Here is a 72,089-nt window from a genome sequence, read left to right on the forward strand (position 1 = left end):
TTGTGCAATCATTTGCACTTTGGATGAAATTCGCACACCATTTGAGGGCACCTGAAAAAGCACACCTGCATTTTCTTTGCAGGGTAGATGAAGATTTGTATTATTCAGCCTGAATAGTGCTATAGGGCATGTCTACACTGTAAGTTTAAACTGATGTAATGGTGACAGTTTCTTTCTCATTCTCCCATTCCCAACTTATTTTACAGCTGGATAAATGTATAGATCCAGGGTACATAGTTTACCCATTCTGTCTGGGCAAAAACTGTTCCATGTTATGCTATAGTGAGAAACAATTTTGAATGTGAGAATTACTTGAAACACATTCCTTTCTTTTTTGGCCTGAGATCCTGTCTTGCAGATAAAGAAAGCAGCAGCTGTAGTCAACGGTACTTGACGGCTGTTAGAGGAAAGTTTCCTGTAATCTTTGTCTGTGACCTTGGGACAAGGCAAGGATGTTGCAGAGGATATTTGTCCTTGGCTAGTGTTTTATCTAATTTCTATAGCATCTTCAGTTTAACATGTAAAATAGTTAGTCCCACTATGGCAAGGGAGAGTGGGTGACTTCCAGAAAATTTATTTTCTGCTTGCCTCTAATAACAGAGAGAACCTTATTGCTTTGGCATAATTTCTGTGGGTAGCTGCTCAGACCCTTGCCAACTTTTTGGTAAGTGCCAAAACTGAGAACTATATTTTACAGATTTCTTTGGGAAATTCTAAGAATGTTTCCCTTTCTTTATTATTTATTTGTTCCCTCTATGGTAATTTATACATGTAAATTTATCAATGTTTCTGTTTCTATCATCACCACCACCATCACCACCACCACCACCTTTTTATGATCTATGGTTAAGGTTTATTATGTACAACAGAGATTTATCTCCCAAGAAATCCCAGGCTCCATGGATGGATGAAATATCAAATATTTATTATTCATGCATTTATTTATTACAATTTAAAATAATCTAACAACTTCTGTTCTCTTTTTGATATCCTTGTATACTTCTGAATATGATTACAGAGACACAATCCCTTAGGAATGATTTAATTATTATATCAGTTGCAAAAAAGTTTACCACTGTAAACTCAGCCCAAGTAACAGGAAATAATTGATTTCCAATAATTGACATCAAAGCCAAAGAGATTAGTAAACCCCCTTCTTCTTCCTAGCGTTATTCCCGCGCTATGTCAGGGTCTGACTTTTAGTAAACTCTAAACTCTAATCTCTTAAATTAAGGAGAGGAGTAAACTTTTCCCTCTTCAATAGTCATTAGGAAAAAAAAACTGCACAGATGAAGAAGTAGACACATTCATTTTGCAAAATGTATTTTGTGGAAATTTTTAACTGCTGCAGATTTTATGAAGAGATTGCAATCATTAACAGGTCACTGTGCATATAACTTACAGAGTAATGTAACCATTGTTTTCTCCTCAAAATCTCTGGGAATGATGTTGCATTATGATGCCAATGGAGTACTGCTTACAGCTCCATTAATGCTTCAAGTGAGAGCTAAGACAGTTTTCTAAATGTACAAATGAAAAACTGCAGATAATCCTGTGCTATTTTCTCTTAGAATGGTAACTTCTTTCCCAAATGATAGATTTCTCCTTCCCCATAACAAGTAATGCATTTGCCACTTAACACTGTCAAAATATTTTAGGATTACTTGGGCCGCTATTAATTTCTGAGAATCCTACCACCACAAAAAAAAAAGGAAAAAAAAGTGGGAAACAACAGAAAAGAAAAGAAAAATGTTGAAAGGGAAGAATCAAGGCTAGGCTTCGCCAGGTTGGGTGCCATTCAGATGTATGGATTCAACCCCGAGAGATTCTCAGTCAACATGAAAATTCCTGAGAATTCTAGGATTTGAAATCCACACATCTGGGGGGTACCAGGTTTGGTGAAATCTTGCCTTTTAAATAGTTATTTATGATCATGGTTTTTGTACTGCCCCAATATCACAACTCTGCAAATTATGTTACATCTTAATTGCATAATCACACTGATACTAAAATGTGCTGCAATGTCATGAAACAAGCTCCATCCTTACGTACTTGGCTTGCAATATTGCACATATGTACTGTACGTAAAGAGCAAAGTTTACATCACAATGTGACATGTCTTGTCACTTGCCCCCTGCTCCAGTTGATACTTATGGCTTATGTCAGTCTTGTCCAAATTTAGCAGATGAGCCCAAGAATGGAATTACATCTTGGCCAAGATCCCTTGCAGAAATAAATGACTTTCAGACAGGCACAGTTTTGATCATTTTAACCTCATTTGTTAGCAAGCATAAAATTACAAACTGGAGTAACAAAAACAATGGAATATTGTTCTTCTCTAATTTCAATGTCTGGTCTTTCCATTTAAGCGATTCTCAGGACTGAGAAGGAAGAAAATGTGTAGCCTCAGCTCTGGAATTACTGATCTAAATTGCTTTCCATTATTTGTTTTATGGAAAATAAATTCCTCCAAATAAAATTTCAGGTAATTTGCTGCAACAGTAGACTGCTGCTGGTATTTTGGGTTTAATAAAGCTATTTTTGTAAGGGGGAAATATCTCACAAAACATATCACAGATGACAGACTGGCTATGGGAAATCTATGTCCTTAGCTTCTTAAAAGCTTGTCAGAAATACTGACACATTCATTTAAATTTATTGTGCAAACAAAAATTTCTGATTTTTGCAGGGCAGAGGGAACATATGGCATGGCCGTTAGCACACAAACCTTTAGACCACATTGACTGCCTGTGGGTTCTTTCGCAAATCACTGTTATGTAGCTATGATTCTTCCTCAGTGTCTAACCATGGCTAAAGAACTCATGTCAATAATTCAAATGCTGCCCATGCTTTTTTCCTGCCACATACCAGATGTGTGGTTTCTCTTGTTTATAAGAAATTAATAGATATCATCACCATCATCTCTCAGACTGAAACACAGTTCAGAAACTGTTACAAATGAAAATTGTGATTAAGCGACAACCTTGGTTCATCTCAACTTCCTATTTTTACATAGGCAGAGTTATTCAGGAGACAGGAGGCAATTATACAGCCAATGGGATGAAACGTCCTGCCAGTTTTTCCAGGTACCTACTCTCCATAATACACAACATGAAGTGACATATTACATACCTGGTTCCTGACCAATTTGTCTTTCTCTTTCTCTCCTGTTTCTGGAGAGTGTATCTTCTGGTGTGCATTGGATAAACTTCTCTCCCCATTCCCCCAATCCAGCTATGACAGCAACATGCAGCCCCAATCACAGCTACAAGGAAAAACATGAATCCTTGCAGCATTGGGGAAAGTGGAGACAAATGCACGCAAATACATATATAGTACTGAAAATCATTGTATGGAGGCAGTAGTGATTTATTTTACTTCCTTTTGTTTGGAGTGGATATAATAGGATGCTTGTTATCACTCAACTGGTCATAGTTGAGATGATTTGCAGAGTATGTTTCCTCACTGTTTTGTCACTGTTGTTGGTAAAGTTGAGTTGAATGTAGAGCCATGCCAACCAGTCTTACCTTCAGTACATGTTCAAGGCCTACTTCTTTGCCTTGGCAGTCACATGCACAGTACAAATATCTGCACATATGCAGCCTTCACAAATACAGCAATAGGCACAAAGACTTCCATGGGATTCAGAACTCTGCATAACTGGAATTTCAGAGGATACCAAAGCTTCTACATATGATATTTCCTTGCAGATATTCGTGATGTACCTTAAGATGCATAGCCCTAGTCTTGCTTTCCCTTTTAGTGATTGGTTGTAGTATGTGGAAGATACTTCTGATTAGGGCCCCTATATTCTTTGTAATCTGAATTTTTATGTCCTAAGCTTCATATTAAGACCAGATTCTGATGGTCTGATTCAGAATCAGAAAAGCAGAAGAGCCTTCCACGGTGCTGACTTCTAACTCTATCCACTTCCCTGACTTTGAAAAGGGAAGATTTCTACAGCATACTGTATCTACTAGGTTAAAATGTTCTATTGATGAAGAAAGTGTTTGTACTCAGGGGCATCCTTTGTAGAATTGTTCTTGTGTTTGAATAGTCCCAGTGAGAAATGAAATCTGCCTTCTGCCTGCTGAGCTCTGTCAGGTGAATAGCAGTACAAATTCATACACTCATATTTCTTACTAATATCTATGCCAACAGTCATCTTAGCCCCATGGTCTATCCATTTAGATTACTAGATGCAGGACCAAGCTCTCCAAGGATTGTATAAATCATCAGAATTAGCCAGGTTTTAGCCAGCTCTGTTAAAGGGGAAGAAAACTTTCCATAGCCCTGACTGAAACTTATTCATCTGACTCTTTGCTATACTAACTACTGATAATTAAAAGTCTGTGGTCAAGGTCAGGCCTATCGGAGCAGTTTATGTTTGGTGCATCTGAATAAGATCCAAAGAACACTTGTAAATAATGCTAAAAACAGTAATTATTGAAAATTGGTACTCAAATGTGTATCTACTGGATAGCCAATCTATAACTATAGATTAAACCCTGGCATGAAATTAGATAGGCAGCATATTTAAAGGGTAGAAGCAACATGTTCGTTGGCATCAAGGAGCAGTGACTACTTTTGTAAATAGTAGTACTGAAAATGGTGTACTGTGTTTTTTTTTAGAACAGACTTTTTTCCCCATTGATGATCATTGCATCTTAAAATAAATTATTCTAAGCCAGACAGACATGCCCATTTACAAGCTACTTTTAAAACATATAAAGAAACACACAGTCTCATAAACTGGTCCAAGATTAGACACATTTTAAGAGGTATTACTTGTTATTACTCATCCTGTGAGATGCAAGACAGGGATGCCCATTCTATTATGAGCAGTGCAGACAGATGGCACTTGTACCAATGTGCATTCAGTACATATCTGGACCTACCAACTTGGCAAGGCCACCTTGGCCATGGGGACAGATTTTTGGGAAGTGGAGGCAAACATTGGTGGGGATCCTCATTGTGACTGGAGAAGCAGGGGCCAGATAAATCATGCCCAATTATCTTAATTCCCCTGTGATATCTCCAAATCTTGACATAACAAAACTGTCAGGACATAGTCCAGTGTGGTGTCATGCAAACACCTTCTCAGTGTTTATGTTGCATGCTGAGTGCATTTCAAAGGTGAATAGGGCCAGGTTCCCATTTTCAGAAGGGCTTCAGTGGCTTTAAGGTGTGAAATGGATGCTTCAAGCATTTGCAAGAAGGGCTTTCATTTTTGGCTTCACCCACTTGGGGGTTGGCATTTGGGGCCACAAAAGATATGTTCATGGGTGGTGTTTTTTGTAATTCCGGCCTAGGTGCACTATGGAGGAAAGTAGCAGGGGCAAGATGCTCCTGTTAAATGAACTGACTCTCTTCTCAGCCCTGGACCCTATTTTTTCTAAGGAAAAGAAAAAAGAAAACAACAACCAGTGGATAATGTCAGCAGCTGGGGACCATACAGCATGTTTGAATTGCTTTGCTGAACTTAGCTTAGAGTGGACAGACTATCAGGAGGTCAGATCTCTTGTTCCTTGACTAATAGTGAAGAATAAACAAAGTTGGATGTGGTGGGTGTGGTGGAATTGTGGAAGAAAGGTGAAGCAATAGCTGAGTGCACCCCTTTTCCTATGTGCATATTGCCCCCCCACTTTTTAAGATAATAAGTGCTTATGTATGATAGAATGCCTTTAGCAGATATATCATCACCTGGGAAGGTAGTTTCTTAAAACCATAGAATTGACTAGTTAGGAGGGAGAAGTATATATTCTGTAAATCACTCCTAAGAGACAAGCCTCAGTACAGGGACAGTAGTTAGCCAGAATAATCTGGGCAACCTCCGTAGCTGCCCTTGATGAAGATGAGGGGCCCCAGCTACTGAAGGGGTGTGGGATTTTGTCCTGCATTTATGCTCTTCTATTAAATGTTACATGTCTGGTTTTATTGCCTTTTCTATGAATGTTTCCGCTTTATATTATGCTTTGCACTTAAACTTTAGCTATGCTTTGCTTAATAAGCTCTTTCAGCTTTCCCCTCATGTGTGTGTTTATTGCTTTTGAATCCACAAACCTCCACCCACATTTTAGTGTGGCAAAATACAGAGGGGAATGAAAGAAGTTGCTCCTGCCAAAAGTACTTGCTGTTGTGGTAGTTTTTTCCTGAGTTTCCCCTCACCTTCATCTCTTCTCGTTCTCCCCTTATTTTTACTCTAAGTTTCTCATTTTGCAGATTTCAAGAACCTTGCCTATAAAGTAGCCTTCTGCTTCTGAAGCCTCCTGGGTGAGTTAGTTTTCAATTCTTGTAACATCAGACAGCAAGTCTCTATTGAGATTTCAGCTGAATGCACAGAAGTCTTCAAGCTGGGTGGAGCATCAGACTACGCATTGCAGTCTCATTGTTTACTCTTTCTAAACTCAATGAATTCAGCTGGAGGTCTAAAGGAAACATTTACTTACATTAGTTTGAATGCAAGGATATCTCTTGCAGTGTTTAGGACACTAATAAAACAGGCTTCTAGTTCACAAGAGATCAAACATGGGTCCAGCTCCCTTTAAGAGCTCAGAATGAATGTGGGGCACTTTGGAAGAGAAAGGTGTCTATACTGTATGTCCACAATTCAGTTTGAGCCCTACAGCCACATGCCTGAAAGTTAGATCATGGGAGGCTGGTTAGTCTAAATCATCTGAAGTGTTCCAAGTTGGGGAAAAGAGCTCTGACATAATGTTTAGAATGATTAAACAAGTCTGTTGCCTTTCTACTTTTATCTCATTAAAATTCAAACAAACCAATTTCCACTAAATTTTACTATATTTTGCCCTTAGAGCCTCATAGAAAGGAGAACAAAATAAATATAGTTAATAAATCAAGAAATTAGTAACGTTGGCTCTGAATGGTCAACTCTTACTGTTCGGTGGGCAGAGGGAGAGCATGCTATTGCTCTGTGTGTGCAGGAAAGAAAATGTACTTAAATACCACTGTTTGAGGAGCATTTTTTTTTTTACTTTAGCTGTGAAGAGCTGTTTACTGAGCATTTGGACGAAAAGCTCTTTCAGACATTCAACTATCATCCAGCTGCATCTGAAAAAATAGCTACATTTTGTTTTCAGTTAAAAAGAAACTAAAACAAAATACCTCCTGTTCCTTGATCAGCTGCGTAATGTCGATATCCTTAACCTGTTTAGCTGTGCTGTAGAATTCTAAATATTTTAAACCTTTGATGGGCCACAATATCTCCTCTTCAGAAACACTTTCAATAGTTAAAATCATGTGCTGACAAAGCAGGGCCATCTGTCACTTGGCTTGGTTAAGTCAGTCTGATATGGCAGGCCCTGGCTGCAGCTGAAGCAGGTCCTCTGCTGTTCTTCATGTGGTCTTTGGCATCTGCTCTCTTGGACGACAAAGGGTCCTCCAGGCCCTTAAATGGATTATATTGCCAATGTTGAAGCAGGATGCAGAAGCTAGTAAATGTGTTTCTAATCATGGAATGACAGGCAAATCAAGTTTTGCTTTGCCTCCCACTGACTGATGCCCTGGGTCAGCCTGTGGAAGAGACATCAATTATTCTTCCACTCTAAATCTAAATTCTTCTGATCTCATCTAAAGGTCCAATTAAAAACCCAAACAAAGGCTTATTTTATTTTATTTTTTAATCCCGCCTTTATTATTTTTTTAAATAACTCAAAGCAGGGAACATACCTAATATTCCTTCCTCCTCCTCTTTTCCCCACAACAACAACCCTGTGAGGTGAGTTGGGCTGAGAGAGAGTGACTGGCCCAAGGTCACCCAGCCGGCTTTCATGCCTAAGGTGGGACTAGAACTCTCAGTCTCCTGGATTCTAGCCTGGTGCCTTAACCACTAGACCAAACTGGCTCTAATATACAATATTAGGAATGTATAGTCATCGATAAACCGGCAGCCCAATTCTGGTCATACAAGTTGTCCTCTGAGAGTTGCTGGCAACAAAAATGTCTTTAAGAGCTTTTGCAAAGCACAGTAGACTAGTCCTCTTGAATTATCCTGGAAAGGAATTACCACAGGACTAGTGACCCTAGAATAATATCTTGCTTTTTAAGTTAACTAGCTATAGTAGTTAACTACACTACAGAAACCCGGAGGCTCCCACCTTAGGCACAAAGCCAGCAGTTGCCAGGAGTCGAAGACCCCCCCCCCCCAAAAAAAAAACCTATAGCAAGTCTATGGAATACAAAAGAATAAAGATTTGGGGAAGATAATAATCATTCACTATCAAGGCAATGTCCCATCAGGGTACTTGCTTAGAAGGAAATTAACACATATAGAATTACATATATGAAGGCTTCTGCCTGCAAATCCCTAGCACCATATATGCATGGATCTGTGGAGTCCTTGGTGTTCTCTGAGCCTTTTTGTTGTCTTGCAGATGTTTCGTTGCCAGACTAGGCAACATCTTCAGTACTAAGAGGGAGTGGGCCTTGCTCTCAGTTTATATACTGTGGCTTGCCCTGCTTGTGTTGGTAGGGGTGTTGTTCTCTCCTTGGGAGTTATTTGATTGGGCTGTTGTTTGCTGCTTGGTTGATTGCCTGAGTTAATAGTTCCTTGATTAGGGTGTATTGTGCTGTTTGATGGTTCATCTGGTGTTAGGATTAACAGAGGACCTGACTGTTGTAGCAATTAAGCAAGGCATCTCAGGCCCAGGCTGATGGCTGATGGGCTTCTCAGGTCCCAGAGAGACTAAAGTCCAAATGGCAATTTAATTAACTGATGATCAGCTGCATTAGGATTAACACCAGATGAACCATCAAACAGCACAACACTCCCTCTTCGCACTGAAGATGTTGCCTAGTCTGGCAATGAAACATCTACAACAAGGCTCAGAGAACACCAAGGACTCCACAGTTCAACCCTGGGCTACAAATCTTCGCTTTGATTGGTATGCATGATCTCTTGGGGTGTGTTACAACATTAGAGCAACATTAGCAAGGACAGGGTTTATTGAGGCTGTTCACTTACTGGACACTCCCCACTTCTGAATATCTGAATAAGAGAAAACTTTGATAAATTTTGAGGAAACTTCAAGAGCCTCCAAACTACTGTAATATACAATAGATATTAATCTGACCCGGCAAGGCTTATGTAAGTCATCAGTCATGCAACCTACATAGTATTTGAAACAAATAATGGATGGATAGTAATGAACAAATGCAAATAACTGAGACACAAACCACCTTTTTCTGAACTATTGGGTATTCTATTTACAGTTGCTTCTTTGGTAATAGCTTGTGTTATCAACACAAACTTGATATGCAAAATTCACATTAAAAACAAATACAAAACCAACCTGAGATCCAAATAGCATAATCAGATGCACACATCACTTAACTGGATTGCACTGACTGGTAAACAGAACCAGCCTTATTGATTTCGAGATCAGTTGCATTTGTATTTCTAAGCTTATAACAGATCAGCCTGTAGCATGTGTAGTAATCAGGCATTGCTGCAGTTATAAATAGGAAGTGCACAATAATATTCCCTCCACTTGGTTATGTTACTCCCAAATAAGTTAATGATGTTAAAAGTGAACTATTTCTTCAAATTCTTTTTGAATTCTAGATCAAATTCTAGATGTACTAGTTCTGTTGTACCAAACCAAACAGAATCTACCTACTATTTGTCATGCCTCCTCAGCAATTCCTCTGTTACTATGGTCATTTCTGGAACAGTGTCTTTCAGTTGTTTCATAGCATCATCCAGGCATCACTGAAGTGAAATAAAGCTTGTCTGTATTATTGTTATTGTCACACAGCAATGTTGTAATGACTGTAGAATTACAGTAAATAAATTACTAGTGTGAAAATGATCTATGCACCATTATTTACATGTGTTTGGTTAGAATCATGTAGCTAAGTAACTTAGTTAGGGGTCTGTAGCCAGCAGCCACATTGTGCATGGCAGGATGAGGTGTGCCTGAGAGGTGAATAAATATGAAAACAGAGACTAGAACATAAACAAATAAAACATGCAGGCAAATATATAGACTAATATCTATTTCTGTCTGGGCAGCATTCAGCTAAGACTGTCTACTAAGCTTAATGCCAAGTAAGAATAGGGAAGATTATCAAAACATGAAGCCCTCCTTTGGATTTGAACAGAGGGTGGCCATTTCAGCTTCAAGGGCTGCATGCAGATTGAAGGGTGCTGGCCGTGGTCACGCCTACAGTATGTGCACCCATATATCCCGATCTACTCAGACATGTACATGCATACTGACACACACATACACAAACACACACATACATATATACACATACAAAGGTTACCCCCGCAGTGGTGAAGTTCAAAGCTCTACCCCTTTCGTAATGGAGAGATCACCCTTCTGTATTAATAGGATGGAAATGTTTGAGAGTTCATGTCCAGAAAGCTTTTCCAATCTCTGGGAGCACTGCAGCTGTGCATAATGTGAAGAAGGCTGGTATCTTTCACATTAACCTTAATTCTAAGGAGGACAGCCCCTACCCATGTGTTAGGATGGGAAAACGGTGCTGCATTTTCCTAACAAGAGAACTTCATACATTCATGTTGGTTTCTTTGCCACATAAACTATATTGCTGTTCATTAGCATGTTTTGCTGGAAAGTATTTTTCCCCTTAGAGAACAATTCCTTTTTTGGTTTTTTCCTTCCTTTGGTGTGAAAGGTGAGATAAATGTACCTCCCACTTAGCAACAGTTTCTATTCTCTCCTTGACAGCTTGCAGCTTCTTATTTTTTATTCACAGCATGCTTTCTGGTGTCATTACTTCTCAGTTTCTGTCTTCTGCTAACACCAGGAATCCTCCAGAGATGCGTCATTTCCATCACTGGCAGGTCGATATTCATTTGCTTGCTTCAAGGTTTTGCAGCTCTGCTCCATAAGCACCACAGAGGGCCTGACTGTTGTAGCAATTAAGCAAGGCATCTCAGGCCCAGGCTGATGGCTGATGGACTTTTCAGGTCCCAGAGAGACTAAAGTCCAAATGGCAATTTACTTAACTGATGATCAGCTGCATTAAGACCCAGTAGGCTGTTGACAATGGCCGCTGTTTAGCTGATCAATATAAATTCAGAAACGGTGAAATCATATTGCATAACGAGATTTCCTTGCACTGATTTGAAATCATGAAATAAGTGAATTAGTTTAAAATAAGACCAGGGAAGAACTATTAGCCACAATTCTAATAAGAAATATATAAACAAACCAAAGAGTTAATGGATAAGAACAGGCAAAGTATATGCAACTGGCATTTTAGAAGCTTCTTTTATGTTTATATAATATATAGCTACTTTTACATTTTGTGCTGTTCTGAATTTTCTCACACATTTTCCTAATTCGAAATGTACTTGGAATATATTTTTGAAGACATATCTTTAAATTAAAAAGTATTTGGAAATGTGCTTAAAATAAATTTAGAAGAGAGCTTTCCCCCAAATGTATTGATTTATTTATTGCTTTCTTGCTTTCTCTCTCTCTGATTATTATGAAAGTGGAATAAGGCTGACTTGTGACTCAGCACATGCAAAGTGGACGTGGTCTGGAAACAGATGGATTTGTTTAATCCAAGTACTGGGGTCTGATCTGAAGATATTTCCTTGGGGAAGCAGAAGCAAATGATTCATATTGACTGATAGTATTTAGAGCTGTTTTATGAAATGTTTTCTAACTATCTACTAACCCATTCACAAGGGTAAGAGTTTCAGACAAGGTAATTCATCAGTTTCTGGGAAATGTAACAGCAACAACCAGAGGGAGATGGTCTGGGTAGGAGGAGGACATGTTGTGGATTTCAACTTCCTTATTTATTTGTTGTAGGAGTAGTAGAAACTTCCTATTGTTTAATTCTTTACTATGTTTAAAAATGGATGGACTTTGTTAATCTAACCAGCTGGCTTACATATATACCGTAATTGTGCCCCCCCACCATAATGTGTGTCTGTGTGTGTGTGTCTGTGTATGTACACACACACACACAGCCCATAATTCCCTGCAGATTCTTAAAGAACGGAGCAATTCTATAGCAATTCCAAACCATAAATAGGCAATAAGACTAACCCAGATAATTACCATCTACTCAGTGTCCCATCTATAATTCATAAATTATATGTGAAACATCTCTGTTACAAGCTAGCTGATTGGATGAACCAAGAAAGAATCTTAGCTATGGAACAAGCTGGCTTTTGACCAGACTTTTCAACAGCAGATCAACATACCACCTTGAATCATCTGATTGCAAAATATGCCCATCTACCAAGATGACCCTTCTATGCCATCGTTATAGATCTGAAGGTGACATTTAATTCAGTTCCTTGAGAGAGATTATAACAAGCACTGGCACCGTCCTCCATTGATTGATATCTTCCCCAACTAATAATGATGCTGCATGAAAATGCCACAATGCAGGTCAGCTGTATGAACAGCTGTAGAAAGCCATGGAGAAGGCCTTGAGGCAAATATTCAGGAGCCATTACATAAACGAAAAGGGCAGAAGCTTTCCATAAGCTCTGGGAAAGGAGGCAGTATTAGGAAGAGACCCAGGCTGGTTCTTCCCTGACTCACTGGGGAATAAGAGGGAGGGGAAAAAACACAGTCAGACTTGCAAGACTGCGTTAATATAGCCTATCTCAATAAAGCTTAGTTCTAGTCTTCCTGTGGAGTCAGTTTCCTGATTTGGTCTGGTCCGTACAACAGCAGAGAACTGACTGTCTATTCCAGCCTCTAAGGGAGTCAAACAGGGATGTATGCTGGCCTTCCTATTATTTAATTTCTATATTAGTAATATGGTACAGGCTTTCATTAGAGCCAAATTCCATTCTCTGTTTCTAGCTCACAACCCAGTTTCCATATTATTATATGCTGCCAACGCTGCCCTCCTTTCTGTATCCCCAGTGGGGCTGCAACAAAACCTCCATTTGCTATATTGTCAAAATGCTTGAAATTAACCACACAAAAAAACTAAGGTGGCTGTATTTACTAAGTGACTTCTTAATCTCCATTAGGTTTGGACAATCAACAACATCCAAAAACAGGCAAAGCCCTTTAAATACCTGGGTCTATCACCTGGAAATTTCAATCTTCAAACTTTATGCTCAATGCACATAACAGAATATTGAGATATACAGGCTGTAAAAGAAACAATGATGTGCCTGCGGCAATTAAATTTTCCAAAAGCTAAAGTGCTAAGTCTTTTGCTGTATGACGCACAGTGCTCTGTGCATAAATATATCCTTGTGCTAGAAGCAATTCAGCCCAAATTTCTGAGATTGCTGCTTCCAGTTCCTCTGTTACAAATGCACTATTCCTGTTAAAGCTTGGGTATGTTTCTGCTGAGATCTGTCTGAGACTCTGCTGGTTAAAGTACTGTTCAGACAAATTTACAGGGGCAAGACCCTAGTCCAGCTTGCGTTGATAGACCAATATCATTCCCAATGGGAGAAGCAAGTAACATCTGATCTGCCCATAAGGAGTTTTCTCCCCAGTAGGTATCTACTCTGGGTTTAGGCAAACTCATGCTGGAATCCTGATCCTTCAGCTAAGTCTATCCTCGTTTCAGAGAAGACTGAGCTCAGTTGGCGTTGAATAGTTCTGCATTTTTCAGTTCTCTCTTCCCCTTTTGCCATCTTCACTGAGCAGATGCTATACTGTTCCTTTTTTTCTTATATTAAACATATCTGAATAAACCCTGTTTTCTGTCCTCAGCATCCTTTGTTAACTTCAGCTCGTTCTCTGCTTTGGCTTACAGACATCATTTCTCGAAAATCAACTATTTATTTGAACTCCTCTGTGGTGTCTTGCCTCTCTTAGGTATCCCTTTAGAATGTCAGATTTTCACTAACTTTTTTGGTGTAGGCAGATTGGCTTATTTTCCATTTTTTCTTTGTTTAATTGTTTACAGTTGTGCTTCTAATATTTCCTATCTGCCTTTTATATTTGCACAGATCTTGGCTTTTCCTGTTATGGAATTCTAGTTATCATTATTGTGAGTTGATGAATATCTCTTCCTTGAATAAGATATGTATTGGATTACACTCAGCTTTAATATCAAGAATTCCAGCATCACAAGATAGCGTTTCCTTTGCCTACTAAGTTTTCCCTAATGTTTCCCTAATGTCTCTCCCAACAGATGCCAGTGTAATTAAAACCCTTATCTGTACTATTTCATGCCTCTTTGAAAGATCTGCAGTTTGGTTTTGGAAAATATCACTCACATCCTCTCTTTGGTTGGGTGGTCAGTAGTAAACACATGTAATGATGCTGCTGTTATTACTTTTTCCATTGTGAGGGAAAGGGTGCTTAGCTATCACTTCTCTGTGATATATCCCAGATCCATAAGTTCCCCTGCTGCCAAGGCTCTCTTTCAGATGGGTGATTTACCTTCTCATACACATCTATACAGAAGTCTGTTGAGTTCAGTGAGATTTAGTCCTTGGTAAGTAAGTAAGTAAGTAAGTAAGTAAGTAAGTAAGTAAGTAAGTAAGTAAGTATTTATTTATTTATTTATTTATTTATTTATTTATTTATTTATTTATTTATTCGATCCGTACAAAAGTCAGAGTTCTTGGTGGAGATAAGATTGTAAACCCTGAGTCTTAAGACTGATGCTGGGAAAAGGATGAAGAAACAAAACAAAAACTTTCCCCAAGTACCATTGTTCCAATCAACTTCAGAGCATCATGTGACTTCATTAAAATTAAAAGAAAAATGTCTAGCTCTGAGTGAAACTACAGTAGAGTTCAGCAGAAGCTGAATCATTCCTTCTAGTTCTCTCTGGGAGAGAACTAGATAAAAGAACTCTGGGTCTTTTATCATGCTCTTAATAGCAATGAATGTACAGCCTGGATTACAGTTTAAAGACTGATGTTCTGTCTTAATGGGTAAAGGAGATAGCAAACTACCAGTAAAATGTAGAAACCAGAGTTTGCTTGGACAAATATTTAATGTAGCTGTGGAAGCTTCAAAATGATTCAGAAGTGCTTTAGACCTTGAACAAGCACAAGGACACTGGTTCTCAAAAGGAAATACTTTGGTAAACTGTAGAGTCCTACCTACATTACTGAGAGGATGAGATTTATTTATTTATTTATTTTATGTTTCAAATTTCTATCACCGCCCATCTCTCCCGAAAAGGGGATCAGTTAGGCTGCTCAAGAAAAAAAAAAAAAGCAACGTTGTGGTGGACTGATAATGGAGAATAAGCCTGTAGAGATCAAGATAATTCTAGCTTTTATGTGAATCTGCTTTCAAGGAATTCTAGCTCCTTCTCTTTCCCTGGAAGTTTCTGTTGGATTCTAGGACTGCAGCAAACTCTTTATGAACATAGTTCACCAAGGATACTGAGGCCAGTAACTACTGGCAACCTTGTAATTAACTAGCCTTTGTCTACACAGGCAGTAAAATGAGCTAGTAGGCTGATAGGTTCAAATTCTGAAGAACACAGATTTTCACTGAATGTGGAAAAAATGGATTTTGATATCCTCCCAGTATTTAAAAAAGTATTTTGGATTTTTTTAATCAACAAGAAATGTAGACTCATTTTTTATTTCTCATTTTACAGTATGTAGGGTGATTTACCTCTAAAGAAGTAAGGTTCCTAGACCTCAGGGTCAGGCTAGTAGAATATAGGATTCCAAGCATTTACACTAATAGCTCTGATCTTCAGGCTCTTCACACTACAGAGTGGGCTATTTACTGTATATTTTATAGAAAAGCATCTTAGTGTGATTTTGCTTTAGTTTGTCATAAGGTAACAATTATAAATACATTCTTGAAGTATACTATCACACTGACCTGGGTCATACTGTATATCTCCTGTGGTTTAAAAAAAGGAATAATTTTGAATAAAAACAAGTGACATTTTTACTGATGTTTTATGCCTTTACTAAGAGCATAAATATATATATCACAATATTAAAACATTATATATCACCATACACTTAACTTCAGATTGCTATTACATTACTACATTATTACTACTTAGGTGAGAATAAAAATGCCTAGCTTGGTTCTCTAATAATGGCTGGATTGTTACCACACTATATGAAACAAGACAGAATGAGTTGCTAAGTGTATTATGCTTCAGTTTTTATATTTTTCATAAGTCATTACTTTATTGCTAGCATCAACAAATAATTTTACACATTTTCCCAGGCTCATACAGAAAATTCATTAAAAGTTTTTAACATACCATTAATGAATCTTTCTCCTACTAATTAATATTTACCCTGTATTCTAACACCTTGGTTATGAATAATTAAATAGTTTTTGATGTCCAGGAATCAGATTTTCCCAATATTTACATCTTTGTCCATTAAGAGAAAACTTTAATTATGCATTTAGCCTCAAGTTGGTTATTTAAATTTTCTACCTTTCCTTCCAGGGTCATTAATTTCTTTCCAGCATTCTCTGTTGGATATACAAATACTCCAGTTTTAATGGATGTATTTTAGCAACCTTCCCTATAAAGACAAATTTTAGGTTTTCTCAGTGAAACCAACCTGGTGTTCTGCTCTCCTAATTGCTTTAGTGTTATGACCCCAGAGTGTAATTGCCTCAGATTCTTTGTAGGGCTGCTTAGTGTCTCCTCATTCTAATCCTGAATTTTAACTTATTTACTTCTGCTTGTTTTAAATAATTTATTAAACTTTTTTTTAGTTTTTCACTTAACAGCTAACAACAAAACATTTCACCTACCTCTGAGGGAAACAATTTAACCATTTTTACATCTTACCTATTGTATGGCAAGAGGTCAGTCATCACAAACAGGATGGCTGGCCATCTAAGTTACATAAGGAGTACATGAAACAGGTATTCTGCATGCAGGGACAGAATGGGGACATAGTTACTATGGCATGAACCATTCTGGAAACTTTTGTCAAGAAACAACAACTGGAAAAAGAATGGAAGTCTGCAGGGCAGAGTACAGACCAATGGGAAGGTTGAGACATGGCTACAGAAACCATGTAGCTGCTTAGGCATCTGTGAGGGGGACAATGGGGGGGGCAGCTAGCATTGTGCAAGACATCATGATGCAGCTGATGCAAATTACCCATTTCATTTGCTTGATGCATGTGTCACATTTATGCATGTGTCACATTTTTGATGTAATTGTGGCTTGTAGTAGAGACTTACAAGTTGTTGACAGCAGATAAGTGTAAAGAAAACCCCTAACAGAGAAACTAGGATATCTAAAAACAGAAGTCCCAGAGAAAGATTGTCAGAGGGAAACTTAAGCAACTTTTTAAATAACAACTGGACATTTAAAGTCCTTTTCTGTCTGCAACATTGTTTTTATGAATGTACTTTGATCCTTCTTTTTTTGCTGCTTATGATATTTCACAGCTTTCTTATAATTCCAGGACATAAAAATAAATAAATATATAATTCCCCCCCATCATTATTTTAAAAAGCAATAATAATAATAATAATAATAATAATTGTTATTATTATTATTCCAGGACCTTAGGAAGTAGCAGTGAAGAAGGACAATGTTGAATGTGAAATCATATTCATTAAATCTGGTGATGTTACAAACCAAAGGTAGATCCTCAAGCTTATCACCCTAACTTCACAGACTACCCTGTACCCCACAGCATATTATAAGACCTAAATTAACTAGGCAAGTCATGGACAAGTTCTAAAACTGAAACATGCCAAAGGCAAACACATAGTCCAGTACAGCAGTGATGCGTGAGTACAGACTGTGGAGAAACTCAAAGTTGCTGATAACCACAGAAGAGAAAGGAGGAAAGCTTCTGAGAAAGGTTTTCAGTATACGGATACATTGGCTTTGATAGATACTTGGAGACTTGAAAAATCCAGAAGTGAGAGATTACATGTTCTTCTCAGCCAGACACCAAGTGCACTCAAGAAGTGATGTGCGCTGGGTCTCGAAGGCCCTTTCAACTTCCACTGAGGAAGTGAAGATCCCCCCAAGTACATATGCAGATCATAATCCAATTTTAATATCATGGTTCCAAGGAGAACAAATGCCCTTTAAATGGAGGGTGCATGACACATTGTTTCTCCAATGAGAAATATTACAAAAATGTAAACAAGAACTAAAATATTTTTGTTAAATAAACACAATTCCAGGGATGCCAAAGATAATCATATGAAAAATGTGTAAAGTTTCTCATAAGACTTGCAGAGAACCAGAGAAAGGAATACAATAGACAGAAATTACAACTGGAAGAAAAAATAAAGGAATTAGAACACATTCACAGAACTAATCCAGAATGACAGGTATTGAGAGAGCTAAATAGAGTCAAACAACAATTAGACTTAATGGGAGTGAAGGAACTACAGAAGATAAAATATGTCAGACAAAATCATTTTGAGAATGCAAACAAACCAGTAAAACTTTTGACATATCAAATTAGAAAAGAGAAAGAAAGAAGGATGATAACAGTGATCGTGAAATGATAACAGTAATTGTGAAATTGTTATACACAAGAATGAATATTACAGAAAAGTTGCAGATATTTTGAGGAGTAATATTTTGAGGCATAAAATTGACAAGGTTTGAAAACATACATGAAGATTCAGAATTAAAAGAATTCACTGATGATCATAAACAAATATTAAGCAAACTTAACACAATTAAGGAGATTAAAGAAGCAATAAAGAAAATCAAAATTGGAAAGTCACCAGGCCCAGGTGGACTGACAGCTCAGTGTAAGAGTTGATGGAACTGCTACTGAAGATGCTGAATGAAATCCAAGTGACAAAAATGACACCAAAGACATGGGAAAAAGCATATATATCTTTAATGTCCTGACTCCCAGGAAACACTCTGAGACAGGGAACTGGTCTCTAATGTTTATTGCTAATACATAACAGTAATCCTAACAAACTGAACAAGCGTGGGAAAAACCCAGCCATATAAACCCCGCAGGTTAAGGCGGTCCCAATCTGTGCCTCTTGGAATGGCTCACCAATTCCTCAGTGCTACGCATGCGCTTAACAGTCTGGAAGGGAGCCCCCTGCTCGCCATACTTACTCATGACATTTAATTTATAAAGAAGAAAGTGGTCCAAAGAAACCTCAGTCATACAAGCCAATCTCTTTACCGAATGTTGATTGCAAGACATTCACCACTATATTAGTTGAATATATGAGAAAGTGCACTCCCAAAATTATACACACTGATTAGACAGGTTACATTTCAAAAAGGTAGATGAAATATAACAGCAGATTTATCATAAATGTGCTAGAATTAATCAACATTAAGAAAAAGAAGGCAGCAGTAATATTTATTTCTATATGTGGAAAAAGCCTTTGACAATTTGGAATGGATGGTTTGTTAGAGTCTTAAACAAAACGAATATTGGAGAAGAATTCAAAACCTGGGTGGAAGGCACATATCAATGGCAAAGAGCAAAGATCACAGTGGATGGAACACTGTCTATAAGCTTTTCAATAAATAAAGGTCCAAGGCAAGGGTGCCCACTTTCTCCTTTACTGTTCGTAATCGCTCTGGAAGTCCTGGTGGACAAGATCTGAAAAGACAAACAAATAACTGGGGTCAAAACTGGAAGAGAAGAATACAAAATAAAATGGTTTGCAGATGATGTAGTACTAACAATTATGCAGTCAAAAAGCTTTTTAAGATAGTTGATGAAAATAGTTAAAGATTTTGGCCACTTTTCTGGAAACAAAGATAACAATAACAACAACAACAAAACAAACAACCCCACCCCAGAGATAATAATAAGGTACCTACCCTCTGAAGAAACTGGCTTTGAGACAACAAAAGATCCAGTGAAATATTTGGGACTTTACCTGAGAGGATGTTACAAAGAAATATTTCAAAACAACTATAACAAATTATGGAAAGAAATAAAACAATGAGCAGGCAAAAAAAGTAGTGGGAGCAGAAGTGACTTCCGACTTCCTGCCAGCTTCCCCATTGACTTTCCTTGTAGGAAGCTAGCAGGGAGCATCAGGAATCACTCCTCCTTCTCCTCCTCCTCCTCCTCAGCTGACCTGTGGAACTGCCTGCCAGTTTGCTGGGGTGAAGGGAACAAAGGGAGTTGCAGACTGTGAGGAAAACTGCACCCCCACTCCCCATCCTGGCATGTCCCCATGTCCCGTCCAGGGAGGGAGAGCCAGTGCCCGCCAATCAACTCTATTTCACCAGCAGACATCTGACTTTCTCCCTCGTCCTTCCCTCACCACCCACCGCTGTTAAGATATTTCAAATTTTGGCCTTGATTCCAAAGTAGCCAATCGCCACTTGCCCATTGGGCCTTGCTGTGAGCCTATTGGGTGCAAGGGCCAGAAGGATGCAGAAAAGAGGGCAGGGGTATGCCCCTCCCATCTTCCCTTGCACCAGACAATCTACATGTTTCTGGGAAGTGTAGTTGGAAGGTGCAGGGGCACTGAAGCGGCCACAACTTTGCCAAATTTCAATCCCATGGGACTATGGGTCCTGGATTTTGGATGCATTCTGTAAATTAGCCCACTTGAGGTTCAAAAATGGTTGCCCCATGATGTACCGTTTCACCCAATTGAAGGTTACAAAGAGACAAACAGACATGAGAGTTTTAGTGGTATATAGATTATCATATAGATTATACCAGTTGTCTATCATGGATAACAGAATGGATAAAATCTCCGAACAGCAGAACATCAATTATAGAAGGAGCTTTCTTAGCCAATTGACTTCCCAGGTGTTTATGGTATAAACAAACAAACAAACAAAAAGAATCTGAAGACAAGTCTGCTTGTCTATAAAACAAAGTCTGCTAAATATCTGGAACCATCTAAGAATGAGTATAAGTTTGATTTGACTATTAGCACAACTGCATGTAAAACTTCAAAAAAGTAATTACAGTGGAACAATGGGAAGAGTTATGGAAAAAATCAGTAAAATTCACTCCAACCTATAATTTGAGGGAAAATTGGTACAAAATATTTTATAGAGGGTATATAATCCCATCAATGTTTACCAAACTGGAGAGATCAAATAACAAATCTTGGAAATGTCATAATAAAGAAGGAACATTTTATCATATGAGGTGGTCATGCAAAAATAAATAAATAAATAAAGTATTGGAAGGAAATATACCTAAACATTCAGGATACATAAGAATAAAATTTGAATTGAAGCCACAGACATTTTTATTAGGAATAATTCCAGAGAGTATAAATGAAAAAATATTACAGTCTACTAAGATACAAGCTGACAGCATCAATAACTAACTTGGCACAACATGGAAAAGTGAAATCTTGCTGACAGTACAAGAATGGGAAACTAAGATCACAGAACACACAGTGATGGCAAAACTGATTGTATATATTCATAATAGAAGTTTAAGTAATTCAAGCAGGAATGGCTCCCCATCACACAACAAGGCAAGTTTAGACATTTGGAATATGGTTGCTAAGGAAAAGGATTAAGAGACCAGTAAAAAACAATAGATGAAACAATTCAAATAGATCCAAGCAATCATCTCCAATGTTCATAGAAAAGTGCATATACTTAAGTAATGGTTAGGACTGGAAACAATGGAAGGGAAGTAGAACATGTGCTATTGAAACTTCCTCCTTACAATGCTTTGATGTTTTATTGTTTACTTTCCTTTTAGTATTTCACTCTTTATTATCTGTATTTTCTATTTTTTATCATCAGCTTGAAGAATGCAAAGTGACTACATGTTCACAGTATTTTTTTTTCAACTTCAGAGAAAGAATAAAGAAAAGTGAGGGAGCTGGTAGTAGTTTTGCCTTAATAAGTACTGTATGGAGAGGTGGTGGTCCTGTCCCAAACTGGAACTTTCTTAATGGTTCACATTCATGCACTAGGTTCTCTTATACTGCAGCTGTGATGACATAAATGTTAGCATATGAGGACTCATCCCTTTCTTATCCCCAATTCTCATTTCTATAATTTTAAAAGAAATCCCTGGCATAGGCGTACTTTTCCTGTTTGTTTTTTTGTTTGCTTTACTTTCTGAAGCTTCTCTGCCTGAAAAGGAAATTGATAATTCAGTGTGTTTTTCAGTTTATAGCATCAGGTAAGTAAATGCAAGTACATGTCTTTTCCAGATTGAATTCAATTGTCCAAACACAATGGTTAGACATCTTCTAATGGACATCTGCCAGAAAAGGGACATTGTCTGATGAGCTACTTGCTGAGAATGGCGTTTTCACATTAGCAATATGATCCCCTTTCTTCTGTTTCTTGTCAATCATTTTTGCTTTTCATTTTCTCCATATAAAACAAGAATTAATTTTCTATTTTGAAGAATGTAACCCTATGTTAAAGGAAGACTATTTTAAAAATTGGATGTAGTATTTTTATATATATGTATATACAACACACAGACACACATTATTTATGCTAACATTTATGTTGACATTTATATTATCACAGCTGCAGTATATGGGAGCTTAGTGCAATAATATCAATAAACACATATATTATGTTTGTTTGTGTATGTATAGGCAAACATAAAAGCCATTATTGCAAATATTAGCTTTTAATTTTTTAATGTTGAACTACAATTTAATTACTTGCATGTAAAATTAAGAGGATTTTCTTATCTTATCCTATTGCAGCTATTAGTCTGTATGCCACTAATTGTTGCCAAAGAAGTAACATTTGGTTTTGCAAGCTACTGCTTCCAGGGTAGTCCACTGAAAGATGCAGCAAATTGCTTGGTGTCATAAAAATAGTTAAACAAAATGATTGATCAAAATAAAGATGTGATCAAAACAAAGGCAGCTTTATTTTAAACACTTATTTAATTTCTAAGGCCCAGTTAACATGTTTAAATTATGTGGTGGTATTTGCAGTACTCTTTATAAAAGTTAAGAGTCAGGTTTGACTCCAGAAAACTAAAGGACCATGTCCATGAGAGGGGTTTTTGCATGAGTATGGAAGTAGTTGGCTCTTGATTTCAGGGATTTTTTTTCTTCCTAGTTTAGTCTACAGTTTTGGATTCCCAATGGTCTTCCATTCAGATCCTAAATAGGTCTGGCTTTATTTAGCTTTTCTGATATCAGCCCATTTTATTTAAAGCAGATATATGAGGCCCTTCATTGTGGTTATGTATCTTTACATAATCTGTGAGAGGGAGAATTGGACCACAAAGTTGGTGTCAGCAGTGCAGTCACAATACTGTCTCACACCTCCTTGCCAACCAGTGATGAATTGAGTAGGGAAAGGTTTGAAGAGGGGAGAAGACTGTACTTAGACAGGATCATCCTGTGGCTTAGAACCTTGCCTCAGCTCAATCTACCCATATCCATTCAAGCAGACTTGAATGTTTGTTCTACCATGGTATTTGATGGGAGCATTCCACATTTAATTGCTTCCTTGTGCAGCTAAGGCATGGTATCCTAACAGCTGTAATAAGGAGGTGCAGAGATTCAAGACAGAGATGAAGGAATACTTTCAGAATACAAAGCCCTCACAAGCTTTCCCTTTGGTGAGAAATAGAGAGAGAAAGCAATTTTATTTATTACTGGGTAATTTAGAGGTGGGATTTTAAGGCACTTCAGTCCTTCCTGACTGCTCTAAACATGGCCAATTTGAGGACCAAGTGGTTATTTCCCTGGAGACTTAAAATGAGAAGTTGGATCTTGCCCACTTGCTAAAAGAAAAGATGCCATCCTGAGGTAAGTGACACTAGGACTACTAGATCTGGGTTGCAAAAGTCCAGATGACCACTCTGTGGAAGCTGTCATCTGGCTTTCTGCAGGCCAGATCTGGTAGTCCTCACAAATAATCTTCTTTGAAGATCAGGAGAACAAACTGAATTTCCTATCAATTTCTAGAAACTTTAACAATCCGATAGAAGGAAAAAAGTATACTCAATTAAAATGTCTTGTACCTTACATATACCACATTTTCATGCTGCAAATGTGGAAATATTTTGACTTCTAGAAGGATATGTTTCCAGTCCTTGATTTTGAGAGTAGATATAGAAATTATCTAACTTCTGCTAAGTCGTGTAGAAATTCTCTTACAATTTTGGCAACTCAGCAACTCAGGCTGGTCAATTCCAAGCATTCTTATATTACCTATCTAGCTATCTGACAAGATACATGGGGAAAAAAGAATAGGAGAGATTTTTTTAAAATTTTTAATTATTTCTTTGACCTGGGCCAAAGAAGTAAGATCAACAGCTTTCATTCCACTATTTTTTTTCAGTCAGCATGGATCTGTGAACAGTTATCAGTTCTTGTTGGATTAATGTTCCAAACTGGCATGGCATGTTAACAGTCTGGACATTTGGATCACTCATATGCACAGACTGAGATTTATGTTGCATGCATGATGGGATTTATTTAGCTCTTGGCCATTAGGAATTTATGATGCATGCATGGTGTGAGTTCAGAGCTTTGCTTTCTTAGCCCATCCGTACCAGCTTAGTGAGATTTGTCATCACTTAAAAAATGTTATTTTGTACAGAAATTCTTAAAATCCACCCTCCCCCAATGTTGATTGATATAAACAAGATGGACTTGCTATACTGTTTAACTATATAATATGTATGTGTGCACTACATATTCTATATTCACAGTGTGTATACATAATATATATTCATAGATTACTATACAGTAAAATCAATGTTGAGAGTGGAAGTAATGAAAAAAGGAGGGATTCTTTTTTAAATTCATCAGTTTCACAGCCAGTTAAAAATGCTGGAGATGCCTGCAGGATTGGAAGCTTTTGCCAAAATGACAAAAGTAATGTTGTGCCATTGCAACACAGGCTCTGCTCCTTTCATATGTACAGGTAATATTAGGATGCACACACAAAAGGGATGGAGCCTGAACATGAGAGTGCAGTGCTACTTTCATCATTTGCCCCCCTTGACCACCTCATGAATACCACTATGTGAATCCATTCTCCACTCTTTCCACAGTTTCTATCACTAAGCAATATTGTTGCAGGCCAATTTTCTATTCATCTGCTCACTCATTCAGGATTAGGTAGAAATGCTCTCATCAAACATAGTTTAGAAAGAGTTCTTGTAGGCAGCAGCAGAACTTTTATCCTTTCCCAATGCACTGTCTTGCCAATGAAACTGACCTTCTTGCCCGAAGTTAGTATTTGCTCTATAGGTAAACTGGAGGGCTATCCTTTAGATACCTCTAATCAGGGATGTCTGCAGGGAAAGTAAAAAAAAGAAAAGAAGTCAAGATGGTGGTTGTTCCATGTATGAGCAAAGCCACATCCCTTTTCATCTGCAAGATACATGAAAAAGGCCATGGCTTCCCTTGCATAGTTGTAGCTGCCTTTTTTACTTTTTTGACTCACCCTGTGGATGCTCCTGCCTCTAATATTCCTACCCATAAGCAAATAGCAGTTTGGGGGACTTTCACCTAGATGTAACACCTTTCCAGTCTTAATACATCTTTCCTCCTCCTCCTCTTGTTGTTTGTTTGCTTTTTAAGGAATATATGGGATTTCTCATTAGCATGTCCTGTTCATTTCACCTCAAAATCACTCTATTCCCAACACTGGCCTTTCATAGCTGAGGAGCTAATTGGCTTATTAATGAATTATTCTGGCTTAACCAACAACGTTCCTTTGGTCAGACTCCTTCCCATTTCACTAATTCTCAATTCCAACAAAACAGAACTTTGGATCTAATTCTGTGAAGCATATTTCAGTCAGTACCAAGAGAATAAGCTCACTGCCTGTGGAAATCTGATGTTGAAAGCATTGCTTGGTATTTTCATAATGGGTTTTATAGCTTCTGATAGCACACATTTGGCACAATGACTACTTGGCTTTTGAAACTCATTGAACGCACCTAATAGAAATGGAGGGCCAGTGCAGTAAGCGTTAAACTATAAAACTAATGAAGAGCGTACCCTTGAGGTAAGATACTTCAGATGAACTGATACTATAGAACAGTTGTAGGCAAAGAAAATCAGACACCTAATCATGAAGATCATAGATAACTCTTGACTGACAGAAGACAAGAAGAACCCATAAGTTTGTTTTGTTTTCTTTTAGACTCCAGTAAAAAGGTTGAACAGACTTTCACAGGGGATTATTTGTTTTAACAAGAATATTGGAAATAATTTCCAGATATTTGCATTTATTAATTTACTTTCTAAAACAGCAAGGACTAGAGAAGTGAATTTGCAGTCTGGAATCAATACTTCTCAGTTGTTATTATTCTGACCTAACTTTCCTTATAACCAATTCCAATGCTGCAAACATTCATCTAGCGTACTTATGAAAGCATGCAGGGAAGAGGATACTTGTTAGGAATATATTTATCTATTTGAATGTGAGAGTCAATATTTGAAAGTGGTATGATTTGATTTGAATTTGTGGTTAGAGGGCAACAGGTTTAAATTTGAACCAGCGGGATGTTTGTTTCAATGAATAAAAGTTGTAATTATTGTCATAATGGGGAAGCATCAAACCACATGGAGCTACTTCATTTTGTTTTGCTTTGACCTTTTGCAGAATGGGGTAAATATTAGAAATGTTACTGTATTAGGAATTTTACTGTATTAGTGGTGGCTTGTTTTAATTACGCTGCTACTGTTTGCTGCTCACTACCCAGTCTCTTAGGAGTGGGGTGGCCTAGAAATGCTGTAAAACCAACCAACCAACCAACCAAGGATGGTCAACCTGCTGTCACAGGTCATCCATTTCATTCTTAATCACAGAAATAAGCTCTTCCTGGTTCACCATTGTTACATTTTTTTGGCCCAGTGATGCACCATACTCATGTCAACACAGTCATCACCGTAAGCAATCTGCATTTGGCAGGGAATTTCAACTGATGGAATTCCTTTGGCAGTCAAAAATTCAAGCCTGGTGCATTGCGGAAAGTGAACTGATGACTACTTACTGCAGCCTAACCCTAGCAACGCTACCTTTCCTCACAGCAACGTCCTGGCATGAAGTGAAAGGATATATGCTAAAGTGCATGTCAAAGCTTCTAGCACACCTGTACCGTCATCTTTTGGCAACTTCAAAATTGGAAGCACTACTTTCATTCAATACTGGAGGTCATCATGGCTTCTGAGAAGTCTTGAAAGACTGCTACAAGAGGGTCTTACAGTTGTTTATAGATATTATCCACATAAACTGAAATAGACTATATTGTCTACAATGAACTGTCTCCAGGGTTTTTATTACATTAGAATTGGACTGCTTTCACAGGTTAATCCACATTTTCTCTGCTAGAAAAGTGCCCTTTGAAATAAGATTCTTTGTTTCAAATTACAGCTAGCTGAGATGAAATATCAATAATGGATACATTTCCTTATGCTCTGTATAGTTTAATAAGTTTCTGAGTATGAAATGAAACTAACTCTACTACCAACACCTTTTGCTGCTTCTACTGTGCCCTTCCCCCCCGCAATACGTTTAATTTCCCAATAGCAAAGTATTGCCAATGTAGAGTTTATATTATATCTGCGAATTAGTTCTTTGCCAACAGAATAATTTCTCTACTAAAAAAGAGTTAGCATGTCTTGGCAAAGAGAGTATACTTTCAGTTGCTTAAATGTATATAATTAATAGTCTCAAAATTTGTTAGGCAATTATGTTAGGATGGCCAGCAAAACCTACTTAGTCATAAGCTGTAGTTGATTGATATAGTGACATTTACCTGTAAATATACACATAAATTTACAAAAATTCACACATAAATGCATGCAAACTTATCCCTCGACTGCTATTTTCGGTTTTTTAAAATGCCATTTTTTACCGTTTACTGGATTATGTTTTTATCTGTTCACCACCCAGAATGCTTTGTTAGAAGGGCAATTGTATAAACATGTTAAATGTAAATGAATAAATTTTACATGTCGTGGTGCTGGAGCTTGAGCACCTCAATGATGCCATGAGCTAAACCGTGAAGGGCCACCCAAGACAGGAAGGTCATGACAGAGAGGTCAGACTCAATGCGATCCCTGGGGAAGGTAATGGCAACCCACCCCAGTATTCTTGCCGTGAAAACTAAATGGATCAGTACAACCAGAGATATGTCAGTATACCATCGGAAGATGAGACCCCCAGGTCAGAAGATGGTCAAAATGCTACTGGGGAGGAACAGAGGATGAGCTCAACTAGCCCCAGATGTGATGACGCAGCTAGCTCAAAGCCGAAAGGACGGCTAGCGGCCGACGGTGCTGGTGGTGAACGGCGAATCCGATGTTCTAAGGATCAACACACCATTGGAACCTGGAATGTAAGATCTATGAGCCAGGGCAAATTGGATGTGGTTATTGGTGAGATGTCAAGATTAAAGATAGACATTCTGGGCATCAGTGAAGTGAAATGGACTGGAATGGGCCACTTCATATCAAATGACCACCAGATCTACTACTGTGGACAAGAGGACCACAGAAGAAATGGAGTAGCCTTCATAATTAATAGTCAAGTGGCTAAAGCAGTGCTTGGATACAACCCAAAAAATGACAGTATGATCTCAATTCGAATTCAGGGCAAGCCATCTAACATCACAGTGATCCAAATATAAGCCCCAACCACAGATGCTGAAGAAGCTGAAGTAGAGCAGTTCTATGAGGATCTGCAGCACCACTGGACAACACGCCTAAAAGAGATGTTATTTTCATCACAGGAGACTGGAATGCTAAGGTGGGCAGTCAAATGACACCTCGAATTACAGGTAAGTATGGCCTGGGAGAACAAAATGAAGCAGGACATAGGCTGATAGAATTTTGCCAAGACAATTCACTCTACATAACAAACACTCTCTTCCAACAACCAAAGAGACGGCTTTATACATAGACTTCACCAGATGGACAACACCAAAATCAGATTGATTACATCCTTTGCAGCCAAAGGTGGCGGACATCTGTACAGTCGGTAAAAACAAGGCCTGGAGCTGACTGTAGTTCAGATCACGAACTTCTTCTTGCACAATTTAGGATCAGACTCAAGAGATTAGGGAAGACCCACAGATCAACTAGATATGAGCTCACTAATATTCCTAAGGAATATGCAGTGGAGGTGAAGAACAGATTTAAGGGACTGGACTTAGTAGATAGGGTCCCGGAAGAACTCTGGACAGAAGTTGGCAGCATTGTTCAGGAGGCGGCAACAAAATACATCCCAAAGAAAGAGAAAACCAAGAAGGCACAATGGCTGTCTGCTGAGACACTAGAAGTAGCCCAAGAAAGAAGGAAAGCAAAAGGCAACAGTGATAGGGGGAGATATGCCCAATTAAATGCAAAATTCCAGAGGTTAGCCAGAAGGGATAAGGAATTATTTTTAAACAAGCAATGCGCGGAAGGGGAAGAAGACAATAGAATAGGAAGAACAAGAGACCTCTTCCAGAAAATTAGAAACATCGGAGGTAAATTCCAGGCCAAAATGGGTATGATCAAAACCAAAGATGGCAAGGACCTAACAGAAGAAGAAGAGATCAAGAAAAGGTGGCAAGAATATATAGAGGACCTGTATAGGAAGGATAACAATATCGGGGATAGCTTTGATGGTGTGGTCAGTGAGCTAGAGCCAGACATCCTGAAGAGTGAGGTTGAGTGGGCCTTAAGAAGCATTGCTAATAACAAGGCAGCAGGAGACAACGGCATCCCAGCTGAACTGTTCAAAATCTTGCAAGATGATGCTGTCAAGGTAATGCATACTATATGCCAGCAAATTTGGAAAACACAAGAATGGCCATCAGATTGGAAAAAATCAACTTATATCCCCATACCAAAAAAGGGAAACACTAAAGAATGTTCAAACTATCGAACAGTGGCACTCATTTCACATGCCAGTAAGGTAATGCTCAAGATCCTGCAAGGTAGACTTCAGCAGTTCATGGAGCGAGAATTGCCAGATGTACAAGCTGGCTTTAGAAAAGGCAGAGGAACTAGAGACCAAATTGCCAATATCCGCTGGATAATGGAAAAAGCCAGGGAGTTTCAGAAAAACATCTATTTCTGTTTTATTGACTATTCTAAAGCCTTTGACTGTGTGGACCATAACAAATTGTGGCAAGTTCTTAGTGGTATGGGGATACCAAGTCATCTTGTATGCCTCCTGAAGAATCTGTATAACGACCAAGTAGCAACAGTAAGAACAGACCATGGAACAACGGACTGGTTTAAGATTGGGAAAGGAGTACGGCAGGGCTGTATACTCTCACCCTACCTATTCAACTTGTATGCAGAACACATCATGCGACAAGCTGGCCTTGAGGAATCCAAGGCTGGAGTTAAAATCTCTGGAAGAAACATTATCAATCTCAGATATGCAGATGGTACCACTTTGATGGCTGAAAGTGAAGAGGAACTGAGGAGCCTTATGATGAAGGTGAAAGAAGAAAGTGCAAAAGCTGGCTTGCAGCTAAACCTCAAAAAAACCAAGATTATGGCAACCAGCTTGATTGATAACTGGCAAATAGAGGGAGAAAATGTAGAAGCAGTGAAAGACTTTGTATTCCTAGGTGCAAAGATTACTGCAGATGCTGACTGCAGTCAGGAAATCAGAAGACGCTTAATCCTTGGGAGAAGAGCAATGACCAATCTCAATAAAATAGTTAAGAGCAGAGACATCACACTGACAACAAAGGCCCGCATAGTTAAAGCAATGGTGTTCCCTGTAGTAACATATGGCTGCGAGAGCTGGACCATAAGGAAGGCTGAGCGAAGGAAGATAGATGCTTTGGAACTGTGGTGTTGGAGGAAAATTCTGAGAGTGCCTTGGACTGCAAGAAGATCAAACCAGTCCATCCTCCAGGAAATAAAGCCAGACTACTCACTTGAGGGAATGATATTAAAGGCAAAACTGAAATACTTTGGCCACATAATGAGAAGACAGGACACCCTGGAGAAGATGCTGATGCTGGGGAGAGTGGAAGGCAAAAGGAAGAGGGGCCGACCAAGGGCAAGATGGATGGATGATATTCTAGAGGTGACGGACTCATCCCTGGGGGAGCTGGGGGTGTTGACGACCGACAGGAAGCTCTGGCGTGGGCTGGTCCATGAAGTCACGAAGAGTCGGAAGCGACTAAACGAATAAACAACAACAACAAAAATGTTCATACCCACCTATGCTTAGTTTTTTCAGCTTTCTTTCTTCTTTCAGCTGTGTTCACCCTGTTTTGGAAAAGACTGTCAAGAGCAATTAAAACATGACAAAACAAATATTAAAACTTAAAATACAGGATAGGTGCCCTGAATACCTCCAGGATATAAACAAATAAGATAGAAACAATACAAACAAGCAAGCAAGGAAACCCAAGACCACAACTCACCTGATTACTGTAATATGAAATCTATATCATATCAAGATATATTCAGACATTCCCTTCAGGCCAAGGCCAATGTGTGATAGAGAGCCATACCTCTTATCACTTCCCTAATTCCTCACCCTTTGATGACTATATAGCCCTCAAGTGGTAAGGACTAATTATCATAGAGAGCAGGGCCACCTTCTGTGTGTTAGCCCTACACATGGCATAGTATAAGATTACTGACTTCTGATGCAAAATCCCTTAGCTTATAGCACAGAGTCAAACATATAGAATACAGAAGGATAGTCTTATACACCAAACTTCCCTAACATTAGGGAAGATATGATACAGCTGTACCTCCCAGAATTCCCCACTGCCGAAACCTTATTTGGAGTAAGTCCCACCAAACACAGTGACTGGCTTCATACAATGTGCTAAGCCAAAGCCAACTATTGTGTTATGTGAATCCAACCATTGCGATTTGAAAACCTTGGTTTATGCCTTAGTGTGTGATGAGAATCGAGCCAGTTGTGATTCCTTTAGTAAACAGCTGTTTAGCCATAATGTTTAAGAGTGCCTGGAATTTGAATGGATCTTAACTTACTTGGGTATTGTGCCTTCTGTCACACTGATGGTGCCTACCTGCCAGATGCTGGAAATCAGCTTTTTCTGGCAAATCTACAACAGGGCATGAAAGTGGGTCGATGCAGGCATGGGACATAGGCCCAAATTATCAGTGAACTTTGAGAGGTGCCAAGAGGTAAAAGGTAGTTCCTATGATTTCACAGCTAGAGTTGGAGGAGTCAGGGACAAGGAGAAATGCCACTCTGAGGACTGTGGAATTTAAAATATGTTCCCAGGGGTATTTTCTGAGACAGAAGGAAGTTGCTAAAGGATGAGGGGCAGCTGTGGCAGATCAGTTTGCCCATATTACTTCACACCATGAATGTTTGCAGAGCCTCTACTACTGCAGATTTCTTGGTTATAAATTAATGATGCTCCAGCCGCCGACTACCCAACTGCTTGTGATTTCATGACTATAATTAAAACAAAACAAAACAAAAAAGCAGAAGTGAAACATTACTTCACCACTGACTTTTGTCTCAACTATTATCTAAAGCAATGACACAATAAACATAGATAAATAAAATAGCTAGATTATCTCCTCTCCTATCAGCCCTACACAGTTTGTTGACAACACTATTGTCCAGTTACCATTCCTAAGACATCTCTTTGCCATGTCTATGGAATTCTACATTACACTGGGACATCTACTCCTTCTGAGCATCAGTGAGGAGAAACTGTGTCGCCTTCTTTCCTGTGCTACTGACCTCATTAGGAGTAGCTTTTCTACTGCTCCTCTGCCCCCTGACAGCAGCACCATTACCTCCACATTCGATTGCTGCTGTTTCTCTGTTTTCTTGGCCACCCACCGGGGGGCTGAAACTCAATCTATGCAGCTTCATTCCCACTTGGGCTTCCTTCTGCTTGCCTAAGCAGCTTTGCTTGCTGCCAGTGGGTCAGTTTGTGAGTGTGGAGGGGCAGGCTTGTCCTTCAGCCGTGTCTGGAAGAAAATAAATGCAAACAAGAATAAGATCAGGATAGGGCTGAGTGGCCACCAAATGTCAATGGGGCAAAATTCTGAAATACATCATTGTGTCTCTCTCACTCAGAAAGCAAAGAAAAAGAAAGAAAATAACCCATTAAGAATAAACAGTGTTTTTATGTAATTTTCATTTGCTCATGAAAATTCAGCTTTGATTATTATTAATGGTTGGACTTCAGGCAGACCACCAGAGCTTCTAGCATCCATCACTGAAGTGCTGCCATAAGAGAGAATGGAAAACAGTGGTTTTATTGGCAGGTAGCAACTAGTACGGGCACGAGTTTTATATCATACCATCTTAGATACCTCTGAACGTTCTGCTAAGAGCTCTATAGCTCTTTCCCTACTGCACTATTAGCCTCCAGCAAATTGTTCCTCAAACTGTGGTTAGACATTGGCAGCATTTTCAGGTTCTGGATATCACTGTACAGTAAAAATAGATCTTGAAAAATTCTGCCCCAAAACTTGTGTATTTGAGTGTTTTACCTTGAAAATTATGCAGGGTCACTGAAAAAATTCATGAGTTTTTGCAATCTTGCAAGATTTCAGTCATTTTTTTAAAGACAGTTTTTGGAACCTGGCACACAGTATCTAAACATGTCACACATTATGGTGCTGGCAGATGCATCACCAACCCATGGATTAGCCAGTTACCAAGTACTGGTTGTCTTATATTTGTTCTATGCCAACTCTTTTAAAAGGGCCCTAAAGGATAAACATATTAGTTCCTTACAAGAAAGATAATCAACAGTCTCATAAACATTTTACGTATAATCTTGGGTTATAATTTAGTGATCAAATAGGGAAAGCGAATGGATGTTTTGCAGTAGAGTTCACCAGGACAGTTTGTTAGATTTATATCCTGACTTTCTTTCAGGAGCCAAAAGTGACATATATAGCATTCTCTCTTCTGATTATTTTTCCCACAAAAAACACCTGGTGAAATAGGTTGGTGTCAAGCCTTCAAGACAGGCAAACTCAGAAAATAAGAACTGGCCAAAGTAGGTTGGAGTCAGGCAGCATCCAAATTGAGTAAAATAAATAAGAACCGTTTGGATTTCTGGAAACATCTTTATTGTTAATAGGGTACTGTAACAGAATCTTGTAAAAAATTCCAGCCAAACTTATACCTAGCATAATTAAGGTGGAGTTACTCTGAGCTTTTTCTCACATTTCCCCCTCCTGGAAGGGGACTCAGGAATCTTTTATGTAATGGCCCTGCTTCCTCTTGTAATGGTCTTACTTCTTCCTCTTGCTCCTAAGGTCTACAACACCACCTCTCCTTCAGACTTACTTTCCTCTACCAACATGGATTGTGTGAACAGTGATGACCACCAGCACTCCCAGCCTGTGAAGAAGGGCCAGGTGCATCATCACCACATGGATAGGCCTACATGCTATTAGCTCTTGGAAAATCCACATGAAACAAGTAGCATTGAGGAGCTCAGCAGCAATACTGAGTTTATTTCATGTCCAAGGCAAGGAATGTTTCCTGAGGCATTAAAGTTATTTGAGGCAAAGTGTATGGCTCAAATGATTTATGGTGCACAATTAGGCCCATTCCCTAATGAAACCTACTAGAAACAGTCCAAAGTAGGTTCCTACAATGCATTTTCCATAAACCTAAATGTAGGGTGGAGGTAGGAACGCTGAAGAGAAAATAAGAAAAATAAGAAAACTTTGGACCTTTTAATGGCCTTCAGTATCATCAATTATGGTATCCTTCTGGACAGGCTGTGGGCACCTGGGACTGGAGGCATTGTTTTGCAGTAGTTCTCCTTTCTTAGTGGCTGGTTCCAGTTGGTGGTGGTTGGGAGAGGGAGAGATTGGCCTGTGATTGCTCCCTTGTGAGGTACTGCAGAGGTAAGTTCTCTCTTCCTTGCTATTTAACATCTGCATGAAACCACTGGGGGAGATAATCTGGTGGTTTAGGGTCTGGTATTATCACCACCCATTAGACTACTGCAATGTGCTTTATATGGGACTGCCTTTAAAGACATCCTGCAAAATGCAGTAGCTCAGGGGCTCATGGGTATGGATCACTGGGCACACATTATACCTGTTTTGTGGGCCTTGCATTGGCTTCCTATTAAAATTTAGTTTAATAGGAAATTTTACTTTATTTCCTATTAAATTTAGTTTAATAGGAAATTTTACTTTAATTTAAAGTAAAATTTAAAGTACTGGTTTTAACCTATAAAGCCCTTTATGGCTTAGTGCCTGGTTATCTTCAGGACCACATTTCCCCACTAAAATCAACCTGAAAACATTATGTGGGAAGAAGTAGCTGGTTGTCCAGGAGGTCAGGGGAGGCAAAGCCCAGAAACATTGTTTCTCAGTGATGGGACAGGCCCTCTGGAATAACCTCTCCTTGGAGATTCATCTGTCTCCAACATTGCTTATGTTCTAGAGAAAAATAAAGGCAGAACTTTTCCAGAGGGCTTTTGGAGCCTGATACTATATACTATGTTTGGGCTTTATTTGTCTTATCTATGTTTCTATAAGTATTCTATAAGTGTTTTCTTACTTTGTGAGCTGTCATGAATTTTGTAATATTAATTTGATTGATTAATTGATTAATTAACTTACAGATCTCTTGATTAATAGTTGCTCTTCTAGAGAATTTTATTTTCCATAAAATCTTGATAGTTGTCCAAGATACCCTCATTTTTTTCCAATGAGTAGAACTGGCCATCTGGTCACTCATTCTTTCAAAAGGCCATAAACAAATGTCACTTTGGTCCTATCTGTAGGGAACTCCTCTGGCCTGCCTGCCATGAACAACTCACATTCATATTGACTTCCCCACCTCTCACTTCTCTAGCAAGCTTCCAAGAGAACATAATATCACTGGCAGTTTCAGAGATAAAGAAACTGAACAATGCTGTTTGCTCAAAAATAACAGGAGTAATACAAAGGGAGAAGTTGTGAGCTATCTATCTATCTATCTATCTATCTATCTATCTATCTATCTATCTATCTATCTATCTAATCTATCTATCTCATCTATCTCCATGACAGCCAGTCTTGTCCAGTGGTTAAGGTACTGTGCTAGAAACCAGGAGACTGTCAGTTCTAGTCCCACCTTAGGCATGAAAGCTGGCTGGGTGACCTTGGGCCAAGGTCACCCAGCTCTCTCTCAGCCCAACTTGGTGCAATGTAGACTAGCCTCCTCATGGTGCACCCTGGGCAATGTGACTTGTCATGGCTCAATAGTCTACACATCTGGCTGCTGGACCTCACAAGGATTTCCTAGCAAGAAAAAGCAGCATGAACACCAAACTGCTATGCCATACAATTAAAAAAAAAATCTATCTCCATTCAATATATAAAGTCAGTGGCACTGCTGAGAGGATCTGGGTTAAAATGAGTGGAAGAAGGAGTAAAAGCAGCACCATTGTTGGTGTTTATTACTGACCACCCAACCAAAGAGATGTGGATAATATAAATGAAAAGCAACCAAAGAGATATGGATAATATAAAGGAAAATCAAATATAAATAAAAATGAAATGCATATTTTTCAAAGAAGAATAAAGTAAAAGCAAATGCAGTTTTGATTGATTATGTGCCATTAAGTCAACATCAGTTCTTAGTGACCACACTGATAGATCTTGTCTTGGATGATCTGTCCCCAACTTGACCATTCAGGTCTTCCAGTGCTGAAATCAAGCCCATCCACCTTGCTGCTGGTTGTCTTTTCTTCCACCTTTCCTAGAATTATGGACTTTTCAAGGGAGCTGAATCTTCATATAATGTGTCCAAAATATGATAACGTGAGTTTAGTTTTCTGTGTCATAATAAGACAAGATACATTAAAACCGTTAAAAACCACAATTTAAATTAAAATAAAAAACAAGGTAAAAACTCTTTTCCAAGGCCTTCATATTTTTCTACCAAGGGCCAGTTTTCAGCATATTTTGACTGCTAGTTCCTTTACTATTGATAGTTGATCCTAAAAGGCAGAAACTATCTACTACTTCAGTGTCTTCAGTGTCAGTTCTACGGCTGGTTGTTATACCTGTTGTCATTAATCCGGTCTTCTTTATGTATAATCGCAGTCGAATGTTTTGTCACTACGGTCCTTTACTTTCACTACTTGAGCTTGCAGATCATTTACATTTTCAGCGATCATAGTAATGTCCTCACTATAGCACAGGTTATTGATGTTCTTCCACCAATTTTGAAACCATACTCATCCTCTTCCAATTCAGCGTCCCTCAATATATGTTCAGCACATCGGTTGAATAAATAAGGAGAGACTTTATAGTAAACAGTATGATCTTCTGACTCAAAGTGTCCAGTTCCAGTTGATTTCAATTCATTGGTGCCTAAGATGTCAATGTGTAGTCAATTCATTTCATATTTCACTGTGCTGAGTTTTCCTATATTCATGCTTTTTACTTTTCATTTTCCCAATGTAATTCTTTCTTTGCAGTTTCATATTTTCTTTTCCTGTGTGGCAAATCATCAGCAACTACACATCCTAAAGACTTTATTATAGCCACATCATAAACATCACTAATACTTTGAAAGATCCTCAGCTCTTTTTCAGAAGCTTATTGAGTGCCATCTGACTGGAGACACCCATCATCTGGCACCATATTATCAATCACTTTATGTTGTCTGGTCTTCTTGGTAAAACACAAGAGCGGTTTACCACTGCCTTCTCCCATGCAGTATGAAATGAGATATCTTCTGTCATCACTAAAGTGATCATCTGACTCCAGCATTTCCTGAATTGTTGCTGCCCAACATAGATGCCTGCTTCCTGTGGCTGGGCAGCTGGAATGACCTTCACACCTTGGGTGCCCTTGCTGGGAAAATATGCCGTTGGTATACACTCCTAGCATACTTCACTTATCCTTCCTAGGAATATCCCACCACCACAATAAGGAGTAGCATTGCAAGACTTGGGAGAGGGGGAAATGCAGTTTAGGGCACATCAATAAATGCATTATTTCAAAGCCATAAGAAGTAATCATTCCACTAGATTTAATAACTCTTTGCATCCTGTGTTCAATCTTTGACACCATATTTCAAAAAAGATTCAGAGAAACTTGGAGGAAATGCAGAGATGATTAGGAGGTGGAACAAGGATGATTAGAGGGTGGAAACTAAATTTTATGAGGAGAAAGTGAGGGAACTGGGAATGTTTAGCCTTGCAATAAGGCAGCTAAGGAGGGATATGATAGAATTTTCAAGTACCTGAAAGGATGTCATACATACAGTCCAGGACTTCAGAAAGGCAGATTCTGGTTGAGTGTTAGAAAAGTATTCTAATAGTAAGGGCAGTTTGGCAGTGGAACAAATTGTCAGGCAAAGTGGTAAACTCCCCTTTGCTAGATAAGCTGAAGCAAAGGCTGAATTGTCCCTTCCAACTCTATGGTTATTTTTCCTGCAATAGTCTAACACAGCTGTCTCCTGGAAATCCTTAACTCACATCAGGATAGAATTTGTAGGACAGAATTACATGGGCTGCTGTCTGGAACCTTTTTTTTTTTTTTGCAAGTCCTGCAAAATTTTCAGCTGCACCAGAAAAACCACAGACAAATTCCCCTCTTTTCCCTGCTGCTTTTCCCACATACCATGTCCTACAATTATGTTTGTGATAGAAATATAGGTCTGAGACTTGAACATGAGTAAATGTACCTGGTGAGGAGAACTGCAGGAGCAAACAGGTGTGAGATGCAAAGGTGAAGTCTTCTGTCCCAGTCCTGATCTGCATAAGAAATGTAGTGCTTGGAAGACAAAGTCTATATAATATTTTATTGTGGTAAAAGAAGTAAGATAATTGTGTAGGCTATAAGAAAAATTCTACAGTCTGCATTAGAACCACATCATATTTGACCAGGTGGGGCTTCCAAAATTGTATATGCGCTTGCAAGTTGATAAGCAAAGCAACGGAGAAAGGATGATGGTGGGGGGAAATAAATGGTATTTAATCTTAAATTGGCAGAGGGAAAGCTGGCATAAATTGTAGGAATTCCAATTAGGTGCTGTGATGGACTTGGATTTTTTTCAAAGTTTCTGGAATGAACAAACAATGGCTTATTCTCAAGTTTTAAAGATAAAATTTTGTGATGATATGGAAGTGAGCCATCTCTATCCTTCAGAGAAATACACTGGTTCCTTGTTAGGCAGAAAGCAGCAACAGAATGATACTAGATAATGTTCACATTGATGTAACTGGGAAGAATTCTAGATGATGTACAGGTAAAAATAAATCAATAGAAGCCAAATCAGATAGGTGGGAAAAGTAGTTGGAGAAGAAATAATGGCAATGAATAAAGTGTGCAAGCTTTCTCAAGCAAATTGGTAGAAGAGAAGGCAGATTTTTTTAAGCTGATGATACCCAAGCCATTGCTGCAGAAGGATACTTGCTATGCAGTATGTGTGATGATGATGATGATGGCAATGATGATAATGCAGAGTAGTGTGCTAAAAATAATCAGAATCCCCAAAACTTATCTAATTGTCTTAGTTGGCAGCTGGGATTCATTGTCACTATTACCCAAGGGCTGCAGTGACAAAGAGAAACCTCAGGCTAATTTACTGAGCAAAATCTGTCAATTGGACTGAGCTTTTTTGTTTAAAAATTGGATAATGACAACCTTAGTTTCTAATGGTTTAAATTATGCATCAGCAAAAGGAACTGGATGCTTCCCCATTTAGTTAGCACTTAATTGCCATCTCCATTGGTGATGGCAGGCTGTGCTAACATTTGTGATGGATATAGAAAAGGCTTCAAAATTCTTCTGTGCGACTGTCTGGAAAATTATAGTTGCTTATATTTTTGAGAATAAGTTCTGGTTTCATGTCTTTCTTCCCATGTCTTTTTTGACAATGAGAAACAACAAATAGATTTCATCTGATGATAAATTTCCTAAGGAGACAGTACTTACTGACTCATAAATCCCAAATGCTCTTTTGAAAATGTATTTAAAGCAAACAAAAGTTTCATGTACAAAGGTTGTAAAGGGAGGAAGAAAAAAGTAAGAGCTGAGCTACATGATTAGCCCTTGATGGACTTGACTATCCCAGGCTGCAGAAATCACAGATTTGAATGTTCAGGTCTCTCCAGTTTTTTTTTTTTTAAACATACACACTCCTGCTCCTGAATCCTATAGCTGCTGGGCTGGGGACTGCTGATTTTTGATTTGGAGAACTCTGGATCTTAGGCTAGGATGCAGGAAGGTAGGAGAAGGACTGTGTTTGGGCTGGAACCAGAACTAGAAATGAGGAGAGTGGAAAACTGGATGGAAAAAACAGTAGAGTATGGGTTGGAGAGAAGTGTAGTGGCAATGCTCAAGCTGAAGGTCTGAAGGGAAGGAGGGAGAAAAACAGAGAAGAGAAAGCCAATATTTACTACATTTAGAATAATGAATACAAAGAGAGTTGGTGACTGTACTTTCATTAGTTGTGTTCAAGAGGAGGCTAGAAAGATCTTTTTGTAATGCTGTAATCTGGATTCCTGCACTGAGTAGGAAGTTGGATTCAATGGCCCAAATGACTATGATTCTAATGGACATGAGGAGAAAGTGAAGAAGGAAGATCAGGAATATGCAGATTAAGAAGAAAGCTGGGAGAGCAAGAGAGAGTGACAGGAGGGCACATGGACACAGAAAGCTGGGGGATAGAAAGGAAACTTTTTTAAACAAAAAAGGGAAAGCAGGACATTATTTCTGTTTTTAAATTCCCAGCAAGATAGGGCATTTAGAATCTAAAACCTGAACTTGTCTGGGAAACACCAGACATATAGTAACCCTACCTGCTGTTGATAGCTGCTCTTGCACACTTAATAAGAAGTAAACCTGGAATAGACTAATTGTTATGAGAGTTGCTGTGAGGAAGAATAAGCAAGAGGGTAATTTTGAAAAAAGTCAAAGAAGAGGTAGAAAAGAAGTATATGCTTCCTATAGCCACCCAGAGCCACATGCAAGTGAGATGGGCAGTTATATAAATTCAATAAACACACACACACACACTCACACTTTGGATAGCCATTTTAAAACTTAGAAAGGGGTAATCCATGAGCTGATGCAATATCCCATTATCAGGCTTATCAAGTTCAACCAGGATCAAATTTTGATACCTTTTTTAAGGCTCCATGGAAGACTGGAATGATTTATTTCATTTGGGGTGGGGGATGTGGAAGAAGGGAAGAGACTTACAAAAATCTCCCAGAAATCTAAAATCTTATTACATTCAGAAACTCATTGTCAGGGCCAGCCTCGCTTCGCAATAAGACACAGACTCACTTAATGGGTATTAAGGATTTCTGGTTTATTGGAATGATGCTGACAGAATGAAAAACGGGAACGGGGTAGGTAGTGTGGGGGTGCCCCTTTTATACCCTCCTGTATTGCCCCGGGCTTCCCCACCCCTCAATGCCCCGATCCCTCTTGATGGGACCCTTGATGGCTGCTTGGGCGTTTTCCCCGGTGTCCTCTTTGTCTCCCTGCGACGGTTGTGTCCTCCGGGGCACCATGTGCTTCTTATCTTCACTCCTCTGACGTCTCTCCTTTCAGTTGTTTATGGGCCCATGGGTGTGGGTGCCTTTGGGTGCTTGTGTTAATCCCTGGTTTGATTATCTTCTTCCCCTTTTCCTTAATGATCATGATCCACGTTGTGAGGCTCTTTGTGCCTTGCAACGAGGTCATGACACTCATGCGGAGGCTGATACCATGATTAATCAGCATTGCCACTATAGTTTTCTCTCTTGACATAGATGGAGTAAGAAAGGACTCTGATTCAGGAAAACAGGATCTTCACCTTAGGTTTTGGTGCTTCTACTTGTGGGCAAAAGATGTGTGACCAGGGTTTTAGGGGCAGAACTAAAACATTCCTGTTTTTATGTCCTTTGAGTTAACTCTTAACTCTGATTTATCTATGTTGTGCTCTTTATGAGATTATTGGTTCTTCTTTTATTGATGTCGTTTATAAAATGAAGATGGTTTGAAATCATGTCTTTAACTATCCTGGAGAACAATTTCAGACAGAAAATAAGTCTTTTACTTAAACAAGTTTATGAGTGTTTAACTGAGGATGGTTATGCATCCCTCAAGAACAATACCAATGATACATCCCTCTATTTATTTGGAAGTAAGTCTCAATGAGACCTTCCAGATAAGTGGATATAGGATTGCAGGCTAGCCATTTTTCTTTTAATGTAGTTGTGTGCTGCTTTCCCCAAATAGGACTTTACATTCTCTGCCTATTGGCTCATTGTGTATTTTCAAACAGGATATCTAATTGCTCAGGCGAGCGAGAGCGAGCGAGCGGGGGGGGGGGTACACTTTTCTTCCTATGTATTGTTTTTCTGTAGTTCTTAATGGCAACATTTATGAAGATCCTGGTACAGATTGGAATTGAGGGCAGGGACTTTTGACAACAGAAACTTCCTGTTTGGTTTGCTGCTACACTTCTATCAATGAGGAAAACAAGCTTCAGAAGATTAACCCACTCATTTTGGGTGAAATTTCTTAGGCTGATTTGCTGAAGAATCTATTTCCTGACAAATTATGCTGAAAAGTATTATGCCATGCTATTATTGTAGAAAATTTAGATATACAACTCTGTATATTGAAAGTAGTTAAACTCTTTTAATTTCTTTTTTTAATATGCAAAATTTATTTTTATTTCTAAGTTTTCTTTTAAATGTGGACTTTATTGAAATAAACTTTTTCTCATGACACCAATTTAATAAAAAGCTCCCACTTTTTAAGGTGACTTCATGTGTGGATGACATGGGTCCCATATTTATGCCATAATTTTGTAGCATGAATAAATGTAGTTTATCAAACCATCTTCCAGTAACTGGAAAATCAGTTTGTCTTGAAACCTTGGTATAATTGTCTCTAGAGCCTATCACAGGAAGAATAAATGAATTTAATTACTTTTATTTATTTTCTCTCTAGACTATTTCCCTCTCTTTTGTGTTCACTCCTCCTTATCGGTCTAGTAATGGGAGATTTAAATAATATTGTCAGACTGATCACAAAAAAACCTGGCTTGTCAACCAAGCCCCCCCCCAAGACAAATTGTCCAAATATCTTTGAGAATATCATTTTATAATTCACCTCAAATTCATGTGCAAGAAAACCTTAGATTTGTGACTTTATAACAATTGGTCTTACGGCATTATAACATTTTACGATAAAGACCATGAACCTAAATGTGAAAAGTACATTGTAATTTATTGTGCTTTGATCTAGCTCTCTGTAAAGCTACAGAGTGAACATAAAACCTCATTTGGGCTTAAGCTCTTATGGTTGTTGGGAGCAAGCTGATTGAAGAATGGTCCTCTGGAGACCCTAACTGGAGGTATACCTTAGCTGAGAAGGCCTTTACTTGGCATCTCTTGGATCATACATACGTGATTCAAATGGCTTTGAGAACAACAGGCAGACTGTTAATGGTCATTAGTTCAAAGAAGTTTCAAGCCAAATAATATACTCAGATGGTGGAATTTTAGCAAATTTTCAAAGGAGCTCCCAAATACTATGTAGACATATGTCAGAAGAATAATGATACCCACTAGATAGTAGCTGAGCTGTTAATGGGACTTGGGCAGGTGAATACCCACTTCTGAATGGTGGATGTTGTTATACTATCATTATAAATCTTAAATTCATAGCAGAATCTGTGCAGCAAGGCTAAGATTCTATTGTCTGTGGATTGTCACTGTTTGTGCTGAATTATTGTGTATCTGGATAATTATGATTTTTTTTTTACACTGTGATTTGACTAAGTGCCAAGTTTAACTCTTCACATGTTTAAAGTAACTAATGGTTTGGAATACCTTCAAATAATTGCAGAAGTCAAGTGATAGGTTATTTAGCATATTTTAATTCAGCTTGTTAAAAAAAAATAGAATGGAGAGTGTAAAAAAGAAAGACACATTATTTAACTGGTTGTGATAATAGACTACATAGCTACTTCATTTGCTGCATGTTTTTTAGTTAATTTCAAATGTATATATTACATTGCCTTCCATTCTACTATAATCCTAGAGGAACTTCAAATGAGGATCATTTATCCATGTAATTGCAAGTTTTAATATGGTAGAAACCTATATATTTTTGTTGCTTTTGAAATTGCTAGTCTATGACCATTACAAAGATTAAGTTCGGTAAAGTTAATAAGTGTAAACATTAAGAAAATATTTTAGAAAGAAGCTATGGTGCTGGCTCTCTTTACATGAGGGTTAGTTATCCAGAACCATTGATTTCAAAAAACTGCCACTTGATCCTGAGAAAAGACATGACTGCTTTAAAGAGTTGCAGACAGGCACTATCTTCAGCAAAGGATTGTTACCTTGTCATGGTGCTGGAGCTTGAGCACCTCAATGATGCCATGAGCTAAACCGTGAAGGGCCACCCAAGACGGGAAGGTCATGACAGAGAGGTCAGACTAAATGCGATCCCTGAGGAAGGTAATGGCAACCCACCCCAGTATTCTTGCCGTGAAAACTAAATGGATCAGTACAACCAGAGATATGTCGGTATACCATCGGAAGATGAGACCCCCAGGTCGGAAGATGGTCAAAATGCTACTGGGGAGGAACAGAGGATGAGTTCAACTAGCCCCAGACGTGATGATGCAGCTAGCTCAAAGCCGAAAGGATGGCTAGCGGCCGACGGTGCTGGTGGTGAACGGCGAATCCGATGTTCTAAGGATCAACACACCATTGGAATCTGGAATGTAAGATCTATGAGCCAGGGCAAATTGGATGTGGTTATTGGTGAGATGTCAAGGTTCAAGATAGACATTTTGGGCATCAGTGAAGTGAAATGGACAGGAATGGGCCACTTCACATCAAATGACCACCAGATCTACTACTGTGGACAAGAGGACCACAGAAGAAATGGAGTAGCCTTCATAATTAATAGTAAAGTGGCTAAAGCAGTGCTTGGATACAATCCAAAAAATGATAGAATGATCTCAATTTGAATTCAGGGCAAGCCATCTAACATCACAGTGATCCAAATATATGCCCCAACCACAGATGCTGAAGAAGCTGAAGTAGAGCAGTTCTATGAGGATCTGCAGCACCTACTGGACAACACGCCTAAAAGAGATGTTATTTTCATCACAGGAGACTGGAATGCTAAGGTGGGCAGTCAAATGACACGTCGAATTACAGGTAAGCATGGCCTGGGAGAACAAAACGAAGCAGGACATAGGCTGATAGAATTTTGCCAAGACAACTCACTCTGCATAACAAACACTCTCTTCCAACAACCTAAGAGACGGCTTTATACATGGACTTCCCCAGATGGACAACACCGAAATCAGATTGACTAATCCTTTGCAGCCAAAGGTGGCAGACATCTATACAGTCGGTAAAAACAAGACCTGGAGCTGACTGTAGTTCAGATCATGAACTTCTTATTGCACAATTTAGGATCAGACTCAAGAGATTAGGGAAGACCCACAGATCAGCTAGATATGGTAAAGGTAAAGGTTTCCCTTGAAATGCTATATGCCAGCAAATTTGGAAAACACAAGAATGGCCATTGGATTGGAAAAAATCAACTTATATCCCCATACCAAAAAAGGGAAACACTAAAGAATGTTCAAACTATCGAACAGTGGCACTCATTTCACATGCCAGTAAGGTAATGCTCAAGATCTGCAAGGTAGACTTCAGCAATTCATGGAGCGAGAATTGCCAGATGTACAAGCTGGGTTTAGAAAAGGCAGAGGAACTAGGGACCAAATTGCCAATATCCGCTGGATAATGGAAAAAGCCAGGGAGTTTCAGAAAAACATCTATTTCTGTTTTATTGACTATTCTAAAGCCTTTGACTGTGTGGACCATAACAAATTGTGGCAAGTTCTTAGTGGTATGGGGATACCAAGTCATCTTGTATGCCTCCTGAAGAAGCTGTATAACGACCAAATAGCAACAGTAAGAACAGACCATGGAACAACAGACTGGTTTAAGATTGGGAAAGGAGTATGGCAGGGCTGTATACTCTCACCCTACCTATTCAACTTGTATGCAGAACACATCATGCGACATGCTGGGCTTGAGGAATCCAAGGCTGGAGTTAAAATTGCTGGAAGAAACATTAACAATCTCAGATATGCAGATGATACCACTTTGATGGCTGAAAGCGAAGAGGAACTGAGGAGCCTTATGATGAAGGTGAAAGAAGAAAGTGCAAAAGCTGGCTTGCAGCTAAACCTCAAAAAAACCAAGATTATGGCAACCAGCTTGATTGATAACTGGCAAATAGAGGGAGAAAATGTAGAAGCAGTGAAAGACTATTTCTAGGTGTGAAGATTACTGCAGATGCTGACTGCAGTCAGGAAATCAGAAGACACTTAATCCTTGGGAGAAGAGCAATGACAAATCTCGATAAAATAGTTAAGAGCAGAGACATCACACTGACAACAAAGGCCCGCATAGTTAAAGCAATGGTGTTCCCCATAGTAACATATGGCTGCGAGAGCTGGACCATAAGGAAGGCTGAGAGAAGGAAGATCGATGCTTTTGAACTGTGGTGTTGGAGGAAAATTCTGAGACTGCCTTGGACTGCAAGAAGATCAAACCAGTCCATCCTCCAGGAAAGAAAGCCAGACTGCTCACTTGAGGGAATGATATTAAAGGCAAAACTGAAATACTTTGGCCACATAATGAGAAGACAGGACACCCTGGAGAAGATGCTGATGCTGGGGAGAGTGGAAGGCAAAAGGAAGTGGGCAAGGTGGATGGATGATATTCTAGAGGTGACGGACTCGTCTCTGGGGGAGCTGGCGGTGTTGACGACCGACAGGAAGCTGTGGCGTGGGCTGGTCCATGAAGTCACGAAGAGTTGGAAGCGACTAAACGAATAAACAACAACATAGCTAGTGTGTGATTTTCAAAATGAATCCCAATAGTTTATACTCCTGATTTGTGGTTTCAATAAGATTATTTATAAAATTAATTCTAACATTGAAACTTGGGCTGTTTGCTATAGCTTCTAATACCTTAATGACTGCTTGGAATTTTAGGACACCTTCAGGTAAGATTACCTCAGACAGCTCACCCCTCTGAGTGGGTCCACTTCTTTTTCACCACTCTCACAGCTGCCCATTGGCTCACTTTTTCCCAGTGGACCCAATCCATGGACATATCCAGAGAAAGTGAGAGAAAGTGGTTTGTGGAAGTGGATGCTTCCACTCTCGTCAATGCATTTGCGGAGAAGAAAGGTGAACAAGCAGGAGGAGGATGGGTGGCATTGGATTATTTTGATTACTCCTGCAGTTTAAGCTCTAAACTAATTCCTGTTTCACCTGTTAACTTGTTAATTTTTCATACCTTTCATTTTAACATTCATTTTAACCTATTAATTCTTCAATAAACCTACACCTTCACCTCCCTCCATGTATTCATCAAATCTACTCCGCAAGTTTTGGTCATCTTCATTCAGAACTATTATATATTTCCCCTTTCTCTTAGTTTCACAGAAATGTTGTTTTTATCTTTTTTCTTTCTTTTATTTCATCAAGTCATGCTCTTATCTTTTATTCCTCTTACATTCCATGTCTCAATCTTCCATATGCCTTCAGGATGATCAGACAGGCCCCATAACTATTAAATGCTGCCTCCCATCCTAGCTTTGGTCAGTCAAGGCTTTCACATAATACTTCTTCACAAGATAGAGAAGGCCACCAACCTTAGGGCATATCTGTATTTACCATTTAAGATGTTCCTGTCCTATGCTCATGGCAACAAGTCTAAACCAGCTTAAGAAAATGTCCTGACTGAGAGACCTGAGCAACAGCATGCCTCTTATTAAATGTCATCTGCAGGTTACCATATCCTCTCACCGGACAGTTCCCCTGTGCTCTGCCTTCCCACCTTTCTGTTTCCAGAAGGCAATGGCCAATCACTTTACTTTTTATGGGTGGACCTTATACATTCATAAATATGTAACATACATATATCTACATGTATATATAAATATATATCTACACAAAGTAAACTTACATTTATATATACAAAGCTAAAGCATTGAAATGCACCTGTGTTTGGTAGTGGACTGGATGAGGGCCAATAAACTAGACTTCAGTCCAAAGGTCCTGTTAGTGGATGATTTATTTGTCGATGGGAGTGGGTCAAGCATTGGAAGAGGTTATTTCAAGAATTAAATTTGTAGGGATGCTTCTAGATCTGTCTTTGTCACTGCTTAAGCTGATATGCCATTACTTTCCTACTTGGCTAGAAATACTGTTGGTGTGGTAATCCATGCCTTGGTAACTTGTACAGATTTCTACAAAATATTATACATGAGATTGCCCTTGAGGATGGCCTGGAAACCATCATGTAACAAAATTCATTCCTAATTGATTTGGGGAATGTTCCTGTGAATATGCAGCTTTTTTATTAAAGAGTTGAAACAGCCACTAGTCAAGTAAAAACCTGCCATCTGATGGGTCTGGGAAATGAAAGATGCTTTGGAGAACTCTTTTTTAAAAAGCCTTTTAATTTAAAAAAATAAAATAAAATTAAGGCTAGGAATGAGTTTTGGTGCCTTTAGTAATAAGATGGCAGGCAGCTTTAAGTTGCTAACCTGCTAAGTGTTTTTTCCCTTGTTGCTGGTTTGTATATGTGTGTGTGTTGTGCAGTGCTCTCCTGTGGCTCTGAATACCTGAGAATATGTGTTGTGCAGTGCACACTGTGGCTCTGAATACCTGAGAATATCATTTGGAAGAATACATGAAGCAGGACATCCATTTTTGCTTCTGTGTCTCTAGGCTTCATTTTTTACCAAGTGCTTTTGTTTTGACATCCTGTGTCATTTGTGAATGATGTTATAAAAAGAAGCATAAAACTGGGGAAGACAACATTTTTATTGTTGAGTGAAACCTAGACATAACTGTGGTTTCTCTGGATATAAACTAAATGTACAGGAATTGTTCTCAAAATATGTTTTGGGGCTTGGGGAAAAGTGGCTTATATTTATCACAGTACAGTATCATGCAGCAGCAGAATTGCTAGTGGAAAGCAGTACTGGCTGGGATCTGGGAGTTGTGGTCCCAAGCAGTACTGGAAGGAGCTAATTATGAAAGGTTGCAATACATGTTTTAACAAATGCAAGGAGATGTTTATATTCCACCCCCACCCCCCACCCCACATAAATATGTACTAAGGTATTCTGCCCAGTATAGGGAAACACATCAACTAATTTCTGAGATAATGAAACTTTGAACCTCCCATTTATTCTGGTAGTTCTCCTGAGACTCTTCTATACTTCTGATGGGGTCCAGTACCCTATTCTGTGCTGGTGTAAAACAACATACAGGTAGTCTTGGGTTATGATGACAATTGGGACTGGGATTGCTGTCACTAAGTGATGTGGTTGTAAAGCGTGACATCACATGACTGCATCACTTAGCAATGGTGATCCTGGCAGTCCCCATTGCTGTTGTAACCCCAAGACTGTGTGGGTCATTAAGTGGGAAGAGGCAGGAGTCCCAGGTAAGAAGTGCAGGGGGATGGGGGGTGCCACGGGTGAGTGCTGGGGAGTGTGGGTGGGCCAGCAAGGGCAACAGGTGGGTGCTGAGAAGTGTGGGCAGGCTGGCAAGGACAGCAGACAGGCTGGCTAAGGCAGTGTGTGGGCACTGGGAAGCATAGGTGGGCCAGCAAGAGTAGCGGGCAAGTGCTAGAAAGAGTGAGTGGACCAGCAAGGGCAGTCAGTGGGCCAGCAAGGGCAGCATGTGGGCACTGGGAAGCATGGGTGGGAGGGGGAATGTGACAGACTATGAGATCTCTGGGATCTTGTACTCCGTAGTGGGGGTCCTCAGGAGAAAAAGCAGCAGGAGCAACTTATGGGAGCGACTTATGACCTTCTGTGATGGCTTCCCCAATAACTTTGCTTGTGGGAAGCTGGCAGGGAAGGTCATAAATGGTGATCACATGACCATGGCTCGCTGCATTGGTGTACTTGCTAGCCAGGTGCCCAGACACCTGGATCACAATCCTGTGACTGTGGAAGCTGTGATGGCCACACATTTGCAGACCAGTCACAAGTCTCCCTAGTGCAGCACCTTCATAATTTTGAACAGTCACTGAATGAGCGGTCGTAAGTCAAGGACTACTTGCAAATCATATGAATCTGAACATTGCCATGTAAGGATACCACTGGTGCTTTGAACAATTGTGGCACAGAACCTTCTATTCACTCTTGGAAACCTTCTCAGGTAAACATGAATTCAAGTCTATCAATTTGATCAGAGGTGGCTCTGTGCATATTTGCAGGAGACTGAGATTGTAACATATTCTCTTTACTTAAATTTAACCCTCACATCTAATATTCTAGCCAGAGGGATGGAGCAATTTCTCATTTTCTTTATGCCTTGAAGTCAAGGCATAAAGAAAATGCCATATAATGGGATTTTTTTTCAAGAATAACACAAACAGGTGTGTTACTGGTTTTGATCTTCATGAAAGCACACTACAGGAGGCTTTACACAGATGTACATTATTGGAAAATGACAGCTTTCTGGAGAAAAAATACAGTATCCATTATTTTCAAATACAGTACATTTTTGTCTCAGATAGGATCTGGGAAATAATTTAGACCCTTTTCATATAATTGCATATGGTACAGTTATAACACTCTCATTGGCTTTGTGAAATTGTGAAAGTTCCAGGAAGCAGCTTAATTTTCTCCTATACTCCTTTCATCTTTATACCTAAGGCTACTTGCTAGCATATATGTTCTAGTCTGCAGAAATAAGATTACCCATCACAACACTCTAGATCTGCAGAGTGTAGGGTTATTAGGCCAAGGTATCCTTTTTTCTGACTTTTTCATCTGATTATCATTAGCTGGAACTACTAAGTCCAGTGGCTTGCCTGTCTGGGGAGAAAAGAAATAGGGTGCCAATAATAAAATGGGTTATCATTGCAACTTGTCTAATCTTAGGAGTCTTGGGTTTTGATAAATAATACTTTTAGATACTAAATAGGGGTAAGATATCTAGTGGCTGCTACCAAACAATGATGTAAACTGGGAAACATGGGCTGCCAAGTCAGTACAGTAATACGATTAAGTGTTAAAGATGTGGTTGGATACATAATGTTGCTTACCGTTTTCTGCAAAACATGGATTTACAGCCAAAAGTAAATGAATTTAATGTTAGCAATTTCCAAAAAAATATAAGGACAGTAAAAAAAAAAATGGCTGGGAATAGTAGTTCAAAAGGCGGCATATATGAGGAATAGGGATGCAGCAAACAATAGGCATAGGCAAACTGTGGCCCTCCAGATGTTGCTGAACAACAAGTCCCAGCATCCCTCATCATTGGCCTTGCTTCCTAGAGATGCTGGAACTGTAGTTCAGCCACATTAGAAGCACCACAGGTTGCCTGCTGCAATTTCAGGTGAGTGTCACATACAAAAACCCAGCATGTTTCTGAATGATTATTGTGGTTCCAAAAAGAAAAAAGAACAAAACATAATGCAGCCACATTATAAAATGCATTCTTAATATCAGCGGTTCACTTTTTGATTTCACTCTCAGCAGACAATTTTTCCTGGCATTACAAAAATAAGTTCTATCTTGTAGGTTAATTAAAATTGAACTGAAGGGTGGAGGGGAGTAATTTTATTTTTAGAGGCTTATAAAACATGAAAGCGTTCCAGCTCCCTCCATATTTCATGACTTGGAGTTGATAACTATGTGGTATCAGCTCATGGCTATACCTGATTGGGAAGGATCCACACATTATATCAGGATTAATACCCAAATGCCTCTAAACACATGTAGAGTGTCTCTTCTTTTCTACCCAGGATATGTCACCCTCCCTTCCCCTTAAGCATTAGGAATTGTTAATAGAATAGACAGCTTCATCCCAATAAGCCTAAGTCACCTTCTTCCTTATTTTTAAAATTAAACATTGCCTACACCTGCAGGGCAATTAAAGTTGCAGAATAACAGAGTTATCTTTTCAAAACTAGATTGAAAAAGGCTAGAAGAGAATAAGACATGGCTGCAGTAGGAAAGCAAAATAGACTGCACCTAGTTCTACACATGGAAAAAGAGATCAGCTAAAACCCATTACTAAGCAATGCAGGAGAGAGACTGAAAGTCTTGTGGTCAGAACACATACTCCCAGTTCCCCAATTCTATCTGTAGTAATTCCAGAAAGAGTGACAAGCTAAAGTAAAGAACATTTGGTGATTCCATCCCACAAATCCAGTCTAAGTTTTTCTCGCAGGCTATTTTAATCACTGTAATGCAGATTCCTTTCATGGTTCTGCTTACTCATCAGGATCAAAAGGTTCTCCAACCCTGGCTTCTCCTCAAATGACAGGCTGTCGCTTTGGCATGTGGTGCCATGATCCCGGTTTATACAAGGGTGCTGGTAGGGTGAGATCAGTGAATCAAGGAGAACGATACCAAAAGAAATGGCTTGAAGATTCAGCTGAGAGGAAAACATAAGAAGAAGACATGACAATGTAAACATCTTAAGAGGGAAAAAAGAGAAGGATTACAGGTTTGGAAATTTGTCCTGCAACTATGCCTTTAGTGTTCTTCAGCCTGAGCTATAAATTCATTCCAAGAATTGCAAAAAGCAGACATGTGGACAGGTTGGAATGAATCTCTGACAACTTAGAAGAAACTATTGTTTCATAAAGGAAGAAGGGACAGGCAGAGATGGCTGCAGCAAGCTAAGATATCACATAAGCACAACTAGAGCCTAGTTATCTGTTCAGCAAATAACAGTTCAATCTATCAAACCTAGAAAAGCTCCCAGCCCCAATGGCTACCCTACCAAGTGGTTTAAGACCCTCCCTCCCTCCCTATATTGTTGGAGGTTTACAAATAATGCTTTCTGAATGAAGTTTTTCCAACTTCCTTTAATGAGACTTATATAATTAATTTTGGAGGCTGGTAAATATTTTGCTGATTTTGCAAGCTATTGCCCAATTTCCTTGTTAAATGCTGATGCCAATATTCTGAAAATGATATTGACATATAGATCATATATGACCTTATGTGTGATTGTCCATCTGGCACAATCTGGTTTTATAAACAGGCAACAAACTTCAGTTAATATTAGATTTCTAACTGACATTTTGTCTTTACACCCGTAAAGTTTCGTTTTCCCCTTCTGGCTCCAGATTGGTTTCGTTTTCGGAGTCAGAAGCAGGCTCAGACCTCACAAGTAGCTTCAAATCGCTGCAATGAACAATAGCGAGGAATGCAGGAGGGCCCTGGTTTAAATTCCAGGTAACTATACCTAAATCATCATTAAGATCTTGGATATACTATCATGTGTTCCAAAAGTAATCTAGGCTTAAGAATCTCACCAAACACAATTGACTTCACTAGTGTGTATATATCTGTGCATTTTCAATGTATGCATTTAAAGAGGTCTATGGAATATTGCAATTATTCTTTTTCCCTCTGCAATTGCTAACTACTGAAATATGGTAGAATCATCCTGATGGTTTGGGTAAGTGGAAAGTAAATGTTATTATAAAGGCTCCCATTTCAAAATATAAGTCTAGTGGAGAGAGCGGCAACTGAGAAGGAGTATATTAAATGGAGTAACCTATAAAGTACAGAACAGAAGGATTTATTGGTTATTGTTACAGAAAATCTTTGAAGCCACCAGCCAACTTAAGTAGCTAATATAAAAAAGCAAACAGATTGTTGGTTTATAGGAAATAAAACAGAAATGTAATAGACATACATCTAGTGGAAAATGGAGGCACTTTATCAGTACAGTACATGGTAGCAAGCTCATTTAAATTTATGGAATAAGATAATAAAAATAGGACAAACAAGAAGTCTGCTTACCCAAGACTGCAGGTGGGAGCAATAAAAGAAGAGGATTCAGGATACACAGCCTACCTAACCAGATAACCTTCTGGAGCACTGGGTTTTTAACTGTCAGAATTTCTATAAGGATGATGTAGCAGCATAGGAGACAGGTCAAAATGGGACTCATATTTAACGTAAAGTTCAAGGACAACAAGAATTCATTACAACAGATGTGATGATGGTCACTAAATTGGGTGAGTTTAAAAGAAACTCATGAGAATTATTGGAAGACAGTTCCAACAGGGACCGTTAGTCTGGAGACTCAGTGTTATTTTGAGGTTGGGGCAGCATGCCTCTACATACTACTTGGAGAATGTTGGGAGAGGGGCACATCTTGGCCTTCTGTTTGTGAGTATCCTGGAGGTATCTGATTGGCCACCATGAAAAACCAAATAGTGGAGTAAGATAGCCTATTCTTATGTTCTTAGGAAGCAAGGAAGGCAGAAAGAAAATCTTCAATCATAATAACAAAAACAGCAACCATAAAGAAAATGTAGTCAATTAAAGAAATAGATTGGGATGATATTCAGGATGTGCATTTGCATATACAGAACCCTTTCTTTACTCAATATATAATTAAATTTGGAACAAGCTACTGTATTGACAATAATGGAAAATAATACATGTCTGGTGACATTCACGATGATAACTTCATGTAAAATGTTGGTATTCATCATTGGTACATCTTTGGATGTTAGATACTAACAACAATAACAACAACAACAACAAACAGAAGAAAGCAGTGGATTTTATACTACATTTCTAAGGTTTCAGGAGGCATTTGGCTTTGCAGCTAGAATGATGAGAAAAATGGACCTCATTCACATACAGTGCTTAACTTGGTAACAGAATTAACCTATTTCTGGGTTTGCCAAGTACACTGAGCCGTAAGCTAATCAATCAGGCTGGGTTTGTATACACACTAAGCTACAAAACCAATCAAAGTTAGCACTATCCAAGCATATTATGTCAAGCCTTTACTTGACCTGATTAAGCATGTGTGAACACAGCCATTGTAAACCTTCATGACAACCACTGCAGTCCAATTTGTATCCAAAAATCTGTGATGTTCAAATCATTCTTACAACGGCATGATTTTTTAAAGGACATACAGTTTGACTTACCTTAGGTTGTTTCATATTCAGAATGCACAGCATGCACTGGAGACCTGAGTGTCAGGCCTGTCTGTTCTGCTCCTCCTCCCCATCCTATTTACAGCCTATAACATAATCTGAACTCACAAGTATCAATACCTGTATGAATTGATTGACAATGTACTTATCTCACCAATTTTTCATGGTGGGTGAGCCCTGAAAAAAGTAGTGCGGCACTCTCTCTTTTCTGAATGGCTGCCAACCCTCTGCTTGAAGGTTTCCTCTGTTGAAAGTCCAGTTTTAAAAATCAAGAACCATAAGAAGGAAAACTCAGGAAGTGGCACACCAACAGTTGGTAACCTTTGGATAGCAGACTTGGGTACAGGCCACCTGATCACAGTCTTCCTGTCTATTGTGCCATAGATTATATTTCTATTTCAATAATAGTCTCTTGTGAAAATTTGTATCAGGACACATCAATATGCATAAGTAGATTTTATGTAGCTGCTTTTCTTGTGATGTGCTGCCTCTTTTCTGAGTGCATTCGTGAGCAAGACAAATACCTGAAATCAAATATTTCTGCCTTATGCAAAACAGTGTGAAGGCTCAAGCCTTGCTTGCTCTCTACCAATCTATGTGCAGGAGCCACATACAGAATTGACTTTTTCTTATTGTTTCTTGAAAAGCATAGGATATTCAAGCAGTAAGAGACACCAGGTTAATATATCTTATTTGAATTGAAATTATTTGAATAATGACACATTCAGTTAAGGATAAAGGCTGCAGAGAGTTGAAAATTAAGAATCTCCATTGATAAAACTAGATTAAACTAAAGTTGAAGAGGTTCTGACCCTACATTAGTTCATTAATGAATCTCATCATTATTTTTAAGCCAGCAATTTTAATTAGAGATGTGCCCAGCATGGAATACCCACTTTTAGTCATGCAGGTAATTGCATATTCTAGCCAATTTCTTCCACATTTTAGAAGAACGAACAAAGCATTTGGAAGAAGAAGTCTATAATGCAATTGTAGTCCTAAAAATACACGAAAGGAAGATTTTTCCCATTTACAATCTCCATGAATTTTGCATTTCCTCAGCATTCATATTTCTGCAGTCTATTTTCTCTGACATAATGAGTCTTGTTTGAAACAGTGGAAATACAATAAAAGGTTTTGATTCACATACTGATTCAGGAAATCTGAATTAGGTGTTAATATATGACCCAAATAAATTAATAAAAAATAATGACCTTCCAAATATCTCCTTCATTGCCATTCCTAATTCCTTACCTTTTGCAAAAGAGAATCACAGTGTTGGAAAAGATTGTAGACCACTGAGTTCCACTCCTTATTCAGTGCAGGAATCCAAATTAAAAAATCCGAGACAGATGGGTCCGTACCCTCTGCTTAAACCCATCTATTGAAGGGGAGCCCAACCCTGCCTATTTGGTTCCACTGTCAAACTGCCCTTACTGTTGCTTATTCACATAACATTATCAAGTCAAATATCCTCATCCTGTACTTTGGATCTGAATTTTCCCAAGAGGTGAACGTTGCTCTTGTCTCTCCTTAAACTTTATTCTGTTATATATGACCCATTATTCTAACCTTAAGATCATTTTGTAAGTTATTTTCACCCAATTATGTGTGTCATCTGCAAATTTGATAAATGTTAATTCCATATTTTCACCCAAATCAGTAATAAACATATTGAATAGAACCCTTGTGGCACTGCATCCCATCTCTCTCTCTCTAATTTGATGAGAAATTTTGAGTATGATTTCAGGCCAAGCCATGCCATTCAGCCCACCCTTCTCTAATTTGCTAATCTGTATTTCATAGGCTGAGGGACTCTGTCACATACTTTGCTGGAGTCACAATATATTATGTCTACATCATTTCCACAGTCTATAAAACAGTGAGATAAGTAAAGATCATGTTCTTTACAAATCCATGCTGACTTCTAGTAGTACTTTTCAAGTTGTTTATATTGATCTTTTTGATACGCTCTTGAATCTTCAGGAAGATTTCAGAATGGATCGTCCTTTCCCCTATTTTTGAAGGTAGACACATTTTCTCTCCTCCAGTTTCAGGACATTTCACCAATTCATCAGGATTTCTCAAACATAATACATAAGGATTCAGTCAGATCTGCAGTAGGTTAGGATGCATTTAATCTGTTCTGGGAGATATAAACTCATTCAAATAAAGAGGTATTCATTGACCGTGTTTCTTTGAATCTTACATTTCAATACTGTCTTTTCATCTTGTTCTTCACAATTTTCTGGGGAAGAAAATACTTCTATTAGAAAAGACTGAACCAAAATAGAAGTTGAATAATTCTGACTTTCTTTTGTCATGTGCTGGCATTTGCTATCTTAACTGAGCAGCTGGTGTAAATGATTCTTTGCTTTTTATTTTGAACATATCCAAAGAAGGCCGTTTTTGTTAGTATTGTTTGCTAATCTCATTCTAATCTTTGACTTTCCCGACAACAGTTCGACAATACTGGGCTGTTTGTATGCTTCCTTTCTGACCAGACCCTCTTTCCACATCCTGTATGTGTCCTTTTAAATTTTACTAAGCTTTTGTGTAGCCACATTGGCTTCTTCTCCATATTTTTTTCTTCACTGGAATTGTTTAGAATTGTGTTTCTTTTTTAAGAACTTCAGCCAACTTGAGCTCCCATTTCCATTAGCTTCTCTTGCTGTGGGATTCTATTTATAATTTATCAGACAAAAACTATAGCATTTCCTGCTATTTCCATTTCCTTAAGTAAAACTTCCTTACAGGTATTCCTTGAGTTATGATGGTAGTTGGGACTGGAATTTCTGTCACTAAGAAATGTGGTCGTAAAGCATGATGTCACATGATTGCATTGCTTAGTGATAGAAATCCTGGCACTCCCCGTTGCCGTTGTTAACTGAATCCTACCAGTCATTAGGCAAGGACCCACCCTGATCCAAGCCACTCCTGGCTTGGTCCCTCCCAGCCCTGAGCCTCCATAAGGTGAGGGACTACTCCTCTTCAACTCCATCCACCTGCCCATCCGCCCCCATCTCTGCCTTTTTGGCTGCCTTGCACTCTGCTGCCTCTGCTGGCCTTGCCATCCTGTGCTCTACTAGCCCCGCCACCCAGCCAGCCCTGCCACCATGCTGGCCCCGCATTCTGCTCACCCTGCCACCCTGCCTTACCACCTTGTGCTCTGCTCACCCTGCCGGCCTTGCCCCCCTTGCCACCCTGTGCTCCCTGGCCCTGCTGGCCCTGCTGTCCCCAGTTGACCTTTGCCATCTTCTTCCTGCTGTTGATGAGGCGTGCCTGGCCTGGCCCTATGTGAGGCAGCTGCTGGCTCTGCCAGGCCTTCTTCCTGAGGCTGCTTGCACTGTTCTCCAAACTGCTTGGGCCCTTCTTGTGATGCTTTGGAAGCCTTCTAAAACCTCATGAAAAGTCCATACCGCTATTCTCCAAATCTTGTGGGCTGTTTTCACAATGCTTCAAGCACAGGGCCGGCGAGTGGAGTGGAGTGCAGGGCAGCAGGGGCAGCTGGGGCTTTGGCTGGGGTGGCTGGCCTTGGCACAGGGCTTGAGGTGGCACTCCTCAGCGGCAGCATTGCTGGGGCCGAAGTAGAGGCCCGGGGGTGGGGTGGCCAGCTGAGACTCCTGAAGGCCTGAGGCCTCTACTTCTGCCCCAGCGCCGCCATCACTGTTGAGGAGTACCGCTGTGTAGGGAGGCCAAAAGGGCACAGATGGAGAGGGACATAGGCAGGTGGGGGGAGCTGAAGTGCCCCTGCAGTCATAAATGAGGGAAAGCTGCTAAGTGCCTGAATTTTGATCACATGACTGTGGGGGCCCTGCAATGGCCATAACTTCAGGGACCAGGCATTAGTACCATTTGTTCAGTGTTGCCGTAACTTCAAACCGTCTTTGAACAAATGGTTGTAACTCGAGGACTGCCTGTATTGCTTAGAATCGAGTCTGGGACAGCTGATCTTCTTGCACCTTCTGCTACTTTTTGAAGGAGAATGTTTTCAATCAGACAAGTCAGGAATTTCTTGAAGGACCATGCTTGACAAGACTTGTCTCCCAACAGGGATAATCTCATTCTCTCATCCCTATGCCATCATGTGTCTGAAAGATCGGCGGTTCTTCTGAAAGGTATCATTCATATCTTCTCCTTGGTTGGTTAGACACAATATATTCCAAACCACTGAGCTTTCTGTTTCTCCTGGTTTTTGCAAATTGTCTATCTCAGTGATGGGAGTATCCAGAACTAAAGATTGTATTCTAGCTGCATCTGCTGTCATGAATTTATGTATGCCATTTTTAGAGTGACATTAGGAGTTACCTCATCTCCAGTCTTTTGCACTCTAGAGCAGAGAGAACTTTAGGGTATATTTTTCAGAAAGAAGAGAGGCTAGCTGGTCGCTGAATCTCACAGGTGGACCTTTGGAGGAAAACTGTGGGGAGGGAGCACTTGTTTTGACTTAGCAGATGGCAACATAAGCCTGGTTTTGCCTGGGCTTGGAAGCTAAGCAAGGATGGGACTGCTTAATATCTGGATGAAAAACGAGGGAATTCTAGGGCTGAAAGCTAAAATAAAGGGAAAAACAGAAGAAACCACTGCATGGATATGTTTGTGTAGTTGCCTGAAATCAGTTTTGACTCAAAGTTATCTTTCCCTTTTTCTTACTTGCAGTTTCAGTACACTGCAAACATTTCTTACAGCCACATTTTAACTAGGAGAATAAGCACTAAAAGAAAATAATAAACAGGTTTATTGCTAAATACTTCTGACTCCAGTAAATAGACAAGTAAGGCAGGGATTGAATTTCTCTCCCACCCCCACATTTTTTAAAAGTAGAAATGGTTTTAAGGAGAGAAACATAATTGGCTATAAAATGTACACATGCTATATGTAGAGTACAATATCTTCTTTTTTGCAAACACCAGTTTTCTAATAATGGAGAGAATAGTTTCTGGAAGGTTTATGAATGATAGATAAATACTTGTGCTTCTCTTCCTTAAGCAATTTCAAAAGCCTGGGGCTCAAAACAATATTCTGATGCTTTATTTAATTCCTGCTCAAGCCTGAATGATGCAAAGTGAGGGTCTACAACTTACAATATTGCACTGCTAATATTTTCAGATTTCCTAAAGGCCACTTGGGTAAATTGTTTGTCTGCATTAGGCTACTGAAAACTAATTGAAAACCTGAATTAAAATATTCATAATGTGCTAGTGGGAAGTTGTTTACTCATAGATGTCAGACCTTTCAAGGTTGTTCAGTTAATGCCTACTGAGTTTTGCTTCACTGGGTCTGTTTGGTTTTGCCAATCATGGCAAGAATTATGATTAAGGTTTTGTGTGCATGCAGTAATTTTAGTAAGTTCAGATACTTGAAAGATGTAGCCCACATTAGGCCTTCAGAAAAGTTAATTGTGGAATGGAGTATGGAATCAACTGTCCCACATAGATGGAGATGGTCTAAAGATATTAGCTGGAGGCAGTTGAATACACCAGTTTTTCTCAACCGCAGCAACTTTAAGATGCTTGGATTTCAACTCCCACAATTCCTCAGCTAGCATGCCGAGAAACACTGGAATACACTAACAGGATTAGGTTGTATATACTTACTGTAAGTACCTGTTCTAAATAGCTATCATTGTTTCTCAACCCTGGCAACTTTAACATGTCTGCACTTCAACAGCCAGAATCCCCCAGCCAGCATGGGGAATTGGCTGGGAGCTGAAGTCCAGACATCTTAAAGTTGCCAAGGTTGAGAAACACTGCTGTACATAGTAAAAAAATGCATAAAGCCTCCACTGTCTTGTTTCTCTGTATCAATTGCCATCCTTGCAAATCAAAATATACCTCAAGTTCTAAAAAAAGCCAGTCACACTGTGACAGGCCCTTGGAGAGGAAGCCTCAGTTAGACAGACAGCAGGTTGTGGGTATTCTGATGTTGGTTTCTTTTGTTTGGTTTTAATTATTTCACTGGATGATTTGTTAATAAGTTTTTCTGATTGCAAGCCACATAGAGTTGAGCCAGGCACATACAGAGAACGGTATTAATAAATAAAATAACCAAAACCACCCAAACAAAAAACCTTAAGTATCTGCAGGTTTCAATCAGCTTCATTTAAAATGAGTAGCAAACCTCTTATGTGAATGTTCTATTACAGGAGGTTCATCACAGCTTTCCCCAACATGGTACCTTCCTGATGTGTTGGAACTGCAAGTCTAAGTATTCTTAACAAACAATCCAATCTGAGGAGTTAGTTAAAAAGAGATTTCATCTATCTCTTGTGATGGGCAAAGAAAGTTGACATAAAAATGGGAACAGAATATTCCAAATGTGGTTGGTTTCTCTTGAGCATCAAAATTAGGAAGAACATGCAGAGAAATTTGGTTGGACCAAATTGATGAAACATTTATTTCTTTGTTTGTTTATTCAAATTTGTGGAGTCCTTGGTGCTCTCTGAGCTTGGTTGTTTGCTTGCAGATGTTTCATTATCTGACTAGGTAACATCATCAGTGCTGCTGATGTTACCTAGTCAGGTAATGAAACATCTGCAAGCAAACAACCAAGCTCAGAGAGCACCAAGGACTCCACACTTCAATCTTGCACTACATATATTCTCTTCTATTGGAATTATTTAAGTTTATATAGATGCCCATATATGACTATGGGCAGCTATATAAGGGCCAATCTGATCTCCAGGGGTGGGTTCCACAGCACCCCTAATAGATTAGAAAACACCTCTAATAGATTAGTGTTGAGTACCTAAAAGAATCCTAACTTTTAGCTATATTGAAACTGAAGCCAGCCTGAAGTTTTCAATTTTTTAAAAATTAATTTGCATTTTTTAAAAAATTAACTGTAAGTGACAGCTGTCTAAGAATAGGGTGAGAAATGGCAACAACAACAAAAAGCAACAGAAAAAATTCCTACAATAAGATGCAGTAAGAAATGAAACCACACCATCTAAAAATGAAATGGTGAAGGTATAAATCAAGGAAAGTGAGAAATAAGAGCAAGTTCTTCTCTGATGCATTGGTTTTTAGAAATTTTAATTTCAACGGACTCTTCAAAAGCAGCCCATAGTTTTGCCTTGTGGAGCTATTTGTAAAAGACCACGCATCTCAAAAAGCAGTAGATATCTGTAATCAATCTGGCTGGTCTGTCTACATAACTTTAACACAGCAAAAGAAGAACCTAATTAACATTTATTTATAGCTAGTATCCCACATCTGTAGCATAGTGGAGAGATATCATACCCTAGCTGATAGAGTTCATGAACAAAAATAGCTGTGTAACAGTTGAAACTAAGCATAAGTTTACATTTCAATTCCATTTTCTTTATTGGAGAAAAATGCTTCTTTTTTTTTTTTCTGCTGTGCTTTGTGAATGTTTCATTATCTTTTGGACAAATTTGTGATAAAATAATTTCTGTACAGGACCCTGCAACAAATTATTTCTGAGAAAGACTGGGATAACTGTTGTTGCAATTTGGGGGGGAGGGGGGTGTAAATATTTACAAACATCCTGCTACCCAGAATTTTTTTTCTCTGTTGTTTGGGTTGTTGAGAAACTCCACTATTTATGTCATAAATTATCACTTATGTGAAGAAAGAGAAGAAACAACTTTCTATCTAATCGTAGTGTCAATCAAATTCTCTATTCTGTGTATTCTGACTGGCAGCAATTTTCCAGATCTTCAGCACTTTTTGCCCACTTTTGTGGTAGCATTTAGGGGATGGGTACATGCTGGTAGCCCTTCTCAATTTTGAATGTTACCAAGAACTTATGGAAGCAGCTTTGCAGAAGCCAAGGAATGAGCATATGACCCCTCCTAAATTCAGGGAACTGAATTCAGGGCTGTTTGTTTCTGAAGAGTGGATTTTGGATTTTTTCACTGACTTAGAGGGTCATGCTGAGTGTTCAACAAAGAGCACTGGCTCTTTTAGAAACTCTCATATAGGACCTGAAAGTATGCAGTTACTAAAAAGACCGTCCTGGCCAGTTGTAAAATTATAATTGCTTCAGCTCACTGCTAGGGAAAACTATTTGTACACTTGCTATCCTTGATCATGAACTGCATCTTCTTGAATTTTTATGGTTCGCATATCAGATGTCTCAGGACCTGATCCTTAATGTTTGATGCAGACTTCAAGTATTTGTTGCCTCCACATAATTAGCTGTTCCAAACTTGATTTTAAAAGATTTGAAGGAACAAGTCACAAACAGGAGAAATTTGCAGACATCTTCAGTGAACATTTTGCAGAAATGTTGCTGTCAGTTTTTACCTTTTAAAACATTTAAAATAAAAGGATCATGACAATTTGCAAACAACACTAGTCTAGAGTGTAGCTCAAAGTGATCCAGAAGCCATGGGGTAGGTCATAACACACAAGCAAGCAAACAAACAAAAAGTTTAAAATATTAAATATTTTAAGACTCTTGTCTGTGGCTACATAAAACTGTTGTGAAAACCAACTGACATCTAGTCTAGTAACTTGGAGTAACCTAACTTTTTTGTTCAGCTCTCAAATAAAACTACTAATCTTCCACAAAGTTGAGATATATTCTCTGAACTGTGTGTAAATATGTTAATCACATTTAAAATATATCAGGATATCAGGATCGGGATGGGGGCAGTGCATACATCCTGGCTCTTCTTGACCTCTCAGCGGCTTTCGATACCATCGACCATGGTATCCTTTTGGGTCGGCTCAGGGAGCTGGGGGTGGGCGGCGTGGTTCTGCGCTGGTTCACCTCCTTCCTCCAGGGCCGGTCCCAAGTGATGGTGATAGGGAGTGAGAGATACAACCCTCAACCCCTCCTTTGTGGGGAGCCGCAGGGTTTGGTTCTCTCTCCTCTCCTATTCAACATCTACATGAAACCGCTGGGTGAGATCATCCATCACCATGGGATGAGGTATCATTAGTAAGATGATACTCAATTGTATATCTCCATCCCAGGTGAGGCAAGTGATGCTGTAGCTGCCCTTTCCAGGTGCCTGGTTGCTGTAGGGACCTGGATGGAGAGCAACAGGCTTTGGCTGAACCCTGGTAAGATGGAGTGGCTGTGGGTTAAGGGCTCTTCCGTATCCAGGACTTTGTCATCTTTAGTTCTGGATGGGGTTGCACTGCCCCAGACAGACCCGGTGCATAACTTGGGGATCCTCATGGACTCATGGCTCCTGCTTGAAGAGCAGGTGGCAGCCGTGGCTGGAAGGGCCTTTGCACAGCTGCATGTTGTGCACCAGTTATGCCCTTTCCATGATCAGGAGGCCCTTCAGACAGTCACTCATGCCCTTGTTATCTCCCATATAGACTATTGCAATGCACTCTACATGGGGCTACCCTTGAAGCATATCCAGAAGTTTCAGCTGGTCCAGAATGTGGCCATGCGAGCTATTTTTGGTGCCCCTAAAAGGGCGCATATAACACCTTTGCTTTGCGAGCTGCACTGGATACCAGTTTGCTTCTGGGTCCAATTCAAGGTGTTGGTTATCACCTTTAAAGCCCTACATGGCATGGGACTGGGTTACCTGAGGGACCACCTCTTCCCCGCTTCATCAGCCCATCCCACCTGGTCATGCAGAGAGGGCATGCTGCAGACCCTATCTGCAAGAGAATTCCATCTGGCGGGGTCCAGGAAGTGGGCCTTCTCTGCAGTGGCACCCGTCCTTTGGAGCACCTTGCCCCCAGAGGTGAGATTAGCCCCATCACTCCTAGCCTTCTGGAGGGAATTGAAGACCTGGCTTTGCCATCGGGCTTGGGGCAGGGAGGAGAATAGTCATACTTGGGGTTGGGTAGTGCCTTGAAGTGCCCCTCCTATGCAATGACTGAATGAGACCATAGCCATCGGGATTTTATTATATTTGGTAGTTTTAAAAATTGTTTTAGTCTACATTTTATATTGGAATTTTATTATATAGTTATTGTTTTATGTTGTAAACTGCCCAGAGTCCCTCTGTTCGGAGGAGATGGGCGGTGACAAATTTGATAAATAAATAAAATAAATAAAATATTAGATAAGAATAATGGTGTTGGTGGCTAATCTAAAATGCCTTTTTATCACTGTGAACCTGCATAGAGCTAATATCAGTATGTTGTTGTTGTCGTTAGTTGCCGTTTACGACTCATGGCGACCCTATGTATAACAGAACGAAATGCTGTTCGGTCTTGCGCCATAGGCCTGACTGCTCCAATATTTGCATCCTTGTTGCTGTAACTGTATCAGTCCATTGCCTTGAAGGCCTTCCTCTTTTCCACTGGCCCTCGACTTTACCAAACATGATGTCCTTTCCAGTGACTGGTCTTTCCTGACGATGTGCAGAAAGTATGAGAGTCTAAGCTTAGTTATATTCACCTCTAGGGAACATTCTGGTTGTATTTCTTCTAAAACTGATTTGTTTGTTCTTCTGGCAGTCCATGGTATTTTCAGTAATCTTTGCCAACTCCACAATTTGAAAGCATCAATTCTTCTTCTATCTTCCTTTTTCAGTGTCTGTAATGGTTGCCTAATCCCAAATACTCAGTCTCACAAGCTCGGGCTTAAAGATAACTGATTTATTAAAGGAATAGTATGCAAATACAGAGAAAGCTGAGAAAGAGCAAAAGTGCGCCAAATACAAACTTAAAAGCCTTGCCTCCACCCCAGTCCCACCCCGAGTGCTCGTTAGCAACCACCCCCTCCCAGGTGCTAGCAACCGTTACATCTGCCTGGGAAAGCAACCTTGAACAGAGTTGCAAACCCAAACATACATTCCAAAGGAGCAAAATAAGGAGCACAGCAATAATGGAAATACCAGCAAACGTTCAAGCATGTAAGATACAGGAGAACAGTTTGACATGTGAAACGTTACGATGTTAACAACACATTGAAATGGTGAACATGACATATCGCCCCCCTAAAAGAAATTGCTAAGGAGCCAGCTTGTCCGGATAAGCAGAGTGAAAACGAGCAACCAGGTCGGGTGAGCGAACATCGTGAGCAGAAACCCACTCAGGATGAGGGAAATGTTTCCAACGGATGAGATACTGCAAAGTGGAACGCTGGCGGCGTGAGTCAAGGATTTCCTTGACTTCAAAGTGTTGTTGGTTATCGATCATAATGGGAGGTGGCGGGGTCGGTTGGGGATGCCAGCGGTCCGACGACAGGTACGGCTTGAGTAGGCTGCAATGAAAAACAGGATGCAAACGTTTAAGATTGTGGGGCAGATCAAGTTTGAAAGTTACAGGGTTAATTTGTGCAATAATAGGAAAAGGACCAACAAATTTAGGACCAAGTTTTTTCGAGGGTTGTGATGATTTGATGAATTTCGTGGAGAGGTAGACCTTATCCCCCACAGTAAACGCAGGTTGGGGGGAACATTTAGCATCTGCATGCTTTTTGTAGGTGGTTTGGGCATGAGAAAGTGTTCGTTGAATGTTGTGCCATGAGTCTTGTAGGGTTTTAGCCCAGTCAGTGAGAGAGGCTGGCAGTGATTGTGAGTGCGGGAGTTCGGGTATTGGGACGAACTCCCGGCCAAAGACAGTTTTAAAAGGAACTTGTCCAGTGCTTTGATGTACAGCGTTGTTGTAGGCAACTTCAGCAAAAGGAAGCAGGTCCACCCAGTTGTCTTGTTGATAATTGACGAATGCCCGTAAATATTGTTCCAGTGTTGAATTAACAGCTTCAGTAGATCCATCCGTCTCTGGATGCCACGCAGTGGAGAGGGCTTGTTTGGTGCCAATCAGTTTTAAAAATGCCTGCCAAAACTGTGACATAAATTGTGAGCCCCTGTCACTCACCAAACGGGCGGGGATCCCGTGGAGCCGGTACACATGTACGAGGAAGAGGCGTGCCAGCTGTTGCGCGGTGGGGATGGAAGCGCATGGGATAAAATGCGCTTGTTTGGAGAAAAAGTCCTTTACTACCCAAATGACTGTTTTTCGTTGACTGGGTGGGAGGTCGACAATAAAATCCATGGATATGTCCTGCCATGGGTAGGCAGGGGTTGCCACAGGTTGCAGAAAGCCTTGAGGCTTGCCAGGTTTGCACTTGGTTGTTGCGCACACAGGGCAAGCGGCCACATAAGTTTTAAGGTCCCTTAGAAGAGTTGGCCACCAGAATTGACATCTGATGAGGTGAAGGTTTTTAAGGTACCCAAAATGTCCAGCCAACTTATCGTCATGGCAGCGCTGTAGGATCGTCTTTCGTAAAGCCTCAGGGACATACAGACGATCGTTTCGCCAGGCAAAGTCCTCAGTAAAAGTTACAGTGTTTAAATTCGCTTGTAACCAAGTGTCAGATTTCAGGTGGGAAAGCAACTGTTGTTTCAAGTCTGATGGAATTGGCAGACGCGCCGGACGGGAGGGAGGCGGAGCGGTCTGGCATTGAGCCTGTTGCGCTTGCGTCTGACTGCGCGTCACGGCTGCCAAACTCAGTTGCTTTTCAGTCCATACAGTGCCCTGTACCGTTGGCCCAGGGCCAGCATCTTGGGGTCTGCGTGATAAGGCATCTGCTAAAAAGTTTTTCCTGCCTGGGATAAATTTGAGTGTGAAATCAAAGTGAGTGAAAAATTCGGCCCATCGAAGTTGTTTGAGGCTGAGTTTTCGACTGGTGCTTAATGTCTCTAAGTTCTTATGATCAGTCCACACTTCGAAAGGGTGGGAAGCCCCTTCCAATAAGTGACGCTATGTTTCCAAGGCTGTTTTTACAGCAAACGCCTCCTTTTCCCAAACATGCCACCTTCTCTCTGTTTCTGTGAACTTGCGAGAGAGGTAAGCACAGGGTTTTAGAGTGCCAGATTGGTCTGCTTGAAGCAGAATTGCTCCAATGGAGAAGTCGGAGGCATCCACCTGCACTACGAAAGGCTTAGTTGGGTTAGGATGCTGCAAAATAGGTTCAGTGGTGAAAATCTGTTTGAGCGCATCGAACGCTTGCTGGCAGGCTGGGGTCCATTTAAGGAGCGCGCCTGGGTTCTTGGAGCACCGCGTATCCCCTTGAGCTTTAGTTTTTAGTAGTTCAGTAAGGGGAAGGGCGGTTTCAGCGAAATTTTGGGCAAATGCCCTGTAAAAATTGGCAAATCCAAGGAAACTTTGTAATTGCCGCCTGGTACGGGGAGGTTCCCATGCCACAATGGCTTCAACCTTGGCAGGGTCCATCTCAATGCCCTCTGCTGAAATTCTATACCCTAAGTAATCAATCTGTGATTGATGGAAGGCACACTTGGACAGCTTCGCATACAACTCTGCTTTCCTCAGATTAGCAAGCACTTGACGCACCAAGTGAATATGTTCTGTCATGGTTTCAGTATAAATTAATACATCATCCAAATACACTAAAACCCCTTTAAATAGGTGGTCATGCAAGACCTCATTGATAAGTTGCATAAAAACCCCAGGTGCCCCAGACAGACCAAAAGGCAACACTTTGTATTGGAAAGCCCCAAGAGGACAGTTAAACGTGGTTTTCCACTCATCCCCCTCCCTTATGCGAATGCGAAAGTATGCTTCCCTTAAATCTAACTTTGAGAAGATTTTGCCCTTGGCCAGATGTGATAACATGTCTTTGATGAGGGGCAAAGGATATTTATTTAATATTGATACTGCATTGAGCCCGCGGAAATTGGTACATAGCCTCAAAGACCCATCTTTTTTTGGTCTAAAGAGGACAGGTGCCCCCACCGGGGAATTTGCTGGCTCAGTGAAACCCCTAGCTAGATTTTTATCAATGAATTCCCTCAGCATGGCCAGCTCTTTGGGAGACATGGGATAGATTTTTGGGTGAGGTAATTTCACATTGGGCAGAAATTCAATGGCACAGTCTGTCTTTCGGTGCGGTGGTAAGCGATCTGCTTCCTTCTCTCCAAACACATCTGCCAGATCTTGGTATTGTTTAGGCAGTCCTTCTAGGGGTTGAAGTGTCTGTACAGTAGTGGTAGCCACCCGTCCACCCTCAATGTCCTCCAACAAGTCCTTTTCTGGTGCTTTATAAAACCCATCAGCAAATGTTACAGTTCTATGCAACCAGTTGATAAAAGGATTTTGTTGTACGAACCAAGGCATTCCCAATATAACCAAAGGACCCCCCACTGGAGCTATGACAAAAGGCAATTTCTCCCAATGGGTACCCATTTGCAAAGCTACAAGTCCTGTAGAGTGGGTAACCGCTTTTCCCCAGCCATAGTTCCATCCAATTGCGTGAAGATCATTGGTCATTGCAAAGGAAACGTGGGCAGTTCTAGGGTGGCTACAACATGGGGGTGCATTAGTGAACGTGAACAGCCCGAATCTAGCATAGCCCAGACTTCGACAGTTTTGGTTTTAGATCCCAATTTCACTTTGACAGTCAGTGTAGGAAAATTCCCACTCACCGAATCGTGGTCGCGCCCGGTTTCTTCCACCTGCCCAACGGCGCCCTTCAGAGCAGGTGGTAGCCTTTTCCCGCTGGCTGGTCGAAGTGCAATTCCTCCTCCTCTTCTCCAAATAGGAGTTCTGCAGGGTCGACTCCTGCGCAGGCAGCTCTCATCTTATGCGGGAATGCTGGCGATTTTCCCGGCGCTTTCGCCGGCCGCTCCTCCGGTCTGTGTCTCGGGCATGAAGTGGCACGATGCCCTTCTTTCCCACATCTTAGGCACTGACCTTTCGCAAATCGTCGTTCCCTTTCCTCTTCCCAACTTTTCATTTTCGGGCGGCTTGAAAATCCAGGGGCATGAGCCCCCCTACTAACTCTGGTTTGCCTCAGTTCCTTGCTATGGGTGAACGTTTGTAGAGCGTTTTCCATGCTGCCCGCCAACTGAATCCACCCATACAACGTTTTGGGGTCATCCCGACACAAAGCCCACCAGAGGACCTCCGTCTCCAGTCCCTGTTTAAACATTTCCACTAAAGTCGACTGGGACCAATCCTCCACCTTTCCTGCCAGGGCTTTAAATTCCAAAGCGTAGTCTGCGACGGAGAGGGTTCCTTGATAAAGTTTTTTCAGGGTGCTTTTCGCTCTCTCTTGGGCCAAGGGGTCTTCGAAGTGCTGTTTTAGTGCCCACAGAAACTCATCAAAGTCCTCTAACTCCGTGGCTTCTGCTTGGCATAACTGCACATACCAATCCGCTGCCCTCCCCTTCAACTTGTTGGCAATAAAATTAATTTTGCCCTGCTCCGAACGAAAGCATCGCCCCCAATCATCCATGTAATGTCTAGCATTGGTAATGAAAAAAGAGAGCGTGGTAGGGTCGCCATCAAACTTTACCCCAAACGGTGGAAAGGTTCTCATCGGCTCCGCCAGCTGCGATGGCTCCGCAAACGTCAACGCACATCGAGCCCCCAGTGGTGGCTGCTCCCTCGTTGCTCTCGACTCCCTTCCCCTCGATTGTCGGGAAGCCCGAGTCCTACTTCTTCCCCTGAGTGATGGGGACCTCTCTCTCGGGTAAGCCAGCTGGGAGGGGTCTTCTTCCCAATCTTCCTGTAGGGACCCCGACCCTCTGGGAATATCCTTCAGGAGGGTCACTATCATGTCCATTTTATCCTCTATTGCCTTCATGCGGGCAGAGGTGACGGGCTCTTCTAGGGGTCTAGTTGTCACCACCACCCTCAGTGATAAGGGGATTTCATGTTCCCAGGATGGCTGTGGTGATTCCCTCCCCGTTCTTGCTTCCACCTCGGGTTGAAGTTCACCCTTGTGGCACCCTGCACTGCCAACAATAGTTCATCCAATTGAGCATCCCACTTCTCTCGACATGCTGCCCTTTGGGCTCGCGAAGTCAGAGCTACCAGGGTCTTTGTCGAGTCCGGCTCCTCTTCGCTCCCCTCACTCTCGCGTAGTTGAGGTTCTGTCATCGCTAGCGCTCCCCATTACCCAAACTTTGGATGGGGCTAGCGGAAGATGTTTTAAATGATTCTCAGCTTTATGTAATGGTTGCCTAATCCCAAATACTCAGTCTCACAAGCTCGGGCTTAAAGATAACTGATTTATTAAAGGAATAGTATGCAAATACAGAGAAAGCTGAGAATGAGCAAAAGCGCGCCAAATACAAACTTAAAAGCCTTGCCTCCACCCCAGTCCCGCCCCGAGCACTCGTTAGCAACCACCCCCTCCCAGGTGCTAGCAACCGTTACATCTGCCTGGGAAAGCAACCTTGAACAGAGTTGCAAACCCAAACATACATTCCAAAGGAGCAAAATAAGGAGCACAGCAATAATGGAAAATACCAGCAAACGTTCAAGCATGTAAGATACGGAAGAACGGTTTGACATGTGAAACGTTACGATGTTAACAACACATTGAAATGGTGAACATGACAGTGTCCAACTTTCACAGGAATATGTGGCAATTGAGAAGACTATGGCATGAGTCAGACGCACCTTTGTTTTTAAACTGATGTCTTTAGTTCTGAGAACTTTAGATAGGTCTTTGATGGCAGATTTTCCCAGTGCAATTCGTTGTTTGATTTATTGATTACTACTTTCCTTGGCATTGATCATTGATCCAAGTAGACTGAAATTGTTGATGCCTTCAATTTCTTCTTCATTTATTGTTTATTGTTTAAAAACATTGTTTATTGGTCCATTTGTGAGAATCTTTGTCTTCTTCACATTCAGGTGTAGTCCGTATTGCTGACTACAATCTTTGGTCTTCATCAGCAGGTACTTCAACTATTCTTCATTTCCAGCAAGCAAAGTTGTATCATCTGCTTATTGCAGGTTGTTAATGAGTCTTCCACCAATTCTGATACCCTGTTCTTCTTTATACATTCCTGCTTCTCAAATTATTTGTTCAGCGTACATGTCGAATAAGTAGGGTGAAAGTATAGAACCTTGCTGCACACCTTTTGCAATTTTGAACCACTCGGTATCATCGTTTTCTGTTCTAACGACTGCCTCTTGATCTGCGAACAGGTTCCGCATGAGTACAATTAAGTGCTCTGGAATTCCCATTCTTTGTAATATTAGCCATAACTTGTTATGGTCCACACAGTCAAATGCCTTTGCATAAGCAATGAAACAGAGGTAAACATCTTTCTGGTATTCTTTACATTCACCCAAGATCCATCTGACATCAGCAATGATATCTCTTGTACCGCGTCCTCTTCTAAATCCATCCTGGACTTCTGGTAGTTCTCCATCAAAGTAAGGCTGCAAATGTTGTTGAATTATTTTCAGCAAAATTTTGCTAGCATGTGAAATTAATGAAATTGTTTGATAATAACTTGTACATTCTGTTTGATCTCCTTTCTTTGGAATGGGTATGAATACAGATTTCTTCCAGTCAGTTGGCCAGGTTGTTGTCTTCCAAACTTCTTGACATAGAAGAGTAAGTGCTTCCACTGCTGCATCTGATTGAAGTATCTCAATTGGTAATCCATCAATTC

Source organism: Candoia aspera, chromosome 1, assembly GCF_035149785.1.
Source record: "Candoia aspera isolate rCanAsp1 chromosome 1, rCanAsp1.hap2, whole genome shotgun sequence".
Lineage (NCBI taxonomy): Eukaryota > Metazoa > Chordata > Lepidosauria > Squamata > Boidae > Candoia > Candoia aspera.